This window comes from Nerophis lumbriciformis, linkage group LG22 (assembly GCF_033978685.3).
Source record: "Nerophis lumbriciformis linkage group LG22, RoL_Nlum_v2.1, whole genome shotgun sequence".
Lineage (NCBI taxonomy): Eukaryota > Metazoa > Chordata > Actinopteri > Syngnathiformes > Syngnathidae > Nerophis > Nerophis lumbriciformis.
The window spans coordinates 32,082,441-32,149,958 of record NC_084569.2 but is presented as its reverse complement, the minus strand read 5'-3'; the positions used below and the strand labels follow the sequence as shown (position 1 = coordinate 32,149,958).

The following is a 67,518-nucleotide window of genomic DNA, read 5'->3' as shown; positions in this document are numbered from 1 at the left end:
ACAAAATCCTCCTGCTTGGTGATTTTAATGCCAGGGTGGGGAAAAACCACCTCATATGGAAAGGAGTGATTGGGAAGCATGGTATCGGGAAGGTCAACAGCAATGGCATGAGGCTACTCAGTCTCTGTGCTGAGCATGACCTGACAATCACCAACACAATCTTCCAACAGAAAAATAAACACAAGGCTTCCTGGATGCACCCACGATCCAAGCAATGGCATCTGCTGGATTACGTCATCGTGAGACGCAAGGACACCAAGGACGTGCACATCACCCGTGCAATGAGAGGTGCTGACTGCTGGACTGACCACCGCATGATTATCTCCAAGTTGCGAGCGTCAGTACGTCCCCCTGTTCGTCTCCGAAAAACTGGAAAGAAGCGGTTGGACTCTGCCCGGCTTGAAGCAGACGAGGCCCGGAACAGCCTTCGATCCTCCATTGCAGGGAAGCTGCAGGAAATCGACCCCTTCCTGAGCCCTGAAGGCAGTGTTGATGACTACTGGACCTGCCTTAGCTCAAAGCTCTATGAGGCTGCAGCCGAGTCTATTGGCTACCGCCGTAGGAAGCATCAGGACTGGTTCGACGAAAACTCAGAATCCATCAGAACCATACTGGACACCATGCACAAGGCCCGTAACGCATCCCTGAACAACCCTACATCTGTCAGGCTAAAGCAGCACTGGAGAACATCAAGGAAGGAGGTACAGTCTGTCCTACGAAAACTGAAAAATGACTGGTGGACTGACAAGGCTCAAGAAATCGAACATTTTGCAGTGAAGAACGACATGCACAACTTCTATAATGCTGTGAAAACCATCCATGGCCCCAGAAACTCCTCTCTTTCACCTGTGAAGTCGGCTGATGGCTCAACCCTCATAAAGGACCAGAAACAAGTTGTGGATAGATGGGCGGAACACTTCCAGACACTTTTAAACCAACCTGCCACCCCTGATCTGGCAGTGCTGGATGAGCTGCCCAGCTACCCAACTATTGAAGAACTGGATCTTCCACCAACCTTCTCTGAAGTCCTGGCTGCAATTAGGTCACTTAAGAACAACAAGACACCTGGCCCGGATGGCATCCCTGCAGAGATCCTTAAACAGGGAGGCTATCTCTGTACCAGAGCAATTTTCCACTATATTGCTGATATATGGAAACGCGGAGCAGTCCCCCAACAATGGCGGGATGCAAATGTTGTAACCATATATAAAGGGAAGGGTGAGAAGTCTGTCTGTGGCAATAGTAGAGGAATATCCCTCCTGTCTGCTGCTGGCAAGGTTCTTGCCAAAGTGATGCTGTCAAGACTCGTACAGAGCATAACAGAACACCTGTTGCCTGAGTCTCAATGTGGCTTCAGGAAAAATCGCAGCACTGTGGACATGATTTTCACAACACGCCAGCTACAAGAGAAGTGTCGGGAGCAACATCAAGATCTATACATGGCGTTTGTGGACCTATCAAAGGCCTTTGATACGGTCAACAGAGACTTGCTCTGGACGGTCCTTCTCAGGGTTGGTTGCCCGCGGAAGTTTGTAAACATCTTGCAAAGTTTCCACGAGGGGATGATGGCTCAGGTGACAACAGGAGGACATGAGTCTAGGCCTTTCAAGGTATCCACAGGTGTCAGACAGGGTTGTGTACTTGCACCTGTACTATTCAACATCTTCCTCATGAGTGTCACCTGGCTACTGCACAAAGAAGTTGAGGGAAGCAGTGGTGTGCTGGTGGATTACAGGTTGGATGGAAGCTTATTTAACATCAGAAGGCTGCAGGCGGCTACCAAGGTCAAAACTGTGAACATTGTGGAATTACAGTATGCTGATGATTGTGCCTTTGTGGCACATACATCAGAGGCTCTGCAGGCGACGCTAACAGCTGCTGTGAAGGCCTATAGCAGACTGGGTCTCACTGTGAACACTGTAAAGACGGAGGTACTGTGCCAGTGGAACTCCCCTCCGCCAACTCGACCACCATCACCTGTCTTTAACATCGATGACAAGACCCTAGCAATAGTCCCAGACTTCAAATATCTTGGGAGCATCCTCTCCGAAAACTGCAGCATGGACAATGATGTTCAAAATCGAATAAGATCTGCCTCAGCCTCCTTTGGTAGACTGCGTAAGAGGGTGTATGTGAACAAAGACCTCAGCATACGTACTAAGGTGGCAGTCTACCAAGCCATCTGTGTCTGCACACTATTATATGGCTGTGAAGCTTGGACCCTGTATCGCCGCCACATCCAACAGCTGGAGAACTTTCACATCAAGTGTCTCCAGCGGATCCTTGGGCTGACATGGCGTGATCGTGTGCCACACACGGAAGTCCTGAGTAAAACTGGTACTAAGAGCATGGAGGCCACTTTTCTCCAGTACCAACTGCGATCGGCCGGCCACACCATCAGAATGCCAGTTGATAGACTTCCCCGACAACTGCTATATGGTCAACTTCATCATGGCCAGAGATCTGCAGTAGGCCAAAAGCGGAGGTATAAGGACCAACTGAAAAGAACTCTCAAGAGGTGTGGAATACAGCACACACAGCTGGAAAGCTCTGCCTCAGATCGCCCTCTCTGGAGGCAACTCTGCCATGCAGGCCTTCAACATTTTGAAGAGGAGAGAAGCGCAGCGAGGGAAGGGAAACGCCAGAGGAGGAAGATGGGCCCTGCAGCCAACACCACAACAAACACTAACTTCATATGCCCCCATTGCAATAGACCATGTGGCTCTCGTATTGGACTTTTTAGTCACCTCAAAACTCACCAATAGAAGAAGTGGAAGTCATCATCGGATACGATGGACTACCATAAGCAAGTAAGCAATACATATACATGTGTGTGTATATATATATATATATATATATATATATATATATATATATATATATATATACCGGTGTGTATATATATATATATATATATATATATATATATATATATATATATATATAGGGCATTCTACCGAATTAAAGCAAAGTGTGGTCCCTTAACCAAAAAAAAGGGTTTTAAAACACTTAAGTATTCAAACATGCATTTTTACTTACTTTAAATTATGATTTGTTTAAACCAAGGGCTTTAATTAAGATAGTGATACGATAAATAAATACAAAATTATATTTTATAGGGTACTTTCTATTGAGAAGTAGCTGCCCCCAATCGTGACTCCTAAATTTCAATTGATAAAAATACCACTTAAAACATTTTTTTTTGGTTTGTTTCAGTGGTTTAATTTAAAAACTATTTATGATTAAATTCATACCAAGGTTGAAGGACATAGATTTATTGTAGGTTTAATTTTTAAATTACAAAACTGTCCTCAAGAAATCATGTCACTACCGAAACAGGAGAGTTTTAGAGGCGTGGCTGATTCTAGATTTAAGCCACACCCCTACATTTTTGACCAGAAAGTGACATTACCGGTACATTACTTCCCCCTCATGGCTGCATGGTAAGTAACTTAATCCTATAGTTTTTAAATAAATGTCTAAAAATCTGTGTATATATTTAAAAACATGTTCTCTTCAATTATGTAAACATTTTCAGCTTTTATGCAACATATTATGTTTTCATGAGTGTACAACTCTTCAAAAATGTTTTTTCTAGCCATATGCTTGCTAGCATTATTTAGTTATGGTCAAAATTATCTAGAATTGTCACAAACAAAACATGATAACGTTTCGGTGGTGACAAAATGAAATGTGAAGTAGTCCTATCCTACCCTTTTGGAATAATGTGTTGACAAAGTCTTAAACTAAGTGATTATTTTCAAGAATCATCGTTTAAATAATCTATTCAAATGCTGGTTTCTATCTGTAATTGTAGAGTTCAGAGAGAAAGAATCAACTTGCCAAAACCAAATAAAAAAGTCAAAGAGAAAGGTTGAGAGAGAAAGAGTGAAGGCTGATCTAGTTAACACCAAGAATATTTGAAGAAATGTTAGAATAATTATGTATAAGTTATCACACAACCCTTATGCTTAAATATGTATAAGTTATCACACAACCCTTATGCTTAAAGGCCGTTGCTATAGTTATCTATTGGGCTCAAGTTGTACTTTTCTGTCTGTGCAAAGGCACACAACTTGTAATCTTCCATTGCGAGTTGTCTCGCAGCAGCAGTTTGTTTCCAGACCCTGCCTGCTGACAGCCAAGGACGGACTTCGAGTACCTCAACGCAGACAAAACAGAGACGGGGCGAAATCACGAGTGTCAGCACATTTCCATTCTGAATAATCACGTATTGTGTCTACTGGGGCTGCTTGCATTACCCCTCCCTTTAGAAGCAGCCTCAGTGATGTTAACTAGGGAACTAGAGGAGCGCGTGGGGCTGTACCTTAGAGCAGTGGTCCCCAACCTTTTTGTAACTGCGGACCGGTCAACGCTTGAAAATGTATCCCACGGGGGGGTGGGGGGGGGGGGGGTCGTTTGTCATGAAATAATAATAAACATGAATCCACAATCTGATATATTTTTAAGAGCAGCCTCTCCTAGAAGTTGACGGCAAATGTCTTTAGCGGCAGGAAGGATTAATTCTTCACCAATAGTGAATGGCTTTTTAGTATAGATGTCCGATAATATCGATAAATGCGTTAAAATGTAACATCGGAAATTATCGGTATGTTTTTTTTTATTATCAGTATGTTTTTTTTTTGTTTTTTTTCAATTAAATCAACATAAAAAACACAAGATACACTTACAAAAAACCTCCCTCCCCCATTCACACTCATTCACACAAAAGGGTTGTTTCTTTCTGTTATTAATATTCTGGTTCCTACAATATATGTCAATATATATCAATACAGTCTGCAAGGGATACAGTCCGTAAGCACACATGATTGTGCGTGCTGCTGGTCCACTAATAGTACTAACCTTTAACAGTTAATTTGACTAATGTTCATTAATTACTAGTTTCTATGTAACTGTTTTTATATTGTTTTACTTTCTTTTTTATTCAAGAAAATGTTTTTAATTTATCTTATTTTATTTTATGAATTTTTTTAAAAAGTGCCTTATCTTCACCGTACCTGGTTGTCCAAATTAGGCATAATAATGTGTTAATTCCACGACTGTATATATCGGTTGGTATCGGTAATTAAAGAGTTGGACAATATCGGATATCGGCAAAAAGCCATTATCGGACATCCCTACTTTTTAGCCTTAGCCATACGATTAGCCACTAAGTACGATGCTCTCAGTGCATTCTTATTTACTGATGTGGTGTCCCTCAGTAATTTCTTCAGTTTTTCATGTTCATGTTTTTTTCTTTCAAAATACTCCGGGGGCTTGTCTTTTAATCCAGGGTGCTTGGTCTCTAAGTGGCGAAGCAGTTTTGAAGGCTTCATTGCCAGATTAGAGAGCTGGTCGCCAACTATTATGCAGCGCGGGCTCGGTGCGTGGGAATCACCTGTTGCGATAAATCTATATTTCAAATAGGACTCCTGGTATTGTCTGTTAAAAGCTTTCTTTTTGTTGGAAGTCGTAGGCTTCCCGGTGCCTTTTCCTCTTCACAAGGAACTTTCCAAAGACGTCTCTTTTTTTACTCATTTTCCTAGCTGGGTTAAATGTTGCCGCTCAAGTGACCAAGATATAACCGAGAGAATCCGGTCATTTTTCAAAATAAAACACTAAAAAAAAATAAAAAAATGTTCGGGCTCAGATAATAAATAAAACAGAAATAACAAATTATTTCTTGTGCGGCCCGGTACCAATCGATCCACGGACCGGTAATGGGCCGCGGCCCGGTGGTTGGGGACCACTGCCTTAGAGCGTAGGGTGAAACTGTAACTGAGTGTGCAGCCCAATACGTTTCTCCTCATGAGCAAAATTGAACTCTGTCTCTGCGTGATTCCTTGATTCTTGTCTTGTTTAATAGATAGTTCGGCGTTTGAACCTGACAAGAAGGAATAAGAAAAGAAAGGAAGAAGGAAAGTATGAAGTCAACGATTTATCGGCCAGAGACTAAAGGAAGGCGAACCCTAGACCTGGAGGTCAAAGTCTACGTTTACACTGCAAGGCAAAGTGGACCAAATCAGATTTTTTTGAGATCTAACATGACTGTTTAAAGTATAAGTAACGTGTGATCTTTATCAGACTCCAGTATAGATGCGCACTGGCGCCAATGTGGCTTCAATGTCACGTGCGCAGTTTGATCAAGTATAAAAAGGAAGTCGACCGGATTCTTTGTATGAACAAGGAAGTCGCTACTACAGGAGAAAACATGTAAGCGTGTAAGTCATTTTGTTCCGTGGCTGCTGTGTAGAGGAAGTAGTCCGATGACGGAAAACTACGGAAGAAGGTGGGAGAAAAAATTTCAAAAAGGAAAATGATGGTGCTGCAAACACGAATGACGTAGCTCGACCAAAGATGACGTAAAAGTGGCCGACAGGTTGCATTGCTGTTTAAAGTGAAGTCACATTTAAAAAAAGATGAGATTCCAAACGGATTCGGACTACCTCCTGATGTGGCCCAATATGATATGAAAATATTAGATTTGAAGCACTTTGGAGCGTTTAGACTGGCGAAAATGATCCAATCTAATTTGGTGTCCAGTGTAAACGGAGCCAAAGTAATGCACATTTGTTTTCAGACGCCTGACAGTAATATCAAGTGTTTTCTTCTTCTTCTACTGAATGCATTCACTTTCTACCGATCGTCCCTCTTGGAGTCGCGAGGTGGCTGGAGCCTATCCCAGCTGCACTCGGGCAGTTGGACAAGTTGCCACCTCATCGCAGGGCCAACACAGATAGACAATATTCACACTCAAACATTCACACACTTGGGACCATTTAGTGTTGCCATTAAACCTATCCCCAGTTGTATGTTTTTGGAGGTGGGAGGAAGCCATAGTACCCAGAGAGAACCCACGCAGTCGCGGGGAAAACATGCAAACTCCACGCCGGGAATGGAACTTAGGACCGTCTCTCTGTGAGGCACGAGCGCTAACCACTGCTCCATCGTGCTGACACTAGATACTGAACCCACGTGGGTACTTATTTTCAACTGAAATTAACAGTTTTCTACAAAAATAAAAACAATTTAAGAAGTGTTTGCAATATTTCCATCATTAAGCATGTTATATGTTAATGTTTACCAATAAGGTTGAGGGAATATGATGCAACCTTGCAAGCACACAGTGGTCACTATCGAAACACTCGTTTACAAAGAAAATAAAGTATACTGAGCTATCAACGAAAATATTATGAAACTAATTGGTTAATGTATGTTCAATTTCATAAATCATAAACTCTGAAATCAATCTGATCAGTGTGATGCATTTAAAAAAATAAAGATTGCATGTCGATTTTGAAGAATTTCATATAATGAAATAAGAACATTTGAAAAATCATTTTTATGGATTTTACTTTGAAAAACTCATTAAAAAAAAAATATATATATATTTACACAAGGTTAGTGAGCATGATATTTACAGAGTAACATATTTTTTATTCATATTTAAAGGCTATGATTCAGTAGTGACATATTTGAGGAGGGGAAAAACATTCCCAAATATTTTGAAAATACAAGTTGACTGCTCTTTTTACAGACATGTGTACTTCAGATATTGTAAAAAGTTTTGAGGCTACAACTTACAAAATCTTAAAATATTTCCAACCTCACTTTAAACCAATTCGTATATATATATGTATTTTTTTATTTTTATTTTTATTTTTATTTTTTTTAATATTTAGTACTACTTATTAGAATATTTAGGTACATGTATGTATATATTTCAGCCTGAATGTATAACTCAGGACCTTTTTTTTTAAATTTGATAAAATCATAAAAATGCATGCTTGTGCACCCAATTTTCGTTTTTAAAATTCCATGCATTCATGCCCATGATGAATGTATGAAAACAACTATACAATGGCAACGTTGACCCGAGACTTTTGACCTGACTGAACTGCAGACTGTATTTATAAATGGTCCCCTCCTGCCTGCACTAATGCCTCTCTGCCAGCTTTGTCTCCCCTCTCACTCTCTCTCTCCTTCTTTTAGTCATTCTCTCTCCACCTGTGCCACGAGCCTCCATTTGTCCGGTGAGGTCAGACCACTGTTCCCCTTAATCCCGCGGGGTGCTCATCTTGCGGCCGCCTAATCCGCCCGTGGCTGCCGGCCCTGAACACAGACGCACACCTGCAGGTTTGCACACATGCTCACAGTTATTTTTGAACAGTATATTCAAAAACACCCTCATAGCCATCGCATGCATGTGCACAGAGTCATCCATAGAGCACACACACACACACACACACACACACACACACACACACACACACACACAGTGCTTCCCTCTTGCTATAAAGCTACCCTGTCCATGCGCTGAAACCACACTCCTGCCTTTGTGTGTCAGCTGATACCACACCTTCATACAGGTATGTTTATCAAACTCACTTTATTTACACAAAAACTTAATGATGAAAAAGTATGTATATCTGTGATTAATTGCAATTAATTTTGAGTTAATTATGAACAAATGTGATTAATGGCGATTAAATATTTTAACCGTTTGACAGCCCTACATAGAATATACATATATTTTCCAAAGCACCCATTACAAATTAATAACCAAAGTAAGCAAGTCCAGTTTTATGTTCAAAATGTTAAGAATCGTTTAAAAATAATATGTGCTAATATATTCAAATGTTAGCCTAACTGGCCTCTAAATGCTTCCTATGTGTGATCATGTGTGAGTAGTTAAAACCTTTCTTTGTACTCTAAAGGCAACTGATTCATGTCTGACAGCTTCTAAGGTTGTTTTGAAAGAGGCTAATTTCAACTTAATTTGCAGTAAATCACTTACAGAATCTTTTGGTAACATTTGTTACCTTTAGAGGCAATTTGTAGGTACTCTTAACATTGTAGCCTGCATATGTATAAGTAAATAAATGTCAAATGTACAAGCAACAAAGTGCTCTAGCATAGTTCTGTATAACAAGTTGTGCTATTAGATAGATAGATAATACTTTATTGATTCCTTCAGGAGAGTTCCCTCAGGAAAATTAAAATTAATCGATTAATTTAAAAAATATATATATATATATATACCCGGTAATCATATTTTCGAGTATGGATTAATCCTGATTAATCCCAGGTTGTTAATCTTTTGTATAATTTAAATGAACTTAAAAAAAACAGCAATGTTTGGACACAAATGCAATGTTATTGTCAAAGTTTTTTAAGTATTGTATTTTTCGGACTATAAGTCGCAGTTTTTTTCATAGTGTGGCCGGGCTCCAGTGCGATTTATACATGTTTTTTTCCTTCTTTATTATGCATTTTTGGCAGGTGCGATTTATACTGCGGTTCGATTTATACTCCGAAAAATACGGTACTTTGCATGAATGCACATGTTTTTTTTTCCATTGCTAAAGATTTTAGGTCAAATTTGCTGGTGAGCACACCAGTCACATTCTGCTCACTCATCTTTGCACATATTGACGCATACATGGACCCGATCACTGACTGTATAACGAAACCCACTCCACCTTTCAGTTAACCATCCGGAGCAAGTGCGCTCCGAACAAATGGCGCGATTAATCTGCGTTTATACATGATAATTGCGTGTGTTAACGTGTTATGTCATTTTAAATGATCTTCTCATAAATGTATGGGTATTTTTCTTCTCTTACGTTCTCTTCTTAATATTCTTTGGTGGGACTGGTGCATCTGCGATAGGTTCGTTCAAACTAAACTTCCGATTGTCCTTAGGAGCATGTTCACGAATATCATGGTTGAATTCCAAATTCTACCTTAGAGGCATTTCAAGTGAGGTTCTTCTAACTGTAATGTAGATTTTTTAACCCAGAAATTCAACAGAAATGTTCTAAGGATGCTGGGTAATGTATCACAACTCATCATAGCAATCCCTATACCAGAGCTGGGAAAATAATTTGACTCGGGGGGCCACATTGAGAGAAAAAATGTGTCTGCGGGGCCAATGTGTACATAAATGCTATATACACATTTAGCTGTAAAAATCTGCTGTAGAGTATGTGTGTTTGGGTCCTTTTTTTCCCCAGAAACACTAATACCAAAAGTCACAATGTCCGATAGAGTTCTAAAAAAGTTATGACAGACCACCTCAAAAAAACGGTATGGAATTTTAGTTTTTTACTGAATGGGACACCCAAAATGTACATTAAAATAAAGAAAGTGAGATTTACAATATTAACTAAGAACAATAAAACACTGAATATTAACAACACATGAACATCGCCCCTCTTTTACTTCTCACACCAGCTGCTCGAGAGACATCTTTTACAATCAAGCAAAACACAACAAAAATGTAACAAACAGCAAAATATGAATGCAAAGGGTAATAACCTCCAGGTTCTGTAACAGCTTCTTCCCTCAGGCCGTAAGACTCTTGAACGCATCATAATTAAATTATCCCCTCAACTCCCCCCAAAATGGATTAACTCGCTGGAATAAAAAAGACAATATAACATACATCCATAAACGTGGACGCATGTGAAAAAGTGCAATATATTTATCTGTACAGTAATCTATTTATTTATTTATATATATTTATTTATTTTATATATATATATTATATATATTTATTTATTTATATATGCACCTTATTGCTTTTTTATCCTGCACTACCATGAGCTTATATAACGAAATTTCGTTCTCATCTGTGCTGTAAAGTTCAAATTTGAATGACAATAAAAAGGAAGTCTAAGTCTAAGTCTAAGTCTAAGTCTATAAACACCAACAATATGATAAATGATCACTTTTATGCAGAAATTTGTTGTAAAAATTTGCTTCCGCATCTGTTCCAGACACATGCATTTCGGGCTGGCTGCTCTGAAAACAAACCCCGCCCACTCTGCTTTGTTCCTCGTCTGAGCTGCTGTGACGTAGATTACTGTAATAACTCGTATAACACTCAAAAGCGCAGATTTCAACCATTAAAATACTTTCTATAGTTCAAGACTTACGGTAATTTAAAAAAACAGCACTGCACATCATAATGACGGCTACAGTTTTGATGTTAAAGGTCTAAAAAAATTATGTAGAACGTGGATTGAAAATCTTAATGGGCCGCATTTTGCCCAGGTCTGCCCTATACTGTACCTTACAAATATACTACGTAAAGGGGCTCTGAGCAGTATTCACTTGGCATATAAATAATTCACGGTTTTCTTGTCATCATCCCTGCCAGATGATGGCTTTTCCGTATATGCCTCTTGCAGACAAAGCTCACAATCTCAGTAATCACATAATTATTAAAAAGTTAAAGTACCAATGATTGTCACACACACACTAGGTGTGGTGAAATTATCCTCTGCATTTGTCCCATCACCCTTGATCACCCCCTGGGAGGTGAGGGGAGCAGCAGCGGTGGCCGCGCCCGGCAATCATTTTTGGTGATTTAACCCCCAATTCCAACCCTTGATGCTGAGTGTCAAACAGGGAGGTAATGGGTCCCATTTTCTCAGGGTGGACACTCTAACCACAAGGCCACTGATATGTATGAAGTATTGATATATTTAAATATTATGTGGACATTTAGCCATAATATAGTTCAGTGTTTCCCAACCTTGGAGTCAAGGCACATATTCAACATTAGAAAAATTAACACCACCAATTGAAAATGTTGTTTAAATGGCAACAGGTGACTATGCGGGTTAGTGGAAGACCATATAATTGTTCTGCTAGTCACGGTACATCGTTGGCATTGAGAACACATTTGCAGTAAATAGGGATGTATACCTGGTACCGGTTACTAATTGGGTCAGTTCCCGAGGACTGTTCAGATTCTGGAAAAAATAATTTAATCCAGCTGACCGTCATGATTATGGCACGCACAGGCTGTCACATTCACTTTAAGTGCCTCTGCAGCGCATAAAAGAAGACACGGGTCTATGATCTAATAGTCAGCGAAGAATAATCACAAATAAGGAAGCAACACCACACAAACGGTTGTGACAGCAATATTGCCTCCTCAAAAGCCTCTCAAAGTCACACACGCTAAAACGCTAAAATTCACATGGCCCCATTCATCGCAGTTTACCCGATACATGAAACATGACGATTTGGGGTGGTGCGCTATCCACGTAAGCCGCCAAATGGCAGTAGTGTTTAATATCTTAAAATGTCTTTTTGTGGCAATTCCAATTTTGACCACAGCATCAGTTGCTATGTAGACCAACGCTTTCCATAATTTCCAGCAGACTGCATTGCAAAATGATTAACGTAACCCCCCCACCCAGGAATTGGGCTATATCAGGGGTCGGCAACCCAAAATGTTGAAAGAGCCATATTGGACAAAAAATACAAAAAAGTAATCTGTCTGGAGCCGCAAAAAATGTAAAGACTTATATAAGGGTTATAATGATGGCAACACATGATGTAAGTGTCTATATTAGCGATATTAGCCTACTATCAAAATGACTATGTGTCGCTGGATGACGCAAATCTTCGTTGACAGAAATGTTGAAATTGAATATTTGTTCGACACATTTTTACAACATTGGAAAACATTAGTAAAACTTCTCAGAGGGTGAGATAACCTCTGGAAATGACTGTCTTAGAGTGGCCAAAGGTATAGATGTGTTTGTCCAAGTTAAAGGAAACGGCTTCTTCAAATGGAAGCTGGCTAACGTTTGCTGTGGTCTGGAACAACATGGCACACAAACAACTATCCAGCCAATATTACATACAGATAGTGTGTCATGAAACATGGAAAAATAAGCTAAATACACAGAGGACATAAGTAAAGGAAATTAAATTAGCTCAAATATACCTACAAATGAGGAATGACGATGCAATATGTACATAGAGCTAGCCTAAATACCATGTTAGCATCGATTAGCTTGCATAACAAGTCAATAACATCAACAAATCTCACCTTTGTGCATTCACGCACAGTATAAAACGTTTGGTGGACAAAATGAGACAAAGAAGGAGTGGCATAAAACACGTCTTTCTGTGGCAGCGTCGGAGAAAGTTATACATGTAAACAAACTGTTGAGTCACAGTCCACACAATGGTGAGTTCAAGGGCCGCTTAAATTAGTAGGACAAAACGGCGCTCGCCAAATACTCTCATCCGTGAAGCATAAACACAAACATATTAAACGGTGGACTTTCTAACATTTAGGAAGGTTTGTGTCGTGTTTGTCCTCCTACACAAACCATATTACAACAAAAAAAATATTTTTCACCACATTTATTTTCCATTTCCATACATTTTTGAAAAAGCTCCATGGAGCCACCAGGGCGCCGCTCAAGAGCCGCATGTGGCTCCAGAGCCGCGGGTTGCTGACCCTCGGGTTATATAAGAATCCCTTTCCTGCTGTAAGAGTGTCAGTTTGAAGTGAACAGGCTTTACTCATCAACTGTCGTCCTAGTGATTTAGTAATCAACAGGCCAATATTAATCCACTCAAAAAAGTGAAAAATTGAAGTAATATAATAATAACCTGCCGACAGGTGTGTAGTTGCCGTCTGACATCACTCCATTGCGTTTGCGTGGCATCAAAACACACCTTGCTTAAACGCACACCCACCTAACATGCTGTGGGGGGGGGCGTGGCCTGCGGACCTGCAGCGAAGCGGGGTGTGCCAGTACCGGTTTCGAGATTAGCGACAGGTGCGTAGATGGCACACCTGGGCTGGTTTACCTAATCACCGGTCGCTCTGTTAAAGAGCAGCAGCCGTGAAGGAGAGGGGTTGTTGATGGTGGAGAGAAAACCGGAGCACGAACAAGAGTGAGGGCGAGACGGACAGAAATGACTGAAAACGAACACAAAAAACAGTTATTGCAAAATAAATCATTGTTCAGAATGAGGCGGTCATGTCCGTAGTTGGTAGTCTGAAGAACATGCTAATTCATTGTATCGATTGATATGATATATTTCATAGGATGTGTCACGCAAAAGGTATGTCACGCATTAATATTATTTACAGCTGAGTGTAATTATAATAAATAGAAACACAGCGATGGATCTGTGTGGTCTTTACAAGATGTGGACACAAAGACTGCATTGCACCTTGCACTGCAAACATATTTCACTTCTTTAACACTTAAAAACCGGTGTTGATAAAACACTTCCCTGCTGTGAGATGTTACATGATGTTGCTGGTGTACAGCCTTTTGTGCTAACTAAAATGGTAATAAAAAGTGATTTGTTTCCCTTTTATTTGCACAAATTACACCGATAGGAGTAGCGATGAATACCAATATCGATATTGATATTGGTATGGATGAGATCCTAACGATATACATCCTTAGTAGTAAATATTTAGTCATGAAATGTAGCAATTTTTTCGGCGACACACCAGAACATCTCTCACAGCACTGTATTGTGCTGTGACGCAGTAGTTAGGAATAACTGGTATAGATTATAATTGTGGAGATGTATTATCAGTGTTGGGAAAACTACTTATCAAAAGTAATTTTATTACAGTTACTTGTAACTCTCCAAAAACAGTAATTCAATTACTAAGGGAAATTCCTTTTTAATAGATGTCATTTTCTTTCAAAAATCTGGCGTATTGCTTGCACGTGACTTCTTCCCGGAAGGGTAGACCAGTGGTGGTCAATCAATTGTCCACAAAAAGCAGATATGAGCAAAAAAATCAAACTCTACAATGGACTACATCCTTATACTTCAACCAAAAAACGATTTGTCGAGTGATATCAAGGATTAAATGTCGGTCGCGTTCCCAGACATATCAAACGCCGAGAGCCAGCTCCAGCTTGTAGTGCCCAAGACCAGACTTAAAACCAGGGCCTTGTCTGTGGTCGGCCCTAAGCTCTGGAACACTCTGCCCCTCCATGTTCGAACTGCTCCCACAGTGGAGTGTTTTAAGTCTCGTCTTAAGACCCACTTTTATTCTCTGACTTTTAACACTACGTGCGTTGTGTGGTCCTCTGTTGTCCTCTGTGTTTTTAAAATGTTGATTTCTATTTACTGTTTTAATTGGTTTTACCCTTTAAAATCGTTTTTAATCATATTTATCTTATATTGTTTTTTTTATATTGGTTTTATATGTATTTATTTTTTGTTTTTATCCAGTCATTGGTGGAGCTACGGATAATATTTGAATATTGTTTTTAATATTGTTGTTCAGCACTTTGGAAACATTTTGTTGTTTAAATGTGCTATATAAATAAAGTCGATTGGATTGAAACTATTCGCCATTCTACACGACAAAACAACAAACTTGGAATAGCATGGCGGTCTAACTTGTTTAGGTTTTCCTCACATTTTCTGTCTTTTATTTAGACTCGCAGAGTTGGTGTTTAAGAAATACAAATAATATAAAGATAATATTTCAAAGGGAAATAATAAAACGTACGTTAAAAGTACATCAAACAAACCTTTAACAACGTTATCACTGCAAACTCATGCATTCTTCGACTCTGCTCCCTTTCTCATCTGCGTTTTGTAAAATCTTGCACTCTTCCGCCCTTTTCCTCTCGAGGAACTCTGAAGAAACGCTTATCCTTTTTGCGATTTGAACGCTTCGTACAGCCAAAAACAACGCAAGCAAAGGGCATTTTTTCTCCGAGAAAGGCTAAGCGGCCCATTGACAAAAGAGCTTGCTTGACAACCACGCGTGTTGACGTGAGCCGGACGTGATGTCAGTAAAATCCAAGCAATGCAGTTCAGAGATGTTTCATGAGAGCGGAGTGCGTGAGCTTGTGCCGAGGGCGCGCTCATTGGCTGTATTAGCTCGGCAATTGTAGTCCGCGGTTAGATGTTGCTGACGACAGTACCTGTTCAATATGGTCAATCAAGCAATTAAACATGCGTCAATGGCTGTGTCTCTTCTTGTCCTCAAACAGGGTATTGTAGAATTACATGACTATCACTTTATTGTAGGGCTGGGCGATATGGCCTTTTATTAATATCTCGATAATTTTTAGGCCATGTCACGATACACGATACATATCTCGATATTTTGCCTTAGCCTTGAATTAACACTTGATGCATATAATCACAGCAGTATGATGATTCTATGTGTCTACATTAAAACATTCTTCTTCATACTGCATTAATATATGCTCATTTTAAACTTTCATGCAGAGAGGGAAATCACAACTAAGTCAATTGACCAAAACTGTATTTATTAAACAGTTATTAAGCAGTGGCACAAACATTCATGTCATTTCCAAAACAGAAAGTGCAAGATTGTCAGACATTTAAAAAAAAGCTATAAGTGCACTTTTGTGAATGATGTCACCAAGATGACTTATGAAAACAACACTAAATTAAAGTGTACTTCTTGTACAGAACGCCACTACAATAGTTAAAAACAAATCAAGTGCACTTTTGTGCATGATGTCACACAAGATATTTCAATAACTGTCAAATAAAAATGAGCTGCATAATAGGAAATCAAATAGTGTATGTCCTTCGCTATGTGGTAGGTTCCTGCGGACGTTATCTCCTTCTAGTGTTGATTTTTTTTTCATACGGTGTTGATCTGGAAATAGTTGTTTCGGCATTTTGTTGGTGTGGCACCGGCCGGAGATGTTGACATGCAGAGTTTCAAGCACTCTTTATTCTCTAGCGGGTGACTGTTCAAGTCATGCTACATTAGCAGTGCTGCTACTTTTCGTAGCAACGCTTTTGCCGCATAAATGTTCAACATATTCCCGCTTGAAGCCAAACCACCGCCGGACGATGGACCCCGTGCTGTTTTTCTTGGGAATTAATTCTTCCTCCATTTGTTACCAGATTCGCACCTTCTCCCTCTCTTATTACCACCCGCACCGCACCGTTAGCATCACAGCTGACGTTACCATGTCGCTACCTCTCTGCTCCGCGGGAGCGTGTGACGTTGCACACGTGACGTGTGTGAGAAGGTGCGCTTGTTTTACGTCTCTGTGAGAAGGAGAGACAAGAAAGAGTGGGAAACGCATGCAGTGTAATGCCCGCAGCTAAAAGCAACTGCGTGAGAATGTATACTCGAATATCACGATATAGTCATTTTCTATATCGCACAGAGACAAACCCGCGATATATCGAGTATATCGATATATATCGCCCAGCCCTACTTCATTGAATTTTTCCCGCCCCCAGTAGTAGTAGTAGTAGTCAAAATTGTGTCTGTGTGTGTTACAGAACTTATTATTATGTGTGTGTACGGTCAAATCTACCTAGCAACTGGTCCTCACAACTACAGAAGTAAAATATTTTTTTTACTTTGAGTGTTTTGCATTCTGAAGTGAGGTTGCGACTCTCTACTCCCATCTAGTGATAGATATATTTTTTTCATCATTCTAGCTATAGTGGAAAGGGGGGCCCTCACAACCTACTAACCAAACATGGCTCCACACAAAGTAGGCAAGACGTGTGTGTGTGTGTGTGTGTGAGTGTGTGTGTGTGTGTGTGTGTGTGTGTGTGTGTGTGTGTGTGTGTGTGTGTGTGTGTGTGTGTGTGTGTGTGTGTGTGTGTGTGTGTGTGTGTGTGTGTGTGTGTGTGTGTGTGTATATGGTGGCTGTTACTTGCACGAGTACAAAGATACTTCCTGAAGTGAACTAACTAGGATTCTGAAGCTCTCTTTGTTGTTGACAGACAACCACCTCAAATGCAGTGTGCCACGTTACATCAAAAAAAGCAACGGCGTTAATAACTGCGTTATTCCTAACACTGTCTATTACACCACATACTAACCTTGACTAAAATTATCCCACCTAAGGCCAGGGCCTTTTGGCTGCTCCAACCAGGCGCTCTTTAAATCCCTTGCTTTATTCAGGCTACCACACCCTGTCTCCATTTAGCTCCTCACAGGCAGCTTCCGACAACGATGCTCGGTGCTGATAAAAAGGGCTGAGATCTGTACTGGTCATCCAACCATGCATCCGCTTTGTGTGTGTCGTGGCGTCGAATGACGACAAAACGTTTGGCATTTAGCGTGGTTGACTCACGTTACAGCACATTTTTGCCTAGTTTTTTTTTTAGAGTTTGTGCAATTATAATGGTCCTCTTGCCAATGACATACAGTGGTACCTTGGTTTTTGTTTGTAATCTGTTCCAAAGGGTCCGACAAAAACTGAATATTGCATTGCCCAAAGCTATTTTCCCCGTAATAAATAAATAAATCCTATTATTCTGTTCCAGACACCCAAACATATGAACACAAAGCACATTTTATAGAGAATATAGTTTTACATTTTATGTAAAATGAATATAAATGTCTAAAGAAATGGATAAAAGAACATTGAATCACTTGAACCTTTGTTGAAGAGTTCTTTCTTGAATTCTATAGTGTTTTTCACCTTTTTCTATCAATGTGCGGGCATTCGCTGCTTTCTTTTGTCATGAAAATCAAAGCACGTTTTTGCGTTGATTTTTAGAGTTTGTGCTATTATAATGGTCCTTCCAATCTGTTCCAAAGGGTCCGACAAAAACTGAATATTGCAATACCCAAAGCTATTTTCCCTGTAATAAACAAATAAATCCTATTATTCTGTTCCAGACACCCAAAAATATGAACACAAAGCACATTTTATAGAGAATATAGTTTTACATTTTATGTAAAATGAATATAAATGACTAAAGAAATGGATAAAAGAACATTTAATCATTTGAACCTTTGTTGAAGAGTTCTTTCTTGAATTCTATAGTGTTTTTCACCTTTTTCTATCAAAGAGCGGGCATTCGCTGCTTTCTTTTGTCATGAAAATCAAAGCACGTTTTTGCGTTGATTTTTAGAGTTTGTGCTATTATAATGGTCCTTCCAATCTGTTCCAAAGGGTCCGACAAAAACTGAATATTGCAATACCCAAAGCTATTTTCCCTGTAATAAACAAATAAATCCTATTATTCTGTTCCAGACACCCAAAAATATGAACACAAAGCACATTTTATAGAGAATATAGTTTTACATTTTATGTAAAATGAATATAAATGACTAAAGAAATGGATAAAAGAACATTGAATCATTTGAACCTTTGTTGAAGAGTTCTTTCTTGAATTCTATAGTGTTTTTCACCTTTTGTCATGAAAATCAAAGCACGTTTTTGCGTTGATTTTTAGAGTTCGTGCAATTATAATTAGGGATGTCCGATTTGCCTATATCCGATATTCCGATATTGTCCAACTCCTTAATTACCGATACTGATATCAACCGATACCGATATCAACCGATATATACAGTCGTGGAATTAACACATTATTATGCCTAATTTGGACAACCAGGTATGGTGAAGATAAGGTACTTTAAAAATGTTTTTATAAAATAAGATAAATAAATTAAAAACATTTTCTTGAATAAAAAAGAAAGTAAAACAATATAAAAACAGTTACATGGAAACTAGTAATTAATGAAAATTTGTAAAATTAACTGTTAAAGGTTAGTACTATTAGTGGACCAGCAGAACGCATAATCATGTGTGCTTACGGACTGTATCCCTTGCAGACTGTATTGATATATATTGATATATAATGTAGGAACCAGAATATTAATAACAGAAAGAAACAACCCTTTTGTGTGAATGAGTGTAAATGGGGGAGGGAGGTTTTTTGGGTTGGTGCACTAATTGTAAGTGTATCTTGTGTTTTTTATGTTGATTTAATATAAAACAAAAAAAAAACGATACCGATAATAAAAAAACAAATACCGATAATTTCCGATATTACATTTTAACGCATTTATCGGCCGATAATATCGGCAGGCCGATATTATCGTACATCTCTAATTATAATGGTCCTTCCAATCTGTTCCAAAGGGTCCGACAAAAACTGAGTATTGCACTACCCAAAGCTATTTTCCCCGTAATAAATAAATAAATCCTATTATTCTGTTCCAGACACCCAAAAATATGAACACAAAGCACATTTTATAGAGAATATAGTTTTACATTTGATGTAAAACGAATATAAATGACTAAAGAAATGGATAAAAGAACATTTAATCACTTGAACCTTCGAATTCAAGAGAGAACTCTTCAACAATAGTGTTTTTCACCTTTTTCTATCAGTGTGCGGGCATTCGCTGCTTTCTTTTGTCATGAAAATCAAAGCACGTTTTTGCGTTGATTTTTACAGTTTGTGCAATTATAATGGTCCTTCCAATCTGTTCCAAAGGGTCCGACAAAAACGGAATATTGCAATACCCAAAGCTTTTTCCCCGAAATAAATAAAGAAATCCTATTAACGTATTTTTCAGAGTATAAGTCGCTCCGGAGTATAAGTCGCACCGGCCGAAAACGCATAATAAAGAAGGAAAAAATATATATATAAGTCGCACTGGAGTATAAGTCGCATTTTTGGGGGAAATTTATTTGATAAAACCCAACACCAAGAATAGACATTTGAAAGACAATTTAAAATAAATAAAGAATAGTGAACAACAGGCTGAATAAGTAAATAACCAACTTAGAACGTGCCCGGTATGTTAACGTAACATATTATGGTAAGAGTCATTCAAATAACTATAACATATAGAACATGCTATACGTTTACCAAACAATCTGTCACTCCTAATTGCTAAATCCCATGAAATCTTATACGTCTAGTTTCTTACGTGAATGAGCTAAATAATATTATTTGATATTTTACGGTAATGTGTTAATAATTTCACACATAAGTCGGCCAAACTATGAAAAAAAACTGCGACTTATAGTCCAAAAAATACGGTAAATAAAAATGAAACACAGCCACTTCAGACTGTCATCATCATTTATAGCAATTAGGGTCAAGATCTGAAATGGTGAAACCGAGTTATTAACGTTTCGTGTTTTGTGGCGATCCATTAGGTCAAAGTTTGGCGCCATGCCACGCCCACATCCTATCATTTGCAAAACATTTTTTGCAATTTATCATCAGAAGAAAAGAAAAAGAAAATGCAAGGCCAGCAACACTCGTGTCCTTCTAATAATTTTAATGTAAACTGCGCAGGCGCTACAAAACACAGACCGGTTTCGCTAAATCCCATGAAATCTTATACGTCTAATCTCTTACGTGAATGAGCTAAATAATATTATTTGATATTTTACGGGAATGTGTTAATAACTTCACACATAAGTCGCTCCTGAGTATAAGTCGCACCCCCGGCCAAACTATGAAAAAAACTGCGACTTATAGTCCGAACAATACGGTATTGTGTTCCAGACACCCAAAAATATGAACACAAAGCTCATTTTATAGAGAATATAGTTTTACATTTGATGTAAAACTAATATAAATGATAAAAGAACATTTAACCACTTGAACCTTTGTAGAAGACGCCACCTTTATACTTTGTTCCGAGTTCTTTCTTGAATTCAACAGTGTTTTTCACCTTTTTCTATCAATGTGTGGGCATTCGCTACTTTCTTTTATCATTTAAATCAAATGAAGCTACAAAAAACTGGTAATAATACGCTTTGTCGTGTATATAACACAGATGACAATCACTTCTTTTTTAGCCCAAAAAATATCAAAATGGCAAAGTTTGGACACCCCAACATAAATCCTCTAATCTGTTAGAAGGAGCAGGACTAAAAAGTTTGTTTAAGGACAAAGAGGAAGCAATGCCGGGACAAAAGCGAGAGAGAAACCCTACCTCCCTTTGTTTAACCCGCGTCGCATTCTCACCTGCCGTCCCTCCATCACGTCCCCAGCATCCTGTGCCAGGGAGGTGTCAGCACACACCGCCTGTGCCACTGCGTGGTTTTATGTCACAGCCATGGCAGCTCCGGGGCACAATTTATAGCCAGAACCATCAGGGCGCGCATTATCGTGCCGTGTATTTAAAGTGATTTACAACTAGGGAAAATGGCTGTGGCCACCTGTGCTGTGGTGGTGATGAGTCGCTGCCATGCTTTATGCCAAAGATCATAAAGTGGTATGAAATGTTTGTCATTTGCAGGACAGGCGCCCTCCCCTGTCATGTTGACCCCTGCGCCGTGTAACGAGCCTGTTTGTGTCCCTTTTTTGCTCAATGGCCTTTATATATGAATAAATATAGAACATACCCTCATCCTTTTTTTTTAACTCTCAGCTACAGTACATGCAATATTGTCTGTGTTTTTAGGTGTAATAAAAACTAGTATCAGGGGTGTCCTGATAAAACTTTTTCACTTCAGCTATGAGACTGATATAGGGGCCTTGAGTATTTGGGGATACTTGTATTATTTAGACTGACCATACGTCATACTTGCCAACCATGAGACCTCTGATTTCGGGAGGTGGGGGGCGGGGTGTGGTTGGGGACATGGTTAAGAGGGAAGGAGTATATTTACAGCTAGAATTCACCAAGTCAAGTATTATATATATATATATATATATATATATATATATATATATATATATATATATATATATATATATATATATATATATATATATATAATATATATAACAAATACTAAGTCAAGTATTTCATATATATATGTGTATATATATATATATGTATATATATATATATATATATATATATATATACACATATTATATATATATAAGAAATACTTGACTTTCAGTGAATTCTAGCTATAAATATATATGTATTTTATTATTTTATATATATATATATATATATATATATATATATATATATATATATATATATATATATATATATATATATATATATATATAAAATAAATACTTGAATTTCAGTGTTCATTTATTTACACATATACACACACATAACACTCATCTACTCATTGTTGAGTTAAGGGTTGAATTGTCCATCCTTGTTCTATTCTCTGTCACTATTTTTCGAACCATGCTGAACACCCTCTCTGATGAGGCATTGCTGTGTGGCGCGCACAAAAGTGCCTTCATCAAATGCACTAGATGGCAGTATTGTCCTGTTTAAGAGTGTCACAAACATTGCTGTTTACGGCAGACGAACTGTGTGTTCTTGCCGCGCTGGGAGGACGTTAATGAAACTGCCTAACAATAAACCCACATAAGAAACCAAGAACTCGCCCTCGATCATTCTACAGTTATAACGTGATTGGGTAGGCACGCTGTTTATATTGTGGGAAAGCGGACTCAGGTCCGCATGGACCTGAGTCCGCCTGAATTTCGGGAGAAAATTTGTCCCGGGAGGTTTTCGGGAGAGGCGCTGAATTTCGGGAGTCTCCTGGAAAATCCGGGAGGGTTGGCAAGTATGCCATACGTCCTCTTTTCCCCGGACATGTCCTCTTTTGCGGGGCTGTCCGGGCGGGGTTTCTTAAATGCCTCAAATGTCCGGTATTTTGAGTTAGGGTTGCATGTATTTTCAATGTACGTCCAAGGTTAAGAAGGGGTTGAAAACAAAACAAATTGTGAAGGTGTGCGCACACAGCAACATTCGTGAGGGAGGGGCAGAGACAGACAGTGAGAGAGTGAGACCGTCGAGAGACAGACAGGACACAAGGGAGAAGCCAAAACGTAAATGCAACTTCACGGATGATTTGCGGGAAAAGTATCTGTGTTTTGGTCCTGGCCGTGACACATGGAAAGCAGAATGCACTGTGTGCAAAGCAGGAAGGTATATATCTGTGGCAAATAAAGATCTACAAGCCCATATCGACACTACAAAGCACAAAACAGCTGTGCAGGGCGAGACCTCGTCTGCTGTTTTTTGTTTGAATTTAATTAACTTGTTTTGAGGCATTATTTATGTTTAGATTATATAGTTTAGTTTAGTTTAGTTTGTTTAGTGTATTATTTCTTCGGTCAATGGTCAACAAAATAAACAAACAGATGTACATTCATAAACAAACAGTTGTACATTCATAAATTAAAAAAAACAAAAAAAAAAAACAAGGTTATTTTGAATATTTCTACCTCTGCACTTTTTTCCAAAACTGTGAATGTTACAGAATAAAAGTGTGACTTATTTTGTTATACTGTCAACCAGTGTTGGCGTTAACACACTTTTTGTGTCTTTTTAACGCATTGAAATCAGAAAGGACGCTGATTTTTTTTTTTACCATTTGCGGCCCAAAGCTAATGTTTTAAAGGCCCACGGCACATTCTAAAAATACTATTAAAATAAACAAAAATATAACAAAAGTGAAATAAAAAAGCTTACATGTGAAATGTAATTTAGAAAAAGTTGCAATGTTGACTAATAAAACAAAGCTGTTTTTTTTTTCTTTCAAAAAGTCATTGCTCAAAACATAATATTGAATCAAAATCAATGTTATTATGAATTATTGACCTATCCAAGGTCCCGATTACTTCACATCAAATATTACACTTTGAAAAATATTTGTGGTGGAAGATTTTGCATATTTTGTGTGTTTGCCATAAAAAACATAGTTTTCTTTGACAAAAAAGGGCGGAAAACAAACAAATAAAAAAACTAAAACATTTTGAAATGAGGGATAGATCTGAAGTTGATGTAGACTCCAGAGATTTAAGCGTTAAATATAAAATGTATGTATGCCCTGGCACACCATTATCATCATTTCATGACCCAAGCAAAACACTTTTTACACTTTTATACTGAAATAAATACACCTACAGCTTATTAAATAAAAACATAGAAAAAACTACCAGCAGCAGTAAAGTTTAGATCCATGAAGGAAAGAAGAAAGTGAATGAATGTTTATAACTGAATACATTTACATATGTATACACATTTGTTTTCTTTTTTTAATTATTTTTTTTTAATGAATTAAGTAACGTTTATGACAACCTTTTTCCAAAACACAATATAGAATGTGAGATATAACAGGATAATGCATACATTTGTCATTTTTTTTCAAAACGCTTACAAAAAAGTGGGAGCCTAAAAATTTACTGTGGGACCCCATTTTTATGACTTGATGGGGTACCTGGGACCCCATTTTGAAAATTCCTAGCGCCAACACTGCTGTCAACAGAGGAGAAAAAATGCTTTATTTAAATAAATATATTATTTATAAACCAAGTTCGAGTATCATTGGCAAATTTTCACCTAGTCCCGGCCTTGGCACGCATATATGTGTCCTCTTTTTGGGATTTCACAATATGATCAGCCTATATTATTCTGATACGATATCAGCACAAATCAGTGCAGTGGAACCTCAATTTAGGAACTTACGAGTTTCGGAGTGACAAACGAGCAGTGACTTCACCTTACAGTCACTGCTAACGTTAGCACAAACTAGCACTGTGAGGCGATCCTTGATCAGCTTATATCCTGGTAGTGCCTTCTCCTTTGCATTAATATAAGTCCCCTTTGGTATCTTTTTCCCAAAGAATTCGGTCTCGTCACAATTTAAGACTTGCTGTGGTACAAAGTCCCCTTTGCTGATAAAATCCTCAATGTGCATGGTCAACTCTGGACATATAAAGGACTAGCCTCCTCGCAAATACTAAACATGCTCGTAGTAGCCTACAGCCTACCATGTTTACCCTTTGTAAATGACTTGACTAATACAAGAAAGGTGCTTACTGGAGAACATTTAGATGTTAACCAGACTGCTTGTGTCGGAATTCTAATATCAGAGATTTTAGATGTGAGCCGATATAATGTTCTTTTGCTGATATTGGACCGAAAACAATCTGGACACCCCCCAAAAATGCTATTTTTATAACCCTCAGGTGACAAAAGAATGACATTTTTTCATCTTTCAGGGAATTTCTGCTGTATTTTGGCCAACATTTTTTGTCGTCTTATTCCATTATACATGATTGTGCCTAAAAATATTTTTTCATGTTAACTTTAAAAATGTCAATGTCCAATTCTAAAAACATTTATACATACGTGTGTGTCTGTGTGTGTGTGTGTGTGTGTGTGTGTGTGTGTGTGTGTGTGTGTGTGTGTGTGTGTGTGTGTGTGTGTGTGTGTGTGTGTGTATATATATATATTATAAATTATTGTAATATAATTTATATGATAAATTATTGTAATATAATTTATATTACACACATATATATATATGTGTGTATATATATGTATATAAACATGTATATATATATATATATATATACACATATGTATGTATATATATATATATATGTATATATATATATAGATATGTATGTATATATATATATATCTATATATATATGTGTATATATATACATGTATGTATATATATATACATGTGTGTATGTATGTATATATATATATATATATATATATACTGTACATGTATGTATATATACATATGTATATATATATATATATATATATATATATATATATATATATATATATATATATATACATGTATGTATATATATATACATGTGTGTATGTATGTGTATGTATATATATATATATATATATATATATATATATATATATATATATATATATATATATATTTTAACCCTTTGAAGGCCTTTTGATCAAATAAGGTCAATGTTTTTCAGTTTGTAACATGAGCTATTTTACCCTTTCAAACCTGTAACATTATCCGATCAAAAGGGTAAAAAAAAAAACATGTTTGATATATTTGTTTAGGATTTAAGTTTATGAAGACATTTAAGCAAAAACAGTCAAATAAAATAGAAAAAAATGTTACGCCCTTCAAATGTCCCCCATAATGATTCATTCATGAGTTTGCACAGATGCAGCAGTTGGGCGATTGGATTATGACCGCTGATACAAACTGTATCGTGTTAGCAGCTTCTAAAACGAAACAACGGACATTTTTTTTATCAAATATGTGCCCTTTTAGTTTTGGACTAAATAACTTGCTTGAAGATCACTGAGCTTTTGGTAAGGCTAAATGAAGGCAGACATCCATCAATTGATTTTCTTCGGTTTATCCGTGGACCGTGACCAAGTAATGGGGACAGAAGCCCAGACTTCCCGGTCCCCGGCCACCTGTTCCAGTTTCACCCAGCTGGCAAGCCGGCTGGGCTTGTGAACATTCATGATGAACTTACTTTAAATTCACACGTGTGTTTCTTGCAGCCATGTCGGACGTAGAAGAGGAATACGAGTGAGTAACTGTAACAATTCAGTCTTCCTAAAGGCAATAACAATGATGTTTTAAATTAAAATGTCGATTTTGTCCCTGCAGGGAGCAGCCAGAGGAGGGTAAGTGTGTCCATAGGTCTCTTCGGAATACAAAACCTACTGGACAAGCATGAACAAATGTGTAAACTGTTATTTGCCTCCCAGAGGAGGACGGGGAGCAGCAGTATGAAGAGGAAGAAGAGGATGATACATATCAGCATCAGGAGAGGGAGCACGTGGATGAATATGAAACAGGTAACAGCTTTAATATCCACTTTATAGTACATTTTAATTCAGTATTACACTGGATAAAATGTGTAAATCCACATTAATCAAGAAATAAAGGTCATGTAAAAATAATGCCTTTGTACTGTGGTTTAACTATAGATAAACAGCACTGTAATGTCATTATTTATGCTGATAGAGAGTATTTTTGTTTGTTTGTTCAAACACACATTATTTTTGTTGCCTTAGCCATCACTGAGAAAAGCACAATATAAAGGTGTCATATTATGATTTCTATCTGCATTTAAAACACTTCCTTGTGGTCTACATAACATGTAATGCTGGTTCTGTGGTCAAAATTTTGCGCAGATTGTTTTACAGACCGTTTTCAAGCTGCTCTACGACAGGATGTGCCGTTTTGTGGGTGGTCTTATTCACGTGCCTCCACTTCAACAGTGTCGTCTCCCCGCCATTTTTGTTAGAAGTTTTTAGCGCTTCCAGAGCGCGTCTACACATTGACTAAGTTCGAACTACACGCTACTTCTGTATTACAAACCCCAAAACCAGTGAAGTTGGCACATTGTGTAAATCAGGGGTCCCCAAACTACGGTCCGCGGGCCAGATACGGCCCGCCAGCGTCCATAATCCGGCCCACGCGTAGCCCAGAGTAAAAAAAAAATTAAAAAAAGAACTATTTATGTTTTTTGGTTTTTTTTATCTGTCCTTTTTCGCCTATCCATCAATCCATTTTCTACCGCTTGTTACTGGGTCTCCTAGGGGCAGATACAGCTCGCCAGCGTCCAAAATACGGCCTTTTGAAAAAATTAAAAAAATAATTTATTAAAAAAAAAAAAGTTTTTATCTGTCCTTTTTCACCCATCCATCAATCCATTCTCTACCACTTGTTACTGGACGTCCATTGATAACGTGACGTCATCACGCTTGCACCGCAAAGTCAGTCGAGAGCGCGGCAAGTGCGTGCTCTTTCAGTGAATTAAAATTAAAACAGCAAAATCGTTGGACTCCGAGTGTAGAGTTTTTAAATATCAGTGGACATATGACTTTTTTTTGTTCAGTGTAAGGAAAAAGCAGTTTATATTTTATATATATATAAATATGTATATATATGTATATATATATATATATATATATACATATATATATATATATATATATGTATGTGTGGGAAAAAAATCACAAGACTATTTCATCTCTACGGGCCTGTTTCATGAGGGGGGGTACCCTCAATCATCAGGAGATTTTAATGGGAGCATTCGCATACCATGGTTTATATAGGGTACAGAGTGGGTGGGTACAGGCTGGCCTAGGGGCGTGGTGATTGGCTCATGTGTTACCTAGGAGGTGTTTCCGTCTATGGCGGCATGTTGTTACAATTTCGCTGCGCTTGTTGAGGGATGACAGGTCTGGACGGTAAATAATAAACAGTTTCTCTTTCAAGCATAGGTTGCATCTTTTATTACCACTATTGTATATATATATATATATATATATATATATATATATATATATATATATATATATATATATAGCCCGCCCCCTGGCCAAAATTTTTTAACCCAATGCGGCCCCTGGGTCAAAAAGTTTGGGGACCCCTGGTGTAAATTGTAAATAAAAACAGAATACAATGATTTGCTAATTATTTTCAACCTATATTCAATTGAATAGACTGCAAAGACAAATGGTGCGGTTTCAAAAACACCATGAAGAACACGATGAATTTAGACGTAATCTCAGTGTATGTACAAAGCAATTAAACGTTATGTCCCAGCCCATCTCGGATTGAACGAAAAACAAAATAAAGCATTAATTAAAAACTCTTGTGTATCAATGTGGATGTCGCGGTCCCACTGACAGACACTTCACAGGATCCAAGCTTGCAGGTTTTAACAAAGTTTTAATTCTCATATTTTTTATCAACTGTTTCCTTCTCCCAGAATGTGATTTTTCAGCCACGTCCGTACCTCTCTTCCCCTCTGCTCCCGACCCCTTACTGTTAAAGACAACAGATGATTAGATTAACACGTACCACCTGTGAAATCTAATCACCTGCCAGCTGTGTCTCGCCGTCAGCACATGCCACGCCCCCGTCTGATGGTGCTCTGTCTTCGGCACCATGGACAGAGGCAGTGACCTTTGCTCCTGCAGGCGTGCTCATCACACTCTCTCGCCACAATCAACTACCTCATTTGTCATTTCCACATATTAATCCTGTGCTCACTCAACAAACCATACGACTGAAATAGAAAGGTTCAAGAGGGTTGAGTTACTTCCTGCCTTCTAGGCATCACTGTGTATTGATAGAAAAATAAAAGCTGTGCAATGCGTGAACAATTTCAACGAACCTAAAATTAAAGACTGACAGTATTGCAGTAAATCACACTGTTCACTTTCTTTAAATTTGCACAGAAGACAAGTATTTTCACGCAACTATATCAATTAACAACTCCTCTCGCGGGCCGGATTGAACCTGTCTGTGGGCCTGATCCGGCCCGGGGACCGCATGTTTGATATACCATATATGGACATATCCGCTGAGGTCACATGTTGGAAAAATGTCACAAATTGGAAAAAGTCATGGCTCGTTTGGAGGAAGTACTGCATGGAAAAAAGCAAGATTATTTTATACATATCTCCTCAATGCCTCCAGGGTTTCATTTAAAATTTTCGGGACTTCTGCAGATCCCAAATACAGAAAAACAGGTCCAGTCAGGTAAAAAAAAAAGTTGGTATTGCATGATTGGGCCCCTTTAAGTCTTGAAGCGCACACACTTTTTCAGTATAAAAAAATAATTTTTCCTCATTTTTTTCTCTCTTATTTACAGAGGAGGAACGTCCCAAACCTAAGTAAGTCTATTTGTTTGTACTACATTGAATGAAGGATGAAAACGTTGCAAATTGTAAATGTTTAAGTTTCCCATAAAAATCATTTTTGGAATGATCTCGTTTTGTCATCTTAACATGAGCGGACCAGCCTGGACACGCCTTGTTGTGTTTACACAAGCAGTGGTTTTTCAGTGATGTGCAACAAAGAGATGTCCAAAAGGAGGCAGCTTATTTGTTTTCCTTCAGCATATTCTAAAAATTACAACAAATTTATAAGAGGTATAATATTATATATTGTGCTTTTTTCATGCTTTGTTTGTTTATATACAGGGACAGTGCATATTAAAAAAATACCTTTTCACCCACAGGAAGTCACCTTAGAAAGTAAAATTAATTACAATACTTTCAATTAAAGTACATTTAAGTTGAATATGTACTTTAGGGACATGACGAACCAACAATCAGACATATACTAAGGAGTCGGACCTACAATGGATTGGTTTTTAGCATCTTTAATACACAAAATGTATGAAACTAGCCCACATACCGTATTTTTCAGAGTATAAGTCGCACCGGAGTATAAGTCGCACCTGCCGAAAATGCATAATAAAAAAGGAAAAAAACATAGATAAGTCGCACTGGAGCCCGGCCAAACTCTGAAAAAAACTGAGATTTATAGTCCGAAAAATACGGTACTATCATTTTTTTTTACCTACTGTAGGAAAAAGTTTGGAAACTCCTGCTTTAGAAGGATCGGATGATGTAAACTTATTGACATAGTCTCTATGTTTTATTAATATCTTCATTTAGGGCCGTCCCTCCTAATACCCAGTGTGTAGGGCCTCGCGATTTGTGGGGGGCCCCCGTTTTTTCGTGAATAAAAGCATGTAAAATGTCAATTAATGAATTGAAGCTACGAGCAGCGTTGAACGGGCGGGGTTCACGTCCTTCTTGATGCCCTGAAACTGCCACCAAACATTTCGGGATCCCCAAAATGTAAAATGTTTCACCATACCTGACTCGCCTGGAAAATATGGGGAGATTTTAATGCATGTTAAGGCCCTCAAAAAGGCGTCCAAACATAAAAGAATAAACAGCAATTTCAATAGGGCCCTGTGAGGCTTGGTCCGCTGCTCAGGCCCGAATAAAATAAAATAAAACAAAACAATACGACACAATTTAATTACCGTATTTTTCGGAGAATAAGTCGCACCGGCCGAAAATGCATAATAAAGAAGGAAAAAAACATATATAAGTCGCACTGGAGTGTAAGTCGCATTTTTTGGGGAAATTCATTTGATAAAAGCCAACACCAAGAATAGACATTTGGAAGGCAATTTAAAATAAATAAAGAATAGTGAACAACAAGCTGAATAAGTGTACGTTATATGAGGCATAAATAACCAACTGAGAACGTGCCTGGTATGTTAACGTAACATATTATGGTAAGAGTCATTCAAATAACTATAACATATAGAACATGCTATACGTTTACCAAACAATCTGTCACTCCTAATTGCTGAATCCCATGAAATCTTATACGTCTAGTCTCTTACGTGAATGAGCTAAATAATATTATTTGATATTTTACGATAATGTGTTAATAATTTCACACATAAGTCGCTCTTGAGTATAAGTCGCACCCCCGGCCAAACTATGAAAAAAACTGCGACTTATAGTCCGAAAAATACGGTAAATAAAAATGAAATACCGCCACTTCAGACTGTCATCATCATTTATAGCAATTAGGGTCAAGATCTGAAATTGTGAAACCGAGTTATTAACATTTCATGTTTTCTGGCGATCCATCAGGTCTAAGTTTGGCGCCATGCCACGCCCACATCCTATCATTTGCAAAACATTTTTTGCAATTTATCATCAGAAGAAAAGAAAAAGCAAGGCCAGCAACACTCTTGTCCTTCTAATAATTTTAATATAAACTGCGCAGGCGCTACAAAACACAGACCGGTTTCGACAACGTCTTCGTCGGTGCGCAATATTCTACAGGAAGTGATGCACTTAAATAGTCACAGCTGTGGTCAATCAATTGATATAATAAATCAAGAACAACTCCAAAAATTAAAGTGCACAAATAGACAAAATGGAAAATTGTACAAAATAAATCAAAGACTCAGTACAGTATCATAAGAAATATTTATTTTCTCATGATACTGTACTAATGCCACATAAGAAGGCAGAGAAAAAGAAGGTTATAAGGCGCACTGTCAAGTTTTGAGAAAATGAAAGGATTTTAAGTGCGCCTTATATTCCGAAAAATACGGTATGTCAAATTTGTTGTTTTGCACTGAAAAAAAATCAATTGATTTTCCATAAATTAGTTTTAGTACAAAACACGCATCAAATTAAATTTAAGTTTGATTTTAAAAGAATATAAGTAGTTTCACATGAATATAAAAGTGAAAAACATTTGTAATAGGAGGGGGAGGGGCTCAAAAAACAGCCAATTTAGCCCTGTCTTTGTTTGGCTTACAACTATGTTGGTTTATCACTTGTAGGTTTAGTGTTGCTGTTCTGTATTTGTAATGTACATGTATCACCTGTAGGGAGCGCCTGAGAGCAAAGTCAAGAGAGAGATTCATGTTTTTGTGTTTTCTCCTGTCCTACAGACCAATGGCGCCTCAACTTGCTCCCCCAAAGATTCCCGAAGGAGACCGGGTGGATTTTGATGTATGTAAGAAAACGATCTTTATAGAGTGGAACCCACTTATCAGTGTCGATGATACATTGTGGACTGCTTTTGTCCACAATCAGTCATACCCGTGAAAAGTTGGTCCGTTACGTGGTATTGTTAACTTCATCATTAGTTGTAGCTAAGTAGCGTCGTAACTAATTTCTAGTTACATAGCAGTGATACAGTGACTTCCTGTTCAGTGCATAGTAAACTTCAAAATAAAACTAAGGCAATATTAACTAGGATTCTACCAATAATTTTCTACTGTTCAGATTGCCATTGCCATAAGAAGAAAGATTTGTGCATGTACAAACCCCGTTTCCATATGAGTTGGGAAATTGTGTTAGATGTAAATATAAACGGAATACAATGATTTGTAAATCCTTTTCAACCCATATTCAATTGAATGCACTACAAAGACAACATATTTGATGTTCAAACTCATAAACTTTATTTTTTTTTGCAAATAATAATTAACTTAGAATTTCATGGCTGCAACACGTGCCAAAGTAGTTGGGAAAGGGCATGTTCACCACTGTGTTACATGGCCTTTCCTTTTAACAACACTCAGTAAATGATTGGGAACTGAGGAAACTAATTGTTGAAGCTTTGAAAGTGGAATTCTTTCCCATTCTTGTTTTATGTAGAGCTTCAGTCGTTCAACAGTCCCGGGTCTCCGCTGTCGTATTTTACGCTTCATAATGCGCCACACATTTTCGATGGGAGACAGGTCTGGATTGCAGGCGGGCCAGGAAAGTACCCGCACTCTTTTTTTATGAAGCCACGCTGTTGTAACACGTGCTGAATGTGGCTTGGCATTGTCTTGTTGAAATAAGCAGGGGCGTCCATGAAAAAGATGGCGCTTAGATGGCAGCATATGTTGTTCCAAAACCTGTATGTACCTTTCAGCATTAATGGTGCCTTCACAGATGTGTAAGTTACCCATGCCTTGGGCACTAATGCCGTCCCATACCATCACAGATGCTGGCTTTTGAACTTTGCGTCGATAACAGTCTGGATGGTTCACTTCCCCTTTGGTCCGGATAACACGATGTCGAATATTTCCAAAAACAATTTGAAATGTGGACTCGTCAGACCACAGAACACTTTTCCACTTTGCATGAGTCCATCTTAGATAATCTCGGGCCCAGAGAAGCCGGCGGCGTTTCTGCGTGTTGTTGATAAATGGCTTTCGCTTTGCATAGTAGAGCTTTAACTTGCACTTACAGATGTAGCGACCAACTGTATTTAGTGACAGTGGTTTTCTGAAGTGTTCCTGAGCCCATGTGGTGATATCCTTTAGAGATTAATGTCGGTTTTTGATATAGTGCCGTCTGAGGGATCGAAGGTCACGGTCATTCAATGTTGGTTTCCGGCCATGCCGCTTACGTGGAGTGATTTCTCCAGATTCTCTGAACCTTTTGATGATATTATGGACCGTAGATGTTGAAATCCCTAAATTTCTTGCAATTGCTCTTTGAGAAACGTTGTTCTTAAACTGTTTGACTATTTGCTCACGCAGTTGTGGACAAAGGGGTGTACCTCGCCCCATCCTTTCGTGTGAAAGACTGAGCTTTTTTTTTTTGGGAAGCTGTTTTTATACCCAACCATGGGACCCACCTGTTCCCAATTAGCCTGCACACCTGTGGGATGTTCCAAATAAGTGTTTGATGAGCATTCCTCAACTTTATTAGTATTTATTGCCACCTTTCCTAACTTCTTCGTCACGTGTTGCTGGCATCAAATTCTAAAGTTAATGATTATTTGCAAAAAAAAATATGTTTATCAGTTTGAACATCAAATATGTTGTCTTTGTAGCATATTCAACTGAATATGGGTTGAAAATGATTTGCAAATCATTGTATTCCGTTTATATTTACATCTAACACAATTTCCCAACTCATATGGAAACGGGGTTTGTACGAAAACTTTATTGTCATCTTAGTCAAGACATACAAAATAATAAATAGCTCAGATTAGAGTAAAAATATTAAATGAGAACACAAAAATCTACCGTACTTAATGGACTAGAGAATGTACCGGTATTTAAGCCGCACCCACCAAATGTTTGAAGAAATTATTGTTTTTACATATTAGCTGCACCGGGCCATAAACTGCAGCTATATACCAGCACGAACAAATATGCATGAAAACACTCCTACAGACATCACATATGGGACGGTTTAGTAAGTATGAATCATTTTAGTTATATGGTAAAACTTACAAACGTTGCTTGGAGTGATGAATGAAGAATCCATACGAGTAGAAACGCTATGGACGAAACAAGATATATTTCCGGTTCAAGGCAATAAAACAGGAAGTACATTTTCAATCCCCAGCACCCTTCAGTGAGCGAACTCGTCCAAAAGATGGCGCCATAGCACAAACAATAACACACCTCTTCAGTGTCTTTGGCGGTGTTCTCCGAAAACTATTTGTTGAATCCAAAACATTATGGCCATTCGCTAAGAAAAATCCATAAATTAGTCGCACCGTTTTATAAGCGGCAGGGTTCACAGCGTAGGAAAAAGTAGTGGCTTTACAAATACAGTAAGTGGAGGAAGACAACCCTCAAAAATCACCCATTCTCTTTATGTCACAGGTAAATAATGAATTTGGATTTTGGTTTTAGACAACCCCTTATGAACGGGTTCCATTTTATGTAGTCAATCCTGATAATCCCTGTTCATTTTAGAATTGATTTTAAAACCTTGCTGTTTGTTTTTAAAGCTTTACATGGACTGGCACCTCATTATATCTCAGACCTCTTCCAAATTTACACTCCTGCGCACGCTCTGAGGTCCGAGAGCCAGCTCCAGCTCGTGGTGCACAAGACCAGACTTAAAACCAGGGGAGACAGGGGCCTTCTCTGTGGTCGGCCCTAAGCTCTGGAACAGTCTGCCCCTCCATGTTCCAACTGCTCCCACAGTGGAGTGTTTTAAGTCTCGTCTTAAGACCCACTTTTATTCTCTGGCTTTTAAAACTACGTGAGTTGTGTGGTCCTCTGTTGTCCTCTGTGTTTTTAAAATTTTGATTTCTATTTACTGTTTAATAGGTTTTACCCTTTAAAATCGTTTTTAATCATATTTATTTTATACTGTTTTTATTTCGGTTTTATATGTATTTATTTTTGTGTTTTTATTCAGTCATTGGTGGAGCTAAGGATAATATTTGAATATTGTTTTTAATATTGTGGTGCAGCACTTTGGAAACATTTTGTTGTTTAAATGTGCTATATAAATAAAGTGGATTGAATTGATAAAAACACTGTCAAAAAAAGCTACAACGGGGCAAATAATGATCCACACAGGAAGTGAAAAGCCAGGAAAGACACAAAAGTTAAGACGCCGCCACTCAGTTGTGATTTGTTCCTCCAGGACATCCACAGAAAGCGAATGGAGAAAGACATGGTGGAGCTGCACACTTTGATTGACGTCCACTTTGAACAGAGGAAGAAGGATGAGGAGGAGCTCATCGGCCTCAAGGATCGAATTGTAAGTCTGACTGCCTGAAGTTAAAGAATACTGGACTGGGATTTTATTAAGAAAGGTGCATCTCACCATTTTGGCAGGCATGTTGTACAACTAATATGCTGTATTATCTTCAGTGATGGGCAAGCTACTTGGAAAATGTACCGTATTTTTCAGACTATAAGTCGCAGTTTTTTTCATACTTTTGCGACTTATACTCAGGAGCGACTTAGGTGTGAAATTATTAAAACATTACTGTAAAATATCAAATAATATTATTTAGCTCATTCACGTAAGAGACTAGACGTATAAGATTTCATGGGATTTAGCGATTAGGAGTGACAGATTGTTTGGTAAACGTATAGCATGTTCTATATGTTATATTTATTTGAATGACTCTTACCATAATATGTTACGTTAACATACCAGGCACGTTCTCATTTGGTTATTTATGCCTCATATAACGTACACTTATTCAGCCTGTTGTTCACTATTCTTTATTTATTTTAAATTGCCTTTCAAATGTCTATTCTTGGTCTTGGGTTTTATCAAATACATTTCCCCCAAAAATGCGACTTATATATGGTTTTTTCCTTCTTTATTATGCATTTTCGGCCAGTGTGACTTATACTCCGGAGCGACTTATACTCCGAAAAATACGGTAATCAGCTCAGCTACAAGTTACTCGCAATTAAATGTAGCTAAGCTACCGGGGAAGCTATCCCCGGAGAATTGTAGCAAGCTACACTGCACAAGTATCTTGCTACATTTAATGGCATTTGTATCTATGGGCCCACATGTATAATAGAAATGTTAATGTAACTGAGCGTGTACAAATAGACCCAATAAGGGTCCATTACGATTAACTATCTGTCATTTAGCTGGGGACAACCTACAACTACCTCTCGGAGTCCCCGCATCCCACTGTATGTATTTATTTAGTTTGCCTTTTCTTTGGCCCACCCCTCTTTTATTTATTTTCTCTACCTACAGTAAAAAAAGACAAACAGCATTTATCTATATCTTGACAAAAAAAACTAATGACTTGTGTGTTGTTTGGAACATTTGGTAATGGTAGTGCAGTAAAAAAAAATTGTGTTGGACTTCTTCGAATGAAGAGAGCAGTTATTATTTTGGTTTACAGAGTAAACAACTAAAAAGTAAGGTGTTGGGCATTGTTTTCTCGAAACGCATACATTTGTCTAAATATGATGGACTGACCATTCATCCTCTTTTCCCCGGACATGTCCTCTTTTGCGGGGTTTCTTAAATGCCTCAAATGTCCGGCATTTTGAGTTAGGGTTGCGTGTATTTTCAATGTACGTTCAGGGTTAAGAAGGGGTTGAAAACAAAACAAATTGTGAAGGTGTGCGCACGCAGCAGCATTGGTGAGGGAGGGGCAGAGACAGAGAGAGCGAGAGAGTTATGATAAACGCGCATGCGTCGCCAGGCTCCGCTTTTTATCCATAGATTTATCAGATTTAATTTTTTATTAACTATAGCAGTGGTGTCAAAAGTGTGCCCCGGAGGCCATTTGCGGCCCACAGCTAATGTTTTAAAGGCCCACGGCACATTCTAAAAAAACTATTCAAATAAACAAAAACATAACAAAAGTGAAATAAAAAAGCTTAAAGGTGAAATGTAATTTAGAAAAAGTTGCAATGTTGACTAATAAAACAAAGCTGGGTTTTTTTCTTTCAAACTGTCATTGCTCAAAACATAATATTGAATCAAAATCAATGTTATTATGAATTATTGACCTATCAAAGGTTCCCATTACTTCACATCAAATATTCCACTTTGAAAAATATTTTTGGTAGAAGATTTTGCATATTTTGTGTGTTTGCCATTAAAAACATAGTTTTGTTTGACAAAAAAGGGCGGAAAACAAACAAACCAAAAAACAACATAAAAAAAACTAAAACATTTTGAAATGAAGGATGGATGTGAAGTTGATGTAGACTCCAGAGATTTAAGCGTTAAATATAAAATGTATGTATGCCCTGGCACACCATTATCATCATTTCATGACCCAAGCAAAACACTTTTTACACTTTTATACTGAAATAAATACACCTACAACTTATTCAATACAAACATGGAAAAAACTACCAGCAGCGGTAAAGTTCAGATCTATGAAGGAAAGAAGAAAGTGAATGAATGTTTATAACTGAATACATTTACGTATGTATACAAATTTGTTTTCTTTTTTTATTATTTTTCTTAATGAATGAAGTAATGTTTATGACAACCTTTTTCCAAAACACAATATAGAATGTGAGATATAACAGGATAATGCATACATTTATAAACATTTTTCAAAACGCTTACAGAAAAGTGGGACCCCAAAAATTTACTGTGGGACCCCATTTTTATGACTTGATGGGATCCCTGGGACCCCATTTTGAAAATTCCTAGCGCCAACACTGCTGTCAACAGAGGAGAAAAAAATGCTTTATTTAAATAAATATATTATTTATAAAGCAAGTTCGAGTATCATTGGCACATTTTCACCTAGTTTTCACCGGCCTTGGCGTGCTGCCCGCCTTGGCATGCATATATGTGTCCTCTTTTTGGGATTTCACAATATGGTCAGCCTAAGATATGACCGAAGACACGCATTATTGTGGGTTTCCTGCACGTCGTCTTCATCACTATAGGAAAAATGTTTCGCCCTAACCTTAGCCCATACTTGCCAACCCTCCCGGATTTTCCGGGAGACTCCCGAAATTCAGCGCTTCTCCCGAAAACCTCCCGGGACAAATTTTCTCCCGAAAATCTCCCGAAATTCAGGCGGACCGGAGTGACGTGTCGACAGCCTGTTTTCACGTCCGCTTTCCCACAATATAAACAGCGTGCCTGCCCAATCACGTTATAACTGTAGAATGATCGAGGGCGAGTTCTTGGTTTCTTATGTGGGTTTATTGTTAGGCAGTTTCATTAATGTCCTCCCAGCGCGGCAACAACAGCAGTCACGTTTTCGTCTACCGTAAAGCAGTTTGTCTGCTGTAAACAGCAATGTTGTGACACTCTTAAACAGGGCAATACTGCCATCTACTGTACATGCATATGTGACATTAACATCTAGGGCTTTTAGAGAGTGCAGTGCACAGCTGCGCACGGAACAAGGAGACGAAGAGGGTGTTCAGCATGGTTAGTAAATAGTGACAGAGAATAGAACAAGGATGGACAATTCAACCCTTAACTCAACAATGAGTAGATGAGTGTTATGTGTTTGTGTATATGTGTAAATAAATGAACACTGAAATTCAAGTATTTCTCTTATATATATATATATATATATATATATATATATAGCTAGAATTCACTGAAAGTCAAGTATTTCTTATATATATATATATATATATATATATATATATGAAATACTTGACTTGGTGAATTCTAGCTGTAAATATACTCCTCCCCTCTTAACCACGCCCCAACCCCCGACCACGCCCCCCCACCTCCTGAAATCGGAGGTCTCAAGGTTGGCAAGTATGCCTTAGCCAATTGTGACTCATTATCCAAACATCAACCAATCATCATGGATGTTCTCCGTATGTATGGATGTTCTCATTTATCCAGCTTTTTATTTAATTTTCTCCATATATGTATATGTATATATATATATATTTTGCATTCACAGTCCATTTTATCTCTTTGTAGCTTGTAGCTTTGATGTAAGCTACAAGCTACATGGGTCTAAAAGTAGCTCAACTACAGGAAAAGCTACCGGTTAAAAAAAGTAGCTAAGCTACCGCCAAAGCTCCTGGAAAATGGAGTTAAGCTACGTAGCTTAGCTACATGTAGCTTGTTACTGCCCATCACTGATTATCGGGATAAAGTTATGGGAAAACACAGAAGAATGATTATGCTGTTTTTGTCATCTAAATGTGATGTCATGACGAATGTTTCCCATCAGGAGCGTCGTCGGTCAGAGCGTGCAGAGATCCAAAGAGTCCGAACGGAGAAGGAGAAGGACAGACAGAACAGGATTGCGGTAACAAACACAAACAATGATATTATCTCGTACATGTGGTACCTTTTGGGGTAGGAGCCTCCCCGCCGCTAGTTGGCATAGCAAATGTAATTACGGCTAAGCCTCTAAGATCCGCCCAAAACATCCAATGTTACTCGCTACACTGCAAGAAGTCAGTGTTCAAAAACAAGGGAAAAAAATACCAAACTTAGTGGTATTTTATTTGAGCTAAGCAAAATTATCTGCCAATAGTACAAGACAATTTGGCTTGTCAAGACTTTCCAAAACAAGTAAAATTAGCTAACCTCAATGAACCCAAAAATACCTTAAAATAAGTATACTATCACTAATAATAAGTGCACTTTTCTTGGTAGGAAAAAAAAAAGAGACCTTTTTGCTCAATATGTTGAAAAATATTCTTAAATTAAGTAAATGCTAGTGCCATTATCTTGACATAATGATATGCGCTCGGCATTACATTTCTTGAAACCAACAAACTTATACTAAAAACTAGTTTATTAGTCTTAATGGAAAGGCAACAAGGCAACCGCTTGTTACTCTCGGGGTCTCCTAGCCGCTCAGGCAAATCATATGGTCTAAAAATGCATTTTTCCATCGACAACATGACATCATCGCGCCAAGTGCGTGCTCTTTCAGTCAATTAGTGCGCATATATACAGCCCGGCCCCTGGCCAAAATTGTGATTTTGAAGAATTTATCTGAATGTGCATGAACTATTTCTGTTCAAAATTGTTAGAAATGTCACATGTTAAATGTTTAAATATTAACTGTCAGTTTACTGTACTGTGCCAACTGTACTATTATATGAGTACGTATTTTCTATTGTTTCATTGAAAATAAAACAGCAAAGTCAATTTGGCTGTCATCTGTTTTAATTATGAGACACAATTGTGTCAAAGTCATGATTTTTTTTTTCATGCTTGAATAAGAAATGATTACTTAAAAAAAGTAGTTTTATACTTGTGTGTGTTGATGACACAGCTTTGCAACAGTTGATATTCTAGTTTCAAGCATGTTTTACTCAATATAGGTCATCAAATCTCAGCTACAAGCTGTAATATCTTACTGAGATTATTTAGGACCAAAACACTTAAAACAAGTAAAACACTCTAACATAAAATCTGCTTTGTGAGAAGCATTATCTTATCAGACAGAAAATAAGCAAATATCACCCTTATTTGAGATATTTAATCTTACTTAGATTTCAGTTTTTGCAGTGTAGCAGTAGCGAGTATCTAGAAAACCACATAACTTAGTTTTTCCGACCATTGGAACAAAGGAAGTGAGCGTGAAGGACAGTGCTGAGAAGAAGAAGTGGGTGATATTAATTGAATTAAAGAAAAAAATCAGCGAAAACATGACTTAGGTGCGTAGCCGATTTGGTTCGAGCGTAGCACTGCTAGTCTGCGCCATACTGAAGTAGAGTGAGTCGATACCACCAGCGAAGGATGTTGAAATAGTATCTAAACGGCGGACATTTACGGAGAAGCTGCTAATGCTGTGTTTGACGGAGAAGCAGCTCAAAAGAGAAAACCGTAGAAATCTGTTCTACATGGTTAATACTGTACATTATTGTAGTTGTTAGTAGTACTTTCTATTATATTGTTTTACACAATATTTCTTATCGAAGTTTGTTTTCCTATTTAAAAGGTATGTTACAAGTTAAAATTGTGCTGTCTGGGGGCCGGGGCAAGCACCAATTAATATGATTTAAATGTATTCCAATGTTTGCAATAGTTTTTTAAGGCAGTGGTTCTCAACCTTTTTTCAGTGATGTACCCCCGGTGAACATTTTTTTAACTCAAGTACCCCCTAATCAGAGCAAAGCATTTTTGGTTGCAAAAAAGAGATAAAGAAGTAAAATACAGCACTATGTCATCAGTTTCTGATTTATTAAATTGTATAACAAATACAATTTAATCAATTTTAATAAACAAAATAAACAAAATATTGCTCATTTGTAGTGGTCTTTCTTGAACTATTTGGAAAACAAGATATAAAAATAACAAAACTTGTTGAAAAATAAACAAGTGATTTAATTGAAATAAAGACTTCTACACATAGAAGTAATCATCAACTTAAAGTGCCCTCTTTGGGGATTGTAATAGAGATCCATCTGGATTCATGAACTTAATTCTAAACATTTCTTCACAAAAAAAGAAATCTTTAGCATCAATATTTATGGAACATGTCCACAAAAAAATCGAGCTGTCAACACTGAATATTGCATTGTTGCATTTCTTTTCACAGTTCTTTTTGACAGACATTTTAGTGAGGGTCAAACCATCATGGCATGGGGGAAACTCTGGGTTTATGGTAATGAATAGAATAGCCTACTTGATTTGATGTTCAGTTTATGAACTTACATTCATATTTTGTTGAAATATTATTCAATAAATATATTTATAAAGGATTTTTGAATTGTTGCTATTTTTACAATATTTAAAAAAAAATCTCACGTACCCCTTGGCATACCTTCAAGTACCCCCAGGGGTACGCGTACCCCCATTTGAGAACCACTGTTTTAAGGTACGAGCTGGGTCACATAACCAATTAAACTTGTATCCCCAAGTACCACCGTATGAAGATTCTTTGCCCAGTTGTGAAAAACTGAGTTATTGTGTCAAAATACAGAATATTAGTGCCTATTGTGTGTTGTTTACACATAGCAAGGCTTACTATACATTTTTGGTGTCTAATATTTAGTTGATGTGAATTTTTCCTCTGTCCGGAGGAATGACTACACAAATAAATGAGACTTTCCTTCAATGCGTCACCAGGAGGAGCGTCAGAGGAAAGAGGAGGAGGAGGCCAAGAAGAAGGCTGATGACGACGCCAAGAAGAAGAAAGTGCTATCCAACATCGGGGCAAACTTTGGAGGCTTCCTCGCCAAGGTCAGACTCTCGTTTGTGACGAGATGAAGACACACTTCAAACTTTGTGTGCGTGTGTTGCAGTCTGAGTTGAGGAGGGGCAAGCGTCTGACTGCCAGAGAGATCAAGAAGAAGACTCTGACCGAGAGGCGTCAGCCGCTGACCATTGACAATTTGAGAGAGGACTCACTCAGGTGAGTGATTCAAACTTGTCCTGCTTTTTTCTCTGCCGCCATCTTCACCCGCGTACAACCACAGCTGGGCAACAGTCAGGATTGTTGTTCTGTAGAAGTTAACCCAGTGTTTTTCAACCTTTTTTGAGCCAAGGCACATTTTTTCCGTTGAAAAAAATGCAAAGGCACACCACCAGCAGAAATCATTAAAAAACTAAACTCAGTTGACAGTAAAAAGTCGTTGTCGCAATTGTTGGATATGACTTTAAACCATAACCAAGCATGCATCACTATAGCTCTTGTCTCAAAGTAGGTGTACTGTCACCACCTGTCACATCACGCCCTGACTTATTTTGAGTTTTTTGCTGTTTTCCTGTGTGTACTGTTTTACTTCTTGTCTTGCGCTCCTATTCTCTCTTTTTTTGGTATTTTCCTGTAGCAAATTCATATCCTCTTTTGAGTGATATTACCGGCATCGACTTTGTTTTAGCAATCAATAATATTTCAGTTGTTTTTATCCTTCTTTGTGGGGACATTGTTGATTGTCACGTCATGTTCAGATGTACATTGTGGACGCCATCTTTGCTCCACAGTAAGTCTTTGCTGTCGTCCAGCATTCTGTTTTTGTTTACTTTGTAGCCAGTTCAGTTTTAGTTTTGTTCTGCATAGCCTTCCCTAAGTTCCACTGTCTTTTCTTAGGGGCACTCACCTTTTGTTTATTTTTGGTTTGGTTTGCCTCCCGCTGTTTCTGACATCTACAAAGCAATTAGCTACCGGCTGCCACCTACTGATATGGAACAGTATTACACGGTTACTCTGCCGAGCTCTAGACAGCACCAACACTCAACAACAACACATCATTTGCAGACTATAATTACTGGTTTGTAAAAAATATTTTTAACACAAATAGGTGAAATTAGATAATCTCCCACGGCACACCTGACGGTATCTCACGGCACACTAGTGTGCCGCGGCACAGTGGTTGAAAGACACTGAGTTAACCAACAGGTGGGAATGACTTTAAAGCATGGGTGTCAAACTCATTTTAAGTCAGGGGCCACGTGGAGGAAAATCTATTCACATGTGGGTCGGACTGGTAAAATCATGGCATAATAACTTAAAAATAAAGACTACTTCAGAATTGTTTTCTTTGTCTTACTTTGGCCAAATATAGAACAAGTACATTCTGAAAATGTACATATTACAATTTTGACAAATAGCGATTCAAAGTTGACTGGCTCCACTGTTGGAGTAATCTGCTCGGCTGTAAGAGTTGAAAGAACATATGAAGCCACACCACCGCCCCTTGGACCTCTGTCAGCTCTATATAAAGTGTATCCATTAATTTTGATTTCATCATCTAATATATTGCTATGTAGCCATGTTTCTGAAATAGTAATAATATGCGGACTATGATAGGAAACCCATACTCTCAGCAAGTCAATTTTAGATAATAAACTCCTAATATCGAGGTGAATCATTTTTAAACCCTTAGTTGATTCTATTACTCACATTTGCTATATAAGGGATGAGAGGTGAGAGAGAGATGGCATAGAGCAAATCACATTTTGACAACTGACAAAACAAACAGGCCAACAAACAAACAAAAAACAATCATACAATAATAAAACAAGGTTCGCTGCATAGCTATAGTTCAGCTTGCTTAGGGTTATTTTATATTTAATATTTGGTACTCGAAAATAAATTATGTGACCTTGCAATAATCAGGCCATACATCAGGATAGTGGCACATACGTGGCCAAAACACAAAAACAACATATTCATGTTGTTCTGTACTTTTGGAATAAATTTCGATCATCACGACGAGAGATGTCCGATAATATCGGCCGATAAATGCTTTAGAATGTAATATCGGGAATTATCGGTATCGGTTTATTTATTATCGGTATCGTTTTTTTTTTTGGTTTTTTTTTTTAATTATTATTAAATCAACATTAAAAACACAAGATACACTTACAATTAGTACACCAACCCAAAAAACCTCCCTCCCCGATTTACACTCATTCACACAAAAGGGTTGTTTCTTTCTGTTATTAATATTCAGGTTCCTACATTATATATCAATATATATCAATACAGTCTGCAAGGGATACAGTCCGTAAGCACACATGATTGTGCGTGCTGCTGGGCCACTAATAGTACTAACCTTTAACAGTTAATTTTACTCATTTTCATTAATTACTAGTTTCTATGTAACTGTTTTTATATTGTTTTACTTTCTTTTTTATTCAAGAAAATGTTTTTCATTTATTTCTCTTCTTTTATTTTATTTTTTTTTTTAAAAAGGACCTTATCTTCACCATACCTGGTTGTCCAAATTAGGCATAATAATGTGTTAATTCCACGACTGTATATATTGGTATCGGTTGATATCGGTATCGGTAATTAAAGGGGAACATTATCACAATTTCAGAAGGGTTAAAACCATTAAAAATCAGTTCCCAGTGGCTTATTTTATTTTTCGAAGTTTTTTCCAAAATTTTACCCATCACGCAATATCCCCAAAAAAAGCTTCAAAGTGCCTGATTTTAACCATCGTTATAAACACCCGTCCATTTTCCTGTGACGTCACACAGTGATGCCAATACAAACAAACATGGCGGATAGAACAGCAAGGTATAGCGACATTAGCTCGGATTCAGACTCGGATTTCAGCGGCTTAAGCGATTCAACAGATTATGCATGTATTGAAACGGATGGTTGTAGTGTGGAGGCAGGTAGCGAAAACGAAATTGAAGAAGAAACTGAAGCTATTGAGCCATATCGGTTTGAACCGTATGCAAGCGAAACCGACGAAAACGACACGACAGCCAGCGACACGGGAGAAAGCGAGGACGAATTCGGCGATCGCCTTCTAACCAACGATTGGTATGTGTTTGTTTGGCATTAAAGGAAACTAACAACTATGAACTAGGTTTACAGCATATGAAATACATTTGGCAACAACATGCACTTTGAGAGTGCAGACAGCCCATTTCTAATAAGAACATATATTTTTCCACGATTTCAGCACTCAGGTTAACCATACGTAAATAGACACAAAATACTGCATTACACAAGACTACCCGAATGTACTCGAATGATTGAAAAAAATAAATGTTTTTAAGCTAAATTATTGGTAAACACAGTTTATGTATAATAATTTACGTAAAACCGCGAGTAATGAATACATTTTTCATCAATTAATATATTCTGTAGACATACCCTCATCCGCTCTCTTTTCCTGAAAGCTGATCTGTCCAGTTTTGGAGTTGATGTCAGCAGGCCAGGGAAGCTGCTGACATCAACACGATGTCTTCTCTTGATCATCTTCGGTGGCATAAGGGACGGTGTGAGCCAAGACATCCAGGGGGTTTAGCTCGCTCGTCTGCGGGAACAAACTGCCGCCATTGCTTACCGTGCTACCGAGGTCCTTTGTCCCTGAATAGCTCACACACTCCGGCAGATTCAATGGGGGTCTGGCGGCAGATTTCTTTGACTTTATCGTTGGAAATGCATCTGCTTTGAGTGTCGCAGGATATCCACACATTCTTGCCATCTCTGTCGTAGCATAGCTTTCGTCGGTAAAGTGTGCGGAACAAACGACTGACCATTTCGTCGTCTTTCCCCACACCCTCGTATTTTGAACAAATTTCGTCCAATTTCTTGCCACTTTCGCATCTTTGGGCCACTGGTGCAACTTGAATCCGTCCCTGTTCGTGTTGTTACACCCTCCGACAACACACCGACGAAAGTGAGAAAATGGCGGATTGCTTCCCGATGTGACGTCACGTTGTGACGTCATCGCTCCAAGAGCAAATAATAGAAAGGCGTTTAATTCGCCAAAATTCACCCATTTAGAGTTCGGAAATCGGTTATAAAAATATATGGTCTTTTTTCTGCAACATCAAGGTATATATTGACGCTTACATTGGTCTGGTGATAATGTTCCCCTTTAACATTGTTTGCACCCACTAAGATAGTGTCACACTTTATTGCTTTAAACATGCTGATTATGTAAGTGACTTATTTATTCCACACACCATCCTCACTCGCGGTTTCAACTTTTAACACCAGTAAAGCGGACTTCACATTAAGTTGTGAATGGTCGTGATGGCTATCCAAAGTTACTCCAAAAATATGGAAGGCTCGAACGACGTCCTGTTTGTTTGAGAACAAAACTCCTGGATAAACCTGCTGTACCACAAATGCAGTATGGTGAATCCACACTAAAAAAAATGGTGGATACCTAAAAAATAAATAAATGAAAAAATTAAAAAAAATACAAGAGAAAATGCCAAACTCTGCCTGAAGGGGTCATAAATCATTATGCTGTCTGGACTACAAAAAAAGATGGCGGATTTCTTAAAAAACTACAAAACGTTGTGACGTATATCTACTTCCGGTTTTAACTCCGGTTTATTTTTGCATTTATTTATCTTTTTTTGTTTTGTTGTAAAGTTTATTGTATTTCTACAATGTCCTATACGTAGGGATGATGTTCGAAATCGGTTCTCCCAGTTGTTCGGAAAAAAAAGAACCTATTCCATGGACTCAAATCCCTTTTTGAGAACCGGTTCCCGTTATCAAGGCCACTATAGTAAAGAAAATAGTTGGTTCTTTATTCGAATCCCTGGGAACAAATCCCTTCCAACATAAAGGAAATGCCCTGTGGGACCTGCAATGTTATGCCCATTTGATTGTAGACTCTTACTGACACCTTGTGGCGATATGAAAATACTACGCGTCATTAGTTTGGGCACTTCTGGGTTGACACAATTGAGGAGTAGACAAGTTGTGTTAGCTCTTACAAGCCTTGGAAAATATAAGTCTGTAAGTAAACTGTTTAACTTGTTTATGTAACTCAATATTAAGGTGGAAAGTGTTTAAGTTTGATACTAAGATGTTTATTGAAAAACTATTTTTGTGCACTGTTTCAATGGATGTTTTGAGGTGTTAAAATGGCACATACAGTCGTGTATTTCCACCATCGAAATAGTTTCAACACTCAGAAGTATTTGTTTGATGATAGTACTGTATATTTGTGTGAAGCTAATATTTACATATTGTGTATTACATTTCAGTATGTTAATTGAATCACATAGCTTATACATTTGTCATTGTGTGTATTTCAGTTTAAAAAAAAATAATAACAGTCCAATGCAAGACAAAAGTAAAGATAGGAAAAGACAAAGCAAGATCAACAACAATAAAGAGCCTAAATGGATTAATCTGCTTTGGATTGTTTGTTAGCTATCTGCCAAGCTGTATAACCTCAACACGTATAGTGAGGGCAGAACAGGCAATATGCAATTATTGCCAGGCTTCGCTCTCGTGTAAGGGGGGGAAGAATTGTTGATTGATGACTGTGGTGTTCTTAGTGTCGTAGTGTGTGTAGTTAGTATGTTCCAATAGCAGCAAAAGTGCACTTTTTGGAGAGCTGTATTATTTTCAGTTTTGTGCCCAAGGGACTGATTTTATTTAACACTATATTATTATTTATACACCTATAGTGACAGAGACAAGTTGTTTTTGTGTTACTGTATATATTTGTTTTTCTGAAAAATCCCACTTAATACACTTTGGGTAACAACAGTCAATATATTATTTTATTTTTTCTGGGGGAGAGAACAGTCAATATTTTTTTTTCTTTTTTTTTTTTTCTTATAAAATAAAAGTGAGCTTTTGTTAAACCAAATATTGTGTTTTTTTCCATATACAACAACCTATCTGGAGTCGATAAGAGAATCGATAAGGAATCGGTTCGATAAGAGGATTCGATAACGGGTTCGAACTCGATAATTTCTTACCAAACATCATCCCTACCTATACGGTTCCATAAAATAACAATGCTCCACAAATGGCAACACTTTGAACATCACTGATTTACATATTTCACCGGGAGGACAAAGTGTTGCTAAATAATGTTTTCTAAGATGTGTCATCAAGTTTTTATTCCTGATGGACGTGATAAAGGTTTTTCCTGTGCGTTGATATCGGAAGACTAACAACGTTACCCATAAGTCTTAGCAGCAGGGTGGAATAGCAGAGAGTTGATCAAGTAGGAGTATTATGCAGAGTTGTAAACAAAGAGTTCCTGTGTTGCCAAAAACTGCTGTTTTTTGCGTCACTGAAACAAACATTCTGCATGCTTTGCTCTCTAGGCTTGTGGAGGCGGATCTCTGCACACGCATGTTTTTACTGGCCAAATAAATAATTTCTTTCACTTTGAACACGTACCTCTCCTCGCTAAACAGAGCGACAGAGTGGCCAATTTGGCGCCACAGATCCCGTCTGCCGCGTCTACGAATTGACTACAACAAAGGTGTCAAACTCAAGGCCCGGGGGCCAGATGTGGCCCACCACTTCATTTTATATGTATCAATAAAGTACTGTAACTTGTCTTACTAAATCTATTCTTTCTTTCTATTTTGGGAGAAAAAAAAAAAATGTACTCGATGCAATCGCAAATTATGTTAACTTAAATATTGTTTAATCGTGCAAAAATATATTATCAAACGTTCAAACCATTTTTGAAATAGAAATAAATACTAATAATAATGACTTCAAAGCAAGTTATCCATCAAATTGTGCAATGTAAAAGTAGCAATAGATTTCATGGTAAAATTGTGAAATTTACTGTGCTTTTCACAGCATTTTTCTGTAAATGAAAAATTTTCTACTTTTTTTACTGTAATAAACTGGTGCCATTTTGGCATTTACAGTAATACACCGAAAAATCTACAGTTGTTGATTTGCGGTAAAAAAAAAACACAAAAAAAACTGGCAGGTCAGGTGCCAAAATGTTACTGTAAAAATGCAGTTTTCTTTATTTACAGTAAAAAAAAAAAAAAGTAAATTTTACAGTAAAATTCTGGCAACTGAGCTTCTTTTTTTTTTTACCATAAAAACAGCAGTACTGTTTTTCCATTTACAGTAATATAGACTACATTTTAAGGTGAAATTATTGCAACTAACTATATATGTTTTTTTACATTTTAGTTTAAAAAAATCTACTAATAAAATGCATTTAAAAAATTGTGAAATACTTGTATTCACTGTTAAAATCGGCCCTCTGGGGCCAAACATAACTGCAATGTGGCCCTCAGTGAAAATGACTTTGACACCTCTGGACTAGAAGACACTTGGAGAGACCTCCGCCAGGTCCTACCGCCCATTAGTAGTCCGGCGATCCGGATCAGCCCCAAAAATTACATCACTTGTTCCTTACGGCATTTTGGACATTTCCTGAAGGTCGTGTGAGAAATGCGCCTGTAACTTTTTCAGGCATCTATAGCGGAATGAAAAAAAATGGAGTGAACATCGTTGTTTCTGCGGGGCAGCTTGCATAAACCCCCAGAAGCTAACATAAAGTAACGTAGAGAAGTAGAAACTACTCGGATCAGTAGTTCCTTATCCCATTTTGGACGTTAACCTAGAACCAATCGGGTGAGAGCCGATGAAGCCGGCCGGACCGCATAGATACTAAAGCGGGTAATGTCGGACCGCGCCAAAAAATTCAGTGACTGGACTCTGAATGGTTGATTGTATTTTTAGGATATTCCGCAAGCCAATAAAAGACGAGGTGCGGACCACAAACGGACCCCCGTGGACACGCTTGGCTCACTGTTTAATGTTCCTCTTGGGTACTAGAACTCTCCGTGTTTATTTTAGGATTTGTTTGATTGTTTACGTCTCCTTATGAACAGACAGGCAGTCTGACAGAAAACAGTAAAAGTTGTTGTCAGGTTCAAACACTGATGACATCTATTAAACAAGACAAGAGGCAAAGAATTAAACAGAGACAGAATTCAATTTGGGACTAAATATTGAGGAGAGTTGTGTGTACACTGTACCAGAGTACAGTATCTCAGCACGCTCTGCCAAAAAATTGCACGCCTCCTTCTTTTATTTTGGACCCACATGGCCACCGCTGTTTCCAAAAGACAAAGGTCGCAAAAAAGTTCAGAGAAAAGGTCGTAAACAATTCACAGAAAAGGTCCATTCAAAAAGAGTTCGTAAAATAGTTCAAAAAGAGGTCCATAAAGTAGTTCAAAAAGAGGTCGTCTGGAAATCGGGCAGATTCTGTCTTCTCTCCGCTTTGAAGTCGTTGGGTTAGAACAATATCTTTCTGTTGATTACCATACATGAAAGAACACAGGAACACCTTCATCTTGCTTTACCCCCCTACTCAGTGGAGTTTTACGAGCCTTACTCTTGGTAGGTTTCAAAGACAGCTTTTGTCTTCTCACCAAACCCTCAATGTAACACAACGTTTTTGTGATAATTTAGAAACAATTGTTCTGACATTTGTGTCTATTCTTTTTTTTTTGTTGTCTTCCCCCAAAAGAGAACAAGCCCAGGAGATGTGGAACTGGGTTTACCAGCTGGAGTCTGAGAAGTTTGACTACATGGAGCACATAAAGCACCAGAAATACGAGGTGAGTACTTCACTCTGGGATCGCCAGTTTGTACTCGTGCTGAACAAACACTTTTTTTTCTTCTTTTTTTTTTCTGCGATGCGCTCACACACTTCACCTCTGTGAGAGATCAGCTTCCATAAAAACATGTTACGATATACACAGTCGGGATGTTTTTATCTCCGATACTGAGTAGTAGGAATCAAACATACTTTTCTTATTTCGAAGTGTGGAATGTTAGAAAAAGTGAAATTATTATTATCATTATTATTATAATGCTTACGTCGACATAAGCGTTATGCTGACATAACGTTTATGTTGACAACCGCTTACGTGGGCCAATTTGCGTCGACATAAGCTGTTGTCGTCGTACGTGGTTGTCGACGTAAGCGGTTGTCTGCAACCACCCAAGTTGACATAACACTTACGTCGACACATGTGTTATGTCGACATAACACATGTGTCGACATGTTGCCGACAACCGCTTACGTCGACAACCACTTACGTCGTTGCCGACGTAAGCGGTTGTCGGCAACCCCCCAAGTTGACATAACACTTACGTCGACACATGTGTTATGTCGACATAACACATGTGTCGACATGTTGCCGACAACCGCTTACGTCGACACATGTGTTATGTCGACAAAACACATGTGTTGACGTAAGTGTTATGTCAACTTGGGGGGTTGCCGACAACCGCTTACGTCGACAACCACTTACGTCGACACAACGCTTACGTTGACATAAGCGTTATGTCGACATAAACTTAAGCCGACACAAGCGCTATGTCGACATAAGTGGTTGTCAACATAAGCGTTATGTCGACAACCGCTTACGTCGACAACCACTTACGTCGTTGCCGACGTAAGCGGTTGTCGGCAACCCCCCAAGTTGACATAACACTTACGTCGACACATGTGTTATGTCGACAAAACACATGTGTTGACGTAAGTGTTATGTCAACTTGGGGGGTTGCCGACAACCGCTTACGTCGACAACCACTTACGTCGACACAACGCTTACGTTGACATAAGCGTTATGTCGACATAAACTTAAGCCGACACAAGCGCTATGTCGACATAAGTGGTTGTCAACATAAGCGTTATGTCGACAACCGCTTACGTCGACAACCACTTACGTCGACACAACGCTTACGTTGACATAAGCGTTATGTCGACATAAACTTAAGCCGACACAAGCGCTATGTCGACATAAGTGGTTGTCAACATAAGCGTTATGTCGACAACCGCTTACGTCGACAACCACTTACGTCGACACAACGCTTACATTGACATAAGTGTTATGTCGACATAAACTTAAGCCGACACAAGCGCTATGTCGACATAAGTGGTTGTTAACATAAGCGCTTTGTTGACAACCGCATATGTTGACAACCGTTTATGTCGACATAAGTGGGTATCGATGTATGCGGTTGTTGACATGATCGGTTGTCGACAACCGCTTACGCTGACAACCCCTTATGTCGGCATAACGCTTACGTCGACACAAGCCTTATGTTGACACAATGCGTATGTCAACAACCACTTACGTCGATAATCACCTATGTCGACATAATGCTTATGTCGACAAAAGTGGTTATCGATGTAAGTGGTTGTCGACATACGCGGTTGCCGGCGTAAGCGTTTTCTCGCCATAACGCGCGTGTCGACAACCGTTATGTCGACATGGCCGGTTGTCAACAACCGCTTACATCGACACAACGACTCCGGCGACATAATGCTTATGTCGACATAAGCGTTATGTTGACAACCGCTTACGTGGGCCAATTTGCGTCGACATAAGCTGTTGTCGACGTACGTGGTTGTCGACGTAAGCGGTTGTCTGCAACCACCCAAGTTGACATAACACTTACGTCGACACATGTGTTATGTCGACATAACACGTGTCGACATGTTGCCGACAACCGCTTACGTCGACAACCACTTACGTCGACACAACGCTTACGTTGACATAAGCGTTATGTCGACATAAACTTAAGCCGACACAAGCGCTATGTCGACATAAGTGGTTGTCAACATAAGCGTTATGTCGACAACCGCTTACGTCGACAACCACTCACGTCGACACAACGCTTACATTGACATAAGTGTTATGTCGACATAAACTTAAGCCGACACAAGCGCTATGTCGACATAAGTGGTTGTTAACATAAGCGCTTTGTTGACAACCGCATATGTTGACAACCGTTTATGTCGACATAAGTGGGTATCGATGTATGCGGTTGTTGACATGATCGGTTGTCGACAACCGCTTACGCTGACAACCCCTTATGTCGGCATAACGCTTACGTCGACACAAGCCTTATGTTGACACAATGCGTATGTCAACAACCACTTACGTCAATAATCACCTATGTCGACATAATGCTTATGTCGACAAAAGTGGTTATCGATGTAAGTGTTTGTCGACATACGCGGTTGCCGGCGTAAACGTTTTCTCGCCATAACGCGCGTGTCGACAACCGTTATGTCGACATGGCCGGTTGTCAACAACCGCTTACATCGACACGACTACGGCGACATAATGCTTACGTCGACATAAGCGTTATGTTGACAACCGCTTACGTGGGCCAATTTGCGTCGACATAAGCTGTTGTCAACATAAGCCGTTGTCGACCCACACGTTATGTCGACAACCACTTACGTCGACACATGTGTTATGTCGACAATCGCTTAACACATATGTCGACGTAAGTGTTATGTCAACTTGGGTGGTTGCCGTCAACCGCTTGCGTCGACAACCACTTACGCCGACACAACGCTTACGTTGACATAAGCGTCATGTTGACATAAGTGGGTATCAATGTATGCGGTTGTCGACATGATCGGTTGTCGACAACCGCTTACGCTGACAACCCCTTACGTCGGCATAACACTTATGTCAGCACAAGCCTTATGTTGACACAATGCTTATGTCAACAACCACTTACATCGATAATCACTTATGTCGACATAACGCTTATGTCGACAAAAGTGCTTATCGACGTAAGTGGTTGTCGACATAGGCGGGTGCCAGCGTAAGCGTTTTGTAGCCATAACGCGTGTGTCGACTACCGTTATGTCGACATGGCCGGTTGTCAACAACCGCTTACATCGACACAACGACTATGGCGACATAATGCTTACGTCGACATAAGCGTTATGTTGACAACCGCTTACGTGGGCCAATTTGCGTCGACATAAGCTGTTGTCAACATAAGCCGTTGTCGACCTACACGTTATGTCAACAACCACTTACGTCGACACGTGTTATGTCGACAATCGCTTAACACATATGTCGACGTAAGTGTTATGTCAACTTGGGTGGTTGCCGTCAACCGCTTGCGTCGACAACCACTTACGCCGACACAACGCTTACGTTGACATAAGCATCATGTTGACATAAGTGGGTATCAATGTATGCGGTTGTCGACATGATCGGTTGTCGACAACCGCTTACGCTGACAACCCCTTACGTTGGCATAACGCTTATGTCAGCACAAGCCTTATGTTGACACAATGCTTATGTCAACAACCACTTACATCGATAATCACTTATGTCGACATAACGCTTATGTCGACAAAAGTGCTTATCGACGTAAGTGGTTGTCGACATAGGCGGGTGCCAGCGTAAGCGTTTTGTAGCCATAACGCGTGTGTCGACTACCGTTATGTCGACATGGCCGGTTGTCAACAACCGCTTACATCGACACAACGACTATGGCGACATAATGCTTACGTCGACATAAGCGTTATGTTGACAACCGCTTACGTGGACACAACGCTTACGTTGACATAAGCGTTAAGTCGACATAAGCTTAAGCCGACACAAGCGTAATGTCGACATAAGTGGTTGTCAACATAAGCGTTATGTTGACATAAATGGTTGTCAACATAAACGGTATGTCGACAACCGCATATATTGACAACCGCTTATGTCGACATAAGTGTGTATCGATGTATGCAGTTGTTGACACGATCGGTTGTCGACAACCGCTTACGCTGACAACCCCTTATGTCGGCATAACGCTTACGACGACACAAGCGTTTTTTTGACACAATGCGTATGCCAACAACCACTTACGTCGATAATCACCTATGTCGACATAATGCTTATGTCGACAAAAGTGGTTATCGATGTAAGTGGTTGTCGACATACGCGGTTGCCGGCGTAAGCGTTTTCTCGCCATAACGCGCGTGTCGACAACCGTTATGTCGACATGGCCGGTTGTCAACAACCGCTTACATCGACACAACGACTACGGCGACATAATGCTTACGTCGACATAAGCGTTATGTTGACAACCGCTTACGTGGGCCAATTTGCGTCGACATAAGCTGTTGTCGACATAAGCCGTTGTCGACCTACACGTTATGTCGACGACCACTTACGTCGACACATGTGTTATGTCGACAATCGCTTAACACATATGTCGACGTAAGTGTTTTGTCAACTTGGGTGGTTGCCAAAAACCGCTTACGTCGACAACCACTTACGTCGACACAACGACTACGGTGACATAACGCTTACGTCAACATAAGCGCTATACTGACATAATGTTTATGTTGACAACCGCTTAGGTGGGCCGATTTGCGTCGACATAAGCTGTTGTCGACAACCGCTTATGTCGACATACACGTTATGTCGACAACCACTTACGTCGGTGAAACGCTTATGCTTATGTCAACAACCACTTACGTCGATAATCATCTATGTTGACATAACGCTTATGTCGACAAAAGCGGTTATCGACGTAAGTGTTGTTGACATACGCGGTTGCCGGCGTAAGCGTTTTGTCGCCATAACGCGCGTGTCTATACTGCCGGTTGTCAACAACCGCTTACGTCGACACAACGACAAAAGTGGTTATTGAAGTAAGTGGTTGTCGACATATGCGGTTGCCGGCGTAAGCGTTTTGTAGCCATAACGCGGTTGTCGACACGGCCGGTTGTCAGCCACCGCTTACGTCGACACAACGACTACGGCGACATAACGCTTACGTCGACATAAGTGCTATGCTGACATAACGTTTATGTTGACAACCGCTTACTTGGGCCTATTTGGATCGACATAAGCTGTTGTCGACATACAGGTTATGTCGACAACCACTTACGTCGGTGTAACGCTTACGTCGACACATGCGTTATGTCGACAATAGCTTATGCCGACATAACACATATGTCGACGTAAATGTTATGTCAACTTGGGTGGTTGCCAAAAACCGCTTACATCGACAACCACTTACGTTGACACAACGACTACGGCGACATAACGCTTACGTCGACATAAGCGCTATACTGACATAATGTTTATGTTGACAACCGCTTAGGTGGGCCGATTTGCGTCGACATAAGCTGTTGTCGACAACCGCTTATGTCGACATACACGTTATGTCGACAACCACTTACGTCGGTGAAACGCTTACGTCGACACATGTGTTATGTCGACAATAGCTTATGCCGACATAACACATACGTCGACGTAAGTGTTATTTCAACTTGGGTGGTTGCCGACAACCGCTTACGTCGACAACCACTTACGTCGACACAACGCTTACGTTGACATAAGTGTTATGTCGACATAAACTTAAGCCGACACAAGCGCTATGTCGACATAAGTGGTTGTTAACATAAGCGCTTTGTTGACAACCGCATATGTTGACAACCGTTTATGTCGACATAAGTGGGTATCGATGTATGCGGTTGTTGACATGATCGGTTGTCGACAACCGCTTACGCTGACAACCCCTTATGTCGGCATAACGCTTACGTCGACACAAGCCTTATGTTGACACAATGCGTATGTCAACAACCACTTACGTCGATAATCACCTATGTCGACATAATGCTTATGTCGACAAAAGTGGTTATCGATGTAAGTGTTTGTCGACATACGCGGTTGCCGGCGTAAGCGTTTTCTCGCCATAACGCGCGTGTCGACAACCGTTATGTCGACATGGCCGGTTGTCAACAACCGCTTACATCGACACGACTACGGCGACATAATGCTTACGTCGACATAAGCGTTATGTTGACAACCGCTTACGTGGGCCAATTTGCGTCGACATAAGCTGTTGTCAACATAAGCCGTTGTCGACCCACACGTTATGTCGACAACCACTTACGTCGACACGTGTTATGTCGACAATCGCTTAACACATATGTCGACGTAAGTGTTATGTCAACTTGGGTGGTTGCCGTCAACCGCTTGCGTCGACAACCACTTACGCCGACACAACGCTTACGTTGACATAAGCGTCATGTTGACATAAGTGGGTATCAATGTATGCGGTTGTCGACATGATCGGTTGTCGACAACCGCTTACGCTGACAACCCCTTACGTCGGCATAACACTTATGTCAGCACAAGCCTTATGTTGACACAATGCTTATGTCAACAACCACTTACATCGATAATCACTTATGTCGACATAACGCTTATGTCGACAAAAGTGCTTATCGACGTAAGTGGTTGTCGACCCATAACGCGTGTGTCGACTACCGTTATGTCGACATGGCCGGTTGTCAACAACCGCTTACATCGACACAACGACTATGGCGACATAATGCTTACGTCGACATAAGCGTTATGTTGACAACCGCTTACGTGGACACAACGCTTACGTTGACATAAGCGTTAAGTCGACATAAGCTTAAGCCGACACAAGCGTAATGTCGACATAAGTGGTTGTCAACATAAGCGTTATGTTGACATAAATGGTTGTCAACATAAACGGTATGTCGACAACCGCATATATTGACAACCGCTTATGTCGACATAAGTGTGTATCGATGTATGCAGTTGTTGACACGATCGGTTGTCGACAACCGCTTACGCTGACAACCCCTTATGTCGGCATAACGCTTACGACGACACAAGCGTTTTTTTGATACAATGCGTATGCCAACAACCACTTACGTCGATAATCACCTATGTCGACATAATGCTTATGTCGACAAAAGTGGTTATCGATGTAAGTGGTAGTCGACATACGCGGTTGCCGGCGTAAGCGTTTTCTCGCCATAACGCGCGTGTCGACAACCGTTATGTCGACATGGCTGGTTGTCAACAACCGCTTACATCGACACAACGACTACGGCGACATAATGCTTACGTCGACATAAGCGTTATGTTGACAACCGCTTACGTGGGCCAATTTGCGTCGACATAAGCTGTTGTCGACCCACACGTTATGTCGACAACCACTTACGTCGACACATGTGTTATGTCGACAATCGCTTAACACATATGTCGACGTAAGTGTTATGTCAACTTGGGTGGTTGCCGTCAACCGCTTGCGTCGACAACCACTTACGCCGACACAACGCTTACGTTGACATAAGCGTCATGTTGACATAAGTGGGTATCAATGTATGCGGTTGTCGACATGATCGGTTGTCGACAACCGCTTACGCTGACAACCCCTTACGTCGGCATAACACTTATGTCAGCACAAGCCTTATGTTGACACAATGCTTATGTCAACAACCACTTACATCGATAATCACTTATGTCGACATAACGCTTATGTCGACAAAAGTGCTTATCGACGTAAGTGGTTGTCGACATAGGCGGGTGCCAGCGTAAGCGTTTTGTAGCCATAACGCGTGTGTCGACTACCGTTATGTCGACATGGCCGGTTGTCAACAACCGCTTACATCGACACAACGACTATGGCGACATAATGCTTACGTCGACATAAGCGTTATGTTGACAACCGCTTACGTGGACACAACGCTTACGTTGACATAAGCGTTAAGTCGACATAAGCTTAAGCCGACACAAGCGTAATGTCGACATAAGTGGTTGTCAACATAAGCGTTATGTTGACATAAATGGTTGTCAACATAAACGGTATGTCGACAACCGCATATATTGACAACCGCTTATGTCGACATAAGTGTGTATCGATGTATGCAGTTATTGACACGATCGGTTGTCGACAACCGCTTACGCTGACAACCCCTTATGTCGGCATAACGCTTACGACGACACAAGCGTTTTTTTGACACAATGCGTATGCCAACAACCACTTACGTCGATAATCACCTATGTCGACATAATGCTTATGTCGACAAAAGTGGTTATCGATGTAAGTGGTTGTCGACATACGCGGTTGCCGGCGTAAGCGTTTTCTCGCCATAACGCGCGTGTCGACAACCGTTATGTCGACATGGCCGGTTGTCAACAACCGCTTACATCGACACGACTACGGCGACATAATGCTTACGTCGACATAAGCGTTATGTTGACAACCGCTTACGTGGGCCAATTTGCGTCGACATAAGCTGTTGTCGACATAAGCCGTTGTCGACCTACACGTTATGTCGACGACCACTTACGTCGACACATGTGTTATGTCGACAATCGCTTAACACATATGTCGACGTAAGTGTTATGTCAACTTGGGTGGTTGCCAAAAACCGCTTACGTCGACACAACGACTACGGTGACATAACGCTTACGTCAACATAAGCGCTATACTGACATAATGTTTATGTTGACAACCGCTTAGGTGGGCCGATTTTCGTCGACATAAGCTGTTGTCGACAACCGCTTATGTCGACATACACGTTATGTCGACAACCACTTACGTCGGTGAAACGCTTATGCTTATGTCAACAACCACTTACGTCGATAATCATCTATGTCGACATAATGCTTATGTCGACAAAAGCGGTTATCGACGTAAGTGTTGTTGACATACGCGGTTGCCGGCGTAAGCGTTTTGTCGCCATAACGCGCGTGTCTATACTGCCGGTTGTCAACAACCGCTTACGTCGACACAACGACAAAAGTGGTTATCGACGTAAGTGGTTGTCGACATACGCGGTTGCCGGCGTAAGCGTTTTGTCGCCATAACGCGGTTGTCGACACGGCCGGTTGTCAGCCACCGCTTACGTCGACACAACGACTACGGCGACATAACGCTTACGTCGACATAAGTGCTATGCTGACATAACGTTTATGTTGACAACCACTTACTTGGGCCTATTTGGATCGACATAAGCTGTTGTCGACATACAGGTTATGTCGACAACCACTTACGTCGGTGTAACGCTTACGTCGACACATGCGTTATGTCGACAATAGCTTATGCCGACATAACACATATGTCGACGTAAATGTTATGTCAACTTGGGTGGTTGCCAAAAACCGCTTACATCGACAACCACTTACGTTGACACAACGACTACGGCGACATAACGCTTACGTCGACATAAGCTCTATGCTGACATAATGTTTATGTTGACAACCGATTTGCGTCGACATAAGCTGTTGTCGACAACCGCTTATGTCGACATACACGTTATGTCGACAACCACTTACGTCGGTGAAACGCTTACGTCGACACATGTGTTATGTCGACAATAGCTTATGCCGACATAACACATACGTCGACGTAAGTGTTATTTCAACTTGGGTGGTTGCCGACAACCGCTTACGTCGACAACCACTTACGTCGACACAACGCTTACGTTGACATAAGCGTTATGTCGACATAAGCTTACGCCGACACAAGCGTTATGTCGACATAAGCAGTTGTCGACATAACACACATGTCGACATAAGCGTTATGCCCAACCGCTTACGCCGACAACCACTTGGCATAAGCGTTATGTTGACATAATGCTTACGTCGACAACCACTTATGTCGACAACCACTTATGTCGACAACCGCAATCGGCCCATGAGAGAGACGGCGACTTAAACGAGCTCCACCCTACTAATAAAAAGTAATAACATTAATAACAGTTCAGCTGTTTAGATGGTTTTGAAACATTTTGTGGGCAAAATCTTCCTTCTTTCCTCCTGATTGTCCTGAACGGAACTTATTTCTCTTTTTCTCCTCTCAGATCATCGTGCTGCTCAACAGAATCCAACATGCTCAGAAATTGAAATTGTAAGTAGTCCAAAAACTCTAAATGTAATTAGTGGTTGTTCTGGGGGGGTTTTCTTCAACGTTTGCTGTGTGTGTTGCAGTAAAAAGGGACAAGGCAAAGGGAAGGTGGGCGGCCGCTGGAAGTAAACGTGAGAAGAAAGCAGGGCAAAAGAAGTACACTGTAGTACTTTTCTGTGTGATCCTGTTTGTTGATATTGTGTTGTAATAAAGTCATGTGCAATCTTTGTGTGGCCTTCATTTTCATGCAAACTTGATGTAGGAAACACATGAATAATAATAATGTACTGTATGGCAGTGACATGCAACGTCCAGCAGGGGGTGCTACGCTATAACGTACACACGCACACACACTCGTATTTATTTTCTTGAGACGTCTGAAAAATGCCTACCTCTTTAGGACCACCCTATACAAAGATTTGTATTTACAACATTAATAATATATACATACTATGGAAATATAGAAATACTTGTTGAGATAAATGAGTTGGAATTTCACAAAAAAACCTAGGAGTGTTGGCGATATTATAGGAAAAGACGGAATTTTACTCAACCCAAATCAAAATTTTACAAGAAAAAGGGAACGTGTGCAATATTATGATGAAAGTTGGCATTTTACTCGATAACAGTCACAATTTTACAAGAAAAGCTTAACATTTTGGCAATTGTATGAAAAGAGTCGTAATTTTACTAGACAAAAGTCCCAATTTTATAAGAAAACTAAAATGTTGGCAATATTATAATAATAATCGGACTTTTACTTGGCAAAATGATGACTTTTGTCATCAATCATTTTGCCAAGTAAAATTCCGATTATCAAAAATTTCACTATTTTACAAGAACAACCAAAAAAATTGGCAATAATGTGATAAAAGTCAGAATTTACCATTTTGCATTAAAAAGTCATAATTTTAGGAGAAAATATTGCAATATTACAGAAACAGAAAGAATATGAGAAATTCTTCCCAATTTCATAAGAAAAAAAGTCGACACATTGTGAGAAAAAGACTGCTTTTAGTTAAAACATTTTATTTATTTAATTTTTGGTTTGTGAGTGGGTTTTATTTTAGTTTTCATTATTTACTTCAAGTTATTACAGTATGTCTCTGTATACATATGTATGTATTATTTGTTTATTATTGCATTTAAATTTCTTACACACACTTGTTATTTCATATGTTGACCAGAGGAGGAGCACTTAAATTTTTTACACACGCTTGTTATTTCATATGTTGACCAGCGGGGGAAGCACTTCAATTTTTTTACACACACTTGTTATTTCATATGTTGACCAGCGGGAGAAGCACTTAAAAAATTTTTTTACACACACTTGTTATTTAATATGTTGACCTGAGGGAGAGTACTTCAATTTTTTTTTTTTTACACACACTTGTTATTTCATATGTTGACCTGAGGGAGAGCACTTCAATTTCTTACACACACTTGTTATTTCATATGTTGACCTGAGGGAGAGCACTTCAATATTTTTACACACACTTATTTCATATGTTGACCAGAGGGAGAGCACTTCAATTTTTTTTTTACACACACTTGTTATTTCATATGTTGACCAGCGGGGGAAGCACTTCAATTTTTTACACACACTTGTTATTTCATATGTTGACCAGCGGGGGAGCACTTCAATTTTTTTTACACACACTTGTTATTTCATATGTTGACCAGAAGGAGAGCACTTCAATTTTTCACACACACTTGTTATTTCATATGTTGACCTGAGGGAGAGCACTTCAATTTTTTTTACACACACTTGTTATTTCATATGTTGACCAGAGGGAGAGAGCTCTTCAATTTCTTACACACACTTGTTATTTCATATGTTGACCTGAGGGAGAGCACTTCAATTTTTTTACACACACTTGTTATTTCATATGTTGACCAGAGGGAGAGCACTTCAATTTTTTTTTTACACACACTTGTTATTTCATATGTTGACCAGAGGGGGCGCACTTCATTTTTTTTTTTTTACACACACTTGTTATTTCATATGTTAACCACAGGAGCGCACTTCAATGTCTTACACACACTTGTTATTTCATATGTTGACCAGAGGGGGAGCACTTTTAAAACCAACACAGTCAATTTGGAAAAATCCCTCCTTTTTTTGGACCACCCTGATTTTGATAGATTTCACCACCAGAGGGTGCAAATGAGACATCCTCCTAACTTGTCCTCACTTGTTCACCGGGTCCTCATATGGAAGGTACTTTTCCTTGTTGATGTCTCCAGAAGGTTGAAATACAAGAACACACACACACACACACACACACACACACACACACACACACACACACACACACACACACACACACACACACACACACACACACACACACACACACACACGCACACACACACAAGAATGACGTTTTCACAATGCGAAGTGTTTATTTGAAGGCAACAGGTACAGAAGTGTTAAGTCATGTCTACATCATACACAACCTGTATATGATTTCGAGGGCGAAACATATAATGAACAGTAATATTCCAGAACAGGCGTTGTTGTCTCCAGGGTGGTGTCACTAAACTATTTTGTTAAAACACATTAAGAAACGTTTACAACTGGAAATATGAACTGTTCCACTTTTCACAATATTTAACAGAATTACTGACATTGTCCACTAGATGGCGGCAAACTTGCAGCAATTATACTGGCAGATATCTAAAATTAAATTGGAAGCAATCCACTGGCCAGATTCCTTATTACCATGAATTGATTACGTGGACCCCGACTTAAACAAGTTGAAAAAATTATTCGGGTGTTACCATTTAGTGGTCAATTGTACGGAATATGTACTGAACTGTGAAATATACTAATAAAAGTTTCAATCAATCAAAAAAAGTATTGTAGCATCCGGCTACGAGGTGTTAGCCAATGACCTTGGCTGGGGGGCGGGACTTCCGGGGTGAGATAGGGAAGTGACGTTGATGTAAAGGGTCGATTGTTGCCGGGAAAAGAGGGGAGACGCACATTGTGTGGTTGAATCGCATCTTGTACAATAAAGACAAGACAAACTAAATAAGTTGTATGAGCCTACATTCCTGGGGTATTACAGTATTAATATCATGATGACGACACACATTTTCACCTTCAGGGCGCTTCCTTCGTTCAGCAGGTGTCCTAATCAACATTCATTTCCCCTCAGCGACCGATGGGGGCAAAAGTGGCGCACTAACACTGCATGAGAAATCAGCGAGAGCCACTGAAGAAGAAGAAGAAGGGACTTTGCAGCGACCAATCAAATGAGCCTCCAGTGGAGCGCGGGGTTGCGGTCATCCCTGCTCTGCTCTCGGGGTTTCTAAACTCGCCATTTATCTGCCCGAGAAGGAGATAAGCGCCCCCCAGTGTATGGGAAGCGCATGACCAATAGTCTCAAACTCAATTTACCTGGGGGCCACAGGATGCAGAAACTGGGTGAGGCTGGGCCGCAAGAAAAGATTTCTTAAAAAAAATCTAACATGCACTTTTTAATGAATTCACCTTCTTTGAATGGCTATGGTGATGTGTCTATTTTAATTTTCTATTATATATTCTAACTTTCCATTTTTATTTTATTTTTTTTACCTTTTTTATACTTTGTAGCACTTTGAGATTTTAACAAATGTAAAGTGCGTTACAAATGTAATTAATTATTATTATTATTATTATTAAATAGAAATATTTCCTGTTTAACTTAACAGAATAAAAATAAACATATTTTTTTTAAACAGGAGTATGCTTTATTTATGAAGATCGACTCTCAGTGAGGTTATCGTATTGTGTAATTTGTTATTAAATAGAAGCATCACACACACACATCATTAAAGTGGAATTAATGAGACGCCACTTCTAGTTTTAATTTGCAATATATATAAATATATCTATATATACATATATATGTACTGTATGTTTACATATATATGTATATATATGTTTGTGTGTATATGTATGTATGTATATTTGTGTATGTATACATATATATATATATATATATATATATATATATATATATATATATATATATATATATATGTATATATATATATATATATATATGTGTGTGTGTGTTTATATATATACATATATAGGTGTGTATATACCGTATTTTTCGGACTATAAGTCGCAGTTTTTTTCATAGTTTGGCCGGGCTCCAGTGCGACTTATATATGTTTTTTTCCTTCTTTATTATGCATTTTCGGCAGGTGCGACTTATACTCCGGTGCGACTTATACTCCGAAAAATACGGTATATATATGTAAATATATATTTATATGTATGTAAAATATAAATATATACAGTACAGGCCAAAAGTTTGGACACACCTTCTCATTCAATGCGTTTTCTTTATTTTCACGACTATTTACATTAAAACTATGAATGAACACATGTGGAGTTATGTACTTAACAAAAAAAGGTGAAATAACTGAAAAACACGTTTTATATTCTAGTTTCTTCAAAATAGCCACCCGTTGCTCTGATTACTGCTTTGCACACTCTTGGCATTCTCTCGATGAGCTTCAAGAGATAGTCACCTGAAATGGTTTTCACTTCACGGGTGTGCTTGATATTCACTTCACAGGTGTGCCTTATCAGGGTTGATTAGTGGAATTTATTGCTTTATCAATGGGGTTGGGACCATCAGTTTTGTTGTGAATTAGAAGGTGTGTCCACACTTTTGGCCTGTACTATATATATATATATATATATATATATATATATATATATATATATATATATATATATATATATATATATATACTAATAATAATAATAATAATAACTGGGATTTATATAGCGCTTTTCTAAGTACCCAAAGTCACTTTACATGTAGAACCCATCAATCATTCACACCTGGTGGTGGCAAGCTACTTTCATAGCCACAGCTGCCCTGGGGAAGACTGACGGAAGCGTGGCTGCAATTTGCGCCCACGGCCCCTCCGACCACCACCTATCATTCAATTCACCGGTGTGAGTGGCACGGGGGAAAAGGGTGAAGTGTCCCGCCCAAGGACACAACGGCAGCGATTTTTGGATGGTAAGAGGCGGGGAGCGAACCTGCAACCCTCAGGTTTGTGGCACGGTTGCTCTACCCACTACGCCATGCCGCCCCGTATAATGTGTGGTGTCATTTCAGCATCTCACAGAATATAGCATATATATATGTATATATACATTATATATATATATATATATATATATATATATATATATATATATATATATATATATATATATATATATATATATATATATATATATACATATATGTACATATAACATCTGGACACGGAACATTTTCTTTACATTTATGTTGCACTAAAACAATTGTCGTTGTGTTGCTGCGGCTTCAATTATTGTTCACTACAATTGTTGTATTGATTCATTGTGGTTCATCACTAACGGAGGTTAGGAGCAATTTATCGATAGTAGTAGTGTCGCCATTTTTGGATATTTTTGAGATTGTGAGCCATGTATTATGTATCACAACGGAAGGAATGGAACCTTTGTTCATGGGGCGGAATATGAATTCTACAAGATCCAGGATAGCTCAGTCGTTAATACAACTCGCTCTCAATTATTGGCTGTGGGTTTGAATCCCATTTGGGTCAATTGGTATTTAGTTTTGTTTCACCTCTGTTGTCGTTTAACTGAGACAGGGTTCTCTAATTATATTTGTCATTGTAGCCCGGAATCTCCTCTCAAGAAGACCCAGGATACCTAAGTGGTTAAAACCGTTGCCTCCCCAACAAGTACTACTTGGTTCAAATCCCATTGGGACTGATAGTTAACTCTAGTTGGAGGTGTTAGTATTTTATCGCATCTCTTTGATAGTTTACTGAGACAGAGTCCCAATTTAATATGGCAATGGGGCCCGAAAACTGGCATTAAACGTGACTAGGATAGCTGAGTGGTTAACACTGGGAACTGGGAACCAAGGGGTACTGGGTACAAATCCCGTTCAGGTTACAATGCTCCAGTCAAAAGAGTCAGTGTTTCCTTTACCTTACTGAGACAGGTTCTCATTTAAATATGTCATTGGGACCCAAAATCCACTCTTCAATTGAGGATAGCTGAGTGGTTAAA

At 38.9% G+C, this 67,518-nt stretch overlaps 1 protein-coding gene across 3 annotated transcripts; it reads left to right on the top strand.

Annotated features, from left to right (window-relative positions):
* The first annotated feature begins 7,761 nt into the window (after positions 1-7,761).
* Positions 7,762-61,661, top strand: tnnt1 (troponin T type 1 (skeletal, slow)). Of its 3 annotated transcripts, none has more exons than XM_061973713.2 (13): positions 7,762-8,136; positions 26,795-26,822; positions 26,904-26,920; positions 27,005-27,094; positions 29,908-29,929; positions 32,536-32,596; positions 35,978-36,094; positions 39,993-40,070; positions 42,851-42,964; positions 43,027-43,136; positions 51,466-51,556; positions 61,393-61,439; positions 61,520-61,661. In XM_061973713.2, exons 2-13 carry the CDS (start codon positions 26,797-26,799, stop codon positions 61,563-61,565), a joined length of 819 nt encoding a protein of 272 aa, XP_061829697.1. In that variant the 5' UTR covers positions 7,762-8,136; positions 26,795-26,796; the 3' UTR covers positions 61,566-61,661. The 3 variants fall into 3 exon arrangements, with proteins under 3 accessions (XP_061829697.1, XP_061829699.1, XP_061829698.1); XM_061973715.2 differs by lacking the exon at positions 7,762-8,136 and adding an exon at positions 8,208-8,369; XM_061973714.2 differs by lacking the exon at positions 7,762-8,136 and having other exon boundaries at positions 26,246-26,822.
* Positions 61,662-67,518: the final 5,857 nt, after the last annotated feature.

Bases quoted from the DNA above. Each gene is read 5' to 3' on its own strand.
- tnnt1 (XM_061973713.2), top strand. From the start codon at position 26,797: ATGTCGGACGTAGAAGAGGAATACGA. The intron at 36,095-39,992 runs GTAAGTCTGACT...GTTTCCCATCAG, and splicing joins TCGGCCTCAAGGATCGAATT to GAGCGTCGTCGGTCAGAGCG. The intron at 43,137-51,465 runs GTGAGTGATTCA...TTCCCCCAAAAG, and splicing joins TTGAGAGAGGACTCACTCAG to AGAACAAGCCCAGGAGATGT.